Below are 72,089 nucleotides of genomic sequence, written 5' to 3'. Positions count from 1 at the left end.
TAAACATCCCCCAGAGATAAAACAATTCCATGAATCAAGTTAAAACACCAATTAGTAGGTTCTGTCAAATCACTCTGCCTGAGATCCAGGACAGCAGCTTCTACTCAGAGTAGACCAGGCTGGGCTACGTGGGCCAATAAGGTGACCTGGCATATTCCTAATGTACGCCTATGCTTGCTCTGGTCATAAATGGGGATGCCAACACAGGGTTTACAAGAGCAGATGTTCCTATTGCTTGCCAAACAGCTGTATATCATGAGCCTTAGGCAGTCTAAGAGTTTCTTAGCATTGGCTGTCTCACTTCAAAATGTACTGCTTTGTATGCATATAATCATGATATAATAATAATTATTTATTATTTATACCCTGCCCATCTGGCTTGGTTTCTCCAGCCACTCTGGGCGGCTCCCAACAGAATATTAAAAACACGACAAAACATCAAACATTAAACACTTCCCTATACAGGGCTGCCTTCAGATGTCTTCTAAAAGTCAGATAGTTGTTTATTTCCTTGACATTTAATGGGAGGGCGTTCCACAGGATGGGCGCCACTACCGAGAAGGCCCTCTGCCTGGTTCCCTGTAACTTCACTCCTCACAGTGAGGGGAACTGCCAGAAGGCCCTTGGAGCTGGACCTCATTGTCCGGGCTGAACAGTTGGGGACATACCGAGGCCATCAAGCGATCTCTCTTTCTCTCTCCCCCTCCTATCCCAATGGAGTGGGGATGTTTATTATATTGGTTTGGGCATGTATATTTTGCCCAGGTACTACACTAACAGAGAAGGCTGGAGCTGGTGCTTTTGTATTCTCCTCAGCAAAAAGTGAGCCAGATCTCACTGCCGCGCAACAGGGTATTGAAACATAGACTGAGGGCAAATCTACACCAGTCAGTTATAACGTTAAAAACGCATTATAAAAATGTGACACCGGAGGGCACTGTAGAGTGGCCATCCATTCATCAATAGAAAATTGCATTGAGAGCTATATTATGTGGTTTTGTTTTGTTTTGACAGTGTTTTTACAATCAGTGTAGATCCAGCCCTGGTAGATCGGTGTCTTTGTCTTGTTGATTAGTTCCAGATGTAAACTGTAAGTCTGTCGGAAGTGGTGGCTCCTTTTCTACTGGGAGTGTTTAGTTACTCTTTAAGTGACCAATTAGTCACTGCATCTAAAGTAGAATTCATTAGCTACCTCTAAAAGTATGGTGGAGCCAGATCAGGTATGCCAAATCCAAGGGGCAGAGGGGTCTTCAAGTGAGATATAAATGTCTGAATCAATAAATATGATGTACCAGCTGTTTTACCAGCATAGTGATGATATATATCTGCCTCCAGTGTAACTAGACTGGTGACTGGGAGTGGCCGCCGAGACCATATAACACTGGTCCTGAAAGACCTACATTGGCTCCCAGTACGTTTCCGAGCACAATTCAAAGTGTTGGTGCTGACCTTTAAAGCCCTAAACTGCCTCCGCCCAGTATACCTGAAGGAGCGTCTCCACCCCCATCATTCAGCCTGGACACTGAGGTCCAGCACCGAGGGCCTTCTGGCAGTTTCCTCCCGGTGAGAATTGAGGTTACAGGGAACCAGGCAGAGGGCCTTCTTGGTAGTGGCGCCCGCCCTGTGGAATGCCCTCCCATCAGATGTCAAGGAAATAAACAACTATCTGACTTTTAGAAGACATCTGAAGGCAGCCCTGTTTAGGGCAGTGTTTAATGTTTGATGTTTGATTCCTTTTTTAATATTGTGTTGGGAGCTGCCCAGAGTGGCTGGGGAAACCGAGCCAGATGGGCAGGGTATAAATAAAATATTATTATTATTATTATTATTATTATTATTATTATTATTATTACTACTACTACTACTACTCCAGGGCATGGTCCTCCTTCGAAGCCTCGCATTCCCTTCACACCTAGGAGGAGAACGTGTTGCAATACCTCATCTCTCTTAGGGAAAGTGACTTGGCTGTAAAGACAAATCTTGCATTTATCCACAGATACCTTCGTCAGTAGATGTCTGTGACTCCCTGATTCTTGCGATCACTTCCATGTATGCATGATGCCAGAGGGTTGGCGCCAAAGTCACTCCTCTGCCCAGACACTAAGAAGCCAGTCACATATGATCTCCTTGGAGATATATGGAAAGCACCAGCCACCATTTGTTGGCTCTTCTGAGCATTGTGGTGGCAGTGGTCAGGTTGAGTCTGATCTACTTTTGGCATTAAGCATCTCATTATGTAAATACAGCAGGCGATGCGATGTCTATACTAAGTTCTAGTAAGCCTATCTCCTTCCAACTGGCAATACTCCACAAAGATTAGAAGCACTGCATGAACAAATAAACCCAATCTCCACTAGAATACTTCAGTCTTCAGGATTGTTGACCTAGCACTGTTGTGACTCACAAAGTCCATATTAATTAAAAGCACATCACACAAAGGACATTGGGGGGGGGATGACAAAAATGTGCTCTTCCGATTAGTGGGCAGCAGTGTCCTCAGTTCATGCTTTCTTTGTTTTCATAAAAACAGTAAAGTCATCAGGAAACTCACAAAAAGTTATGGCAGGATTCCCATTGTGTGTGGAAACATTTTCTAATATCACACATTGGGAAACAACAAGCTATTTGTGAAGCTAGTGAGATTTATGTGAAGATTAGAAAGACAGAGGGCTCCTTTGATTCATGGCTATGTTTTCCAGCTTTTCCAGACTTTTCCATTTTCCTCTGACTTTTTCATTGTTTGCTGCTCTTAGGGACACAGGGTGAAGAACAAAACCAAGTAACCGCAATGGAAAAGTTTTGGGGACGTGTGATGCTGTATCTGAAAATAATACAAGGCAATCTCTGCAGTCAGTATACATGCCACAAACAGGAGTTGTCACACTTATTGAAAGCAGTATATTAGAATACGATAGTGCTTATTTAACTGTGTAATGTAAATCTGACTTTTAGAAGATGTCTGAAGGCAGTCCTGTTTAGGGAAGCTTTTGATATTTGATGTTTTATTGCCTTATTATTATTATTATTATTATTATTATTATTATGTTGGAAGTTGCCCAGAGTGGCTGGGAAAACCCAGCCAGATGGGTGGGGTATAAATAATAAATTTATTATTATTATTATTATTATTATTATTATTATTATTATTATTATTACTATATCACCATCAAATTAATAGCAAGAAGGGTTCAACCATCAAGAAGGGTTTCTGATTTTCCTACTGCAGTAAGTGCAGAAAATAAGAACCTGGTTACAGGCAGCAACCAGCTAACGCACTTCCAAAGGACTGTGATGGTACAGGTAGCATTTAAGGGCTGGGAGCGAACCAGAGTGAAGACTGCTACACTCCGGTCTGCTCCCAGGCCCCTCTTCTCTGGCCTGGCCAGATCGGTCAGAATTCAAATTGGTGGCTGGCAGGAACTTCCAATGTGCCCTGTGGCCGGCCAGGGCATATCCCAAAGCCGGCCGCCTGAATAGATGCCGCTCCCAGGGGTCTTGGAGCCTGACGCAATGGGCCACAACTGCCACCTGCTCCTGACTGGGCAAGCAGCCATTGTGCACATGTCACAAAAAGGGCAGGGGCGTAAAGGGGTGGGATGCGTTTCTACGCACTTCACTGACACACTTGGGGAGCCAGGAATTGAACCCCCACACAAAATGGTCGTTTATAGCTGACGATAGCTAAGAGCACTGCCAGATTTAGGTATAAGCTAAACAAGCTAAACAAGCTATAGCTTAGGGCCCCACTCTCTTGGGGGCCCCCAAAAAAATTAAAGGGGAAAAATGGATGTACATTTCCAAAAACTAAGATAAAAAACAAGTAAAATAAAACCTACATAGAGCAACAGTGTTTTGTGATGTGTAGGCTCCTATGATGTAAGTAATGGGCCCCGCCTGCTAGCCAGCTCCCTAAAATATCAATAGTTTGCTCATTTCTATATACAGGGTGCCTACATTCTGTATGTGCAAATGGCTTTAGATACCTATTAGGTCCATAAATTACCATATAGCATATATTCAACACAAAAGACAGCGACAATTTGTTGCTGACAAAGGACAGCTGGACAGATAAAGGGCCCCATTACCTTCAGTAGCTGAGGGCCTCATCAAACCTAAATCTGGCCCTGGCTAAGAGCATTATCATGCATCCGCATTTAGGTGTTGTGGGTCAGGAGTCGGCTTCACCTGCTGAGCAGCAGCCTGAAGGAGCAGAAGGTGAAGTGATTCCACTTGCTGCTCCTGATGTGAACCAGCTGGCTCCAGCTTTCTTAAGCAGGGTTTACAGCCTCAGTCAGTTGCTGGAAACAACATTCGTCATTCCTGGGCAGACCTTGCTGCTTTTTGCGACTTTGGACCCTCGGTGTTCTTGACCCCCGGATTGTCTGACTATGTGAAGTGAGATACTCCTGACCTTAGGATTGGGCTGAAGCTGTATATGGACTCTGCCTCCAGGCAAGTACCCCCCTGAGACTTGGCTGGTTGGGGGGCTTCTGCCTCCACTGAGCTCTGCCGTAATTGGCAGCACAGGACTATGACATTAGGCTGTGTGAAATCCCTTGCTTCATAATGAAGCAGCAGTAACAACTGAAATTGAAATACTTTATTGTCACTTGTACAACTTGTATACAGTGAGGTTACACAAGCACCCCCCATTCAGCTCTCTTAGTATTAATTCCCCTCATTTATTGATGCACACCCACCAAACCTGAAAGTCAGTTGCCCTGTTGTTATCTTTTCATTCAGCAGCCTAACAGCCCACGGATAGAAGCTCTTCTTTACCCTGTTGGTGCAACTAATCGTGCTACTATATCTTCTGCCCGAGGGCAGGAGATCAAGAAAGTGCCGGCCAGGGTGTGAATCATCCCTGAGAATTTTCCTCACTCTCCTGAGGCAATGTTCTTCCATAATTCCATCCAGCGGATTCACGGGACAGCCCATAATATCTTGTGCTGTATTCACCACCCTCTGTACGCACTTCCTATCTGTTGATGTCAAACCAACGTACCACACCGTGATGCAGTATGAAAGGACACTTTCTATTGTTGACCGGTAGAAGGAGATCATCAAATGTTGATGGACATCATTCTTTTGCAATACTCTGAGGAGATGGAGTCTCTGTTGGGCTTTCTTAACCGCCTGGGTTGTATTGATTTTCCAAGTAAGGTTTCCAGATATGCAAAATAGAGGTGAGGCTGACCAAGGAAAGGAGCAGAATGACTCCAGTGCTGCATATAAAATAGCACATTGTGGGTGAGATGCAAGGGGTAAGTGCTCACACCTGCATGCTTTCAAACTGCAGACAGGAGAGGGGTGCTGCCAAAGAGCTCCATTCTCTGTTCTCAGTCACCCCAGTGTAAACTTGGCTCAAAAGTTTCCATTTTGTCTGGAATACTGGCATTTGCAGGTTCAGTTGGCTCCCCTCTGTTGAAATGGAATAGTTTGTGCCCAACTCCCCTATACACTTTGCACTCAGATCCTACGAAGCCTCATCGCCCCTGCATTTTAAGTTGATCAAGACAAGAACTTTGTGTTACTTTTTAGTTAGAACCAAAACACTTGCCTGTTTAATTAGGACCAAAACTCCCACCTTTTCTGCTATCACGTGAAAAGTATGCTGTAATTACTAAGAGCTACCATGGCTTTCTCCAGAGCAAGTCATGCCAGATTAAGCTGTTTTCTTTAATAGAGATGCAAGCTTGGTGGAACAGGGGGGTGCTGTGGATGTAGTGTATCTTGATTTTAGTAATGCCTTGACAAAGTCCCTGAAAATATTCTTGCAGAAAAGTTGGTAAAATGTGGGCTTGACAGTGTAACTGTTAGGTGAATTTGGAGCTGGTTGATGGACCAAACCCAGGGTTCATTGTCATTCTGGGGGGAAATGGAGTGTCATGGGGTTCTGTCCTGGGCCCAGTTTTGTTCAACATCTTTATAAATGACATGGATGAAGGAATATAGGAGATGCTCAATCAGGATTCAAGATGACCTTAACCGATTGGAGAACTGGGGCCAAACTAATAAAATACTGGTAAATCTCAATAGGGACAAATGCCAAGGTTCTGCACTTGGGCAGAAATAATCAGATTCACAAATATAGGATGGGGGACACCTGGTTTGACAGCAGTACATGTGAACAGGATCTAGGGGGCATCAACAGAAGTGTTGTGTCCAGATCAAGGAAAGCAATAGTCTCATTCTATTCTACCTTGAGGGTTGGCGCTGTGGTCTAAACCACTGAGCCTAGGGCTTGCCGAGCAGAAGGTCAGCGGTTCAAATCCCTGTGACGGGGTGAGCTCCCGTTGCTCAGTCCCTGCTCCTGCCAACCTAGCAGTTCGAAAGCACATCAAAGTGCAAGTAGATAAATAGGTACCGCTGCGGCGGGAAGGTAAACGGTGTTTCTGTGCGCTGCTCTGGTTTGCCAGAAGCAGCTTAGTCATGCTGGCCACATGACCCAGAAGCTGTACGCCGGCTCCCTCGGCCTGTAAAGTGAGATGAGAGCCACAACCCCAGAGTGGTCTGTGACTGGACCTAATGGTCAGGGGTCCCTACCTTTATTCTACCTTGGTTGAACCCCACCTAGAGTTCTGTGCCAAGTTCTGGGCACAAAAGATTAAGAAGGGTATTTACAAGCTCGAACATGTGCAGAGGAGAATTACCAAGGTGATAGTCTGGAAACCAAGCCTTATGATAACCAGTTGTGGGAGCTGGGTATGCTTAGCTTAGAGAATACTGAGGGGTCTGCAATATTCCCTTTTCAATGATTTCCTTAACAAACATCCTTTAACCTGATGCAGATACTTCAAAAATATCTGGAGTCTGTACTTAATAGGTTTTTTAATTGCCCTCTTTGTGGGGGCGGGAGTGCAATCAGGTCATGGGTGTTAACAGCTGCCCCCCCTCAAGTAAATAAATAAAAATACTTAACTAAAAGTAGAAATTGTAGAAAGATTTTCCTAAGCCCTTGGGGTCAAAAGAAAGCAACTGTTGTAGGGACATTTCATTCTGAATCTGTTAAACAGAGCCAGACTGAGGATGATGACAGAGGGTGATGGGTGTCTTGCCCCACCCCCTAACCTAAATTCTAGCTAGGTATATGGGTGGTGCTGTGGGTTAAACACAGAGCCTAGGACTTGCCGATCAGAAGGTTGGCGGTTCGAATCCCTGTGACGGGGTGAGCTCCCATTGCTCGGTCCCTGCTCCTGCCAACCTAGCAGTTCGAAAGCACGTCAAAGTGCTCCGGCGGGAAGGTAAGCGGCGTGCCTGTGCGCTGCTCTGATTCACCAGAAGTGGCTTAGTCATGCTGGCCACATGACCCAGAAGCTGTATGCCAGCTCCCTCAGCCAATAAAGCGAGATGAGCGCCACAACCCCAGAGTCGGCCACGACTGGACCTAATGGTCAAGGGTCCCTTTACCTTTTACATGGTGGGTCAGGTTATCTCGATTCAGATCCAGAGGTAGTAACCCTTTTGTCTAAAGAAGGATGGAGAAATGAGAACCCAATTTCTCCTCTTCTCCACACCTTACGTTTTGCCCCGTTGATATTCTCAGGGTGATGAGCAGCCCTCCCCATGGGAGAACTCGATTCGAAGTGAGCCTCTTCTCCACCAGACGCGGAGTTCTCATCATGTGACTCGGAGAGAGGAAAACAAAACCTGGTATGCCTGAGTTTATTTGAGGAGGATTTGGGCTATAATGAAAAGGGCGTTACAGGCGTTACCCCGCCTCCCTTTTCACCCTGCAGCCGCCACCAAGTTTCCCCTGCCAGAGCTCCAGTTGAAACGAAACATGTTTTCTGGGAAGTATTTTCACCGGAGCCATCTCCCACGTCTCTCCCTTAGCCTGCTTTCTCGTCTCTCTAGCTGGGCTGATGATCTAATAACATCTCTCTCTCTCTCTCTCTCTCTCTCTCTCTCTCTCTCTCTCTCTCTCTGCATACTTTGGCAGTCCTTTGCCACCTGGCAGCCTGACTTGTCTGAGTGAAGCGAAAGGCCTGCATGCAGTTAACCCTGGATGGCGAGGTGCCTGCAGATTGTGGAGAGGGGGAGACCCCTGCTGAACCGAGCGCCTAGCAGATAAGCTGTCTGGTCCCGTCTGTCTGGGCCATCAGAGCCAGGGGTAGCGCAGGGCTGTCTGTCACCTGCCCTGTTCTGCATAATACAAGATTGCCCCATATTTCAATGTTAAACTCTACGTCCTGTATTGTTTGTCCTGTACTTCAGGTCTTCTCCTCCTTCTCTCTCTTTCTCTCTGTGCCAAGTTAAGGATCCTCTCCAAATGAATGTGCTTGAATAGCAAGGTATTTAAAATAGTATTTAAACCCTGGGTAGCCAAGCACAGGCAGATTCACAAATCCATGTGTGTGCAACGTGTGTGTGTGAATGTGACCAGTTCTAGGGGGGCCATCCTGTTGGGCTGTAATCGTAGAATCACAGAATTTGGAGGGACTACGAGGGTTATCTAGTTCCAGTGGCGTAGCGTGGGGGCTGCAGGGGGGGCCGGCAGCATCGGGCGCAACATCTGGGGGTTAGGGTTAGGGGGCGCAAATCCACGGGTTAGGGGGCGCAAATTACTTGCCTTGCCCCGGGTGCTGACAACCTACGCTACGCCACTGTCTAGTTCAACCCCTGCAATGCAGGAATCTTTTGGCCAACTGGGGGCTCCAACGCATGACTGTTTGCCCGACTGAGCTCCATTGTAACGCACTGAAGCCCCTTCAGCAACAGATGAAAGAACAACGGTTCACCAACCGCCCCGCCTCGCCCGGTCCTGTCTTTTTGCCAAACAGAGGTGGCAACGCAGCCTCAGGGGTGCACGAGGCTGGAAGCCTGACGGAGGAGGCAGAGATGCGAAAAGAGGAATCTTGTTGTTGTTTTGTTTAGCGGGCCGGGAACTGTGGGGCCGGCACGTTTCGCAGCGCATTACGCGAACAAATAGCGCAGGAGCCGCCTGCCAGAATGGGCTTGTGTAACTTTGCGAACGTGCCAGAAAAGTTTAAAAAGCCCTCATCTCCTCCCACCCACCTACCCTCCGCCCCTCCCTCCCTCCCTCCGCTGCCGCTTCATTCCAGACACCAGCAAAAGCAAGAGGGAGAGGCGGCTCGCTCAGTCCCGCGCCGAGCGCATTCCTTTTAGCAATCTTGGAGAGGAGGAGAGGGGACGCTTGTTGCAAAGGGGAAATCTGCCACCTGTGTACGAAGAGAGCGTCCAGGCGCCTGCAAGAGCTGCTTCTTCGCCGTCGGGCTGTTGTTTGGCTCGACGGTCCTTCCAGGACCCAGGGGTGCCAAGGGGTACCCCACTTGCCGCCGCCGCCATGCGCCTCTCCACCCGGCCGCCGCTGCTGCTTCGTATAGCCCAGCTACAAGCGTGCGTCTATTGGAGCTGCCTGCTGTGCGCGCCGTCGGGCGCGCTGCCTCAGCCAAGGAACCCGCCGCCGCCGGCCGTGTGGAGGCAAAGGATTCAGTGGGAGAACCAGGGGCAGCTATACAGCCTGCTCAGCGTGGGCTCCCAGTACCAGCCGCCTCGACGGCGCGCAAGCCAGCAGCCCGCGCAAGGCGGCCACGTGTTGCTCCTCCGGGGCAATGGCACCGCTCCGCGCAGGGCGCAAGCCGTCGCCGCCGACAGCACCACCCGGAGACCCGAGGCGCAGCACTGGTTCCAAGCCGGCTACCAGCAGCCCGCCGGCGACAGGGGACGCGGGGCCGACGGCGCTGCCAGCAGCAGCTCTCGGCGAGTGCCCCTCGCCAGCGCCCCCTCCAGGCCGGGCAACAGCAGCGGCGCGCCTCCTCTGAGCAACTTCCCTCGGGCGCGCGGCTTAGACCGCATGGTGGGCGATGACCCGTACAACCCGTACAAGTACTCGGACGACAACCCGTACTATAACTATTACGACACGTACGAGCGGCCCCGGCCCGACAGCCGACAGCGGCCCGGTTATGGCACCGGTTACTTCCAGTACGGTAAGAGCGCGCAGTTCGCCACCCGACGGGCGCTGCCTCTCCGAGAGAAAGTGTGGCGAGGAATTGCGCCCCTGCAGTGACTTAAACGTGAAGTTGGTCGCTTGCGCTGCCAACAGCAGTCGCCCTCCAAAAAAAGCCCCAACCACACCTTTTAAAACGTGGTGGGGGTTTTTTTTTTTGGGGGGGAAGGAGGTATTGAGACGTTGTTTTTATTTCGATTATATATTTTGCGGTTTTATGTTTTGATTTTGTTCTGCCATCCGCCCTGAGACCTCCGGGTATAGGGCGGTATATAAATTCAGTTAATAATAATAATAACCCAACCCCGACGCAGCCACGTGGCAAATCCTGCCCTCCCCGCCAGACGGCACGTTTAACACGGAGCGCTTGGCAAAGCGGCCGGCTCCACTGCCATTATTCGCCATCTGGTTCCAGCCCTCCCCCTTTGCCCCTCACCGTGTCTGCGTTGTTGTCAGCCTGGAACTTATTGCACGAGAATATCCCTTCTTCACTGGAAACTTAAACTTTTTTTTTCAACAGGGGTTGTTTCTCTGTACTTTAAAAAGTAATGTTAAAAACAACAACCCACAAATCAACTTCTACAATTCAGTACAGAGTGCTGGAGTGGGAAGAAGGTTTTTCAGGAAAAAAGTTATGTTATTTTAGCGGTGGTTGATTTCCTTTATGCTGGAGGGAGTGGGGTTCTGTCCTACTGCTGCACTGACATTTTAACTCCAGCCCACAAGCCCCCTCGCCAGCCATCAAAAAAGCTCTCTGCGCATGCTCAGAGGCACTGTTATTATTAAATCTGCTCCTGTGTACAAACTGCTGGGGCTGAACCATGGATCAGTTAAGACCCCTACCACATACTTTGAAGAAAGAAGCCTTATGGTTATAGCACCCCTGCCCCCAAATTTCCCCATTCCCAGAACAAAGGAAACTTGCACCAATGCTCTGCCTCTCTGCTTTAAAGTAAGGCTGGAAGATGCCCTTCATCTTCAGGCTCTTTGAACGGGGTTAATTCAAAACACAACCTGCCTAATGGATGCCCAGGATCATTTGTTTCGGCATAGCTGCAGGTCCATATAACAAAGAGCAAAGCTCCACAGTGTCGGACACATTTCTGGTATTTTGATCTGGCAGACTTAAGTGTACTCCTCAGCTGGTGTCCTTATGAGGAAGAATGCCTTGAAGATTTATGAGAAAAATTGCTTTGGAGAGTGCTGTGTTTCACAGTATCTGCCAATCTGCAAGGCACGTTGTCTTTTCATATCCCCCCCCCCCTTTTGATCTTGAGAAAAATGACTCTTGGCTCTTGTTAACCAGCCATGGGTGTGAGAAATGTGGATTGTATGTAGTGTTTAGGAAGATTTAGTTTGTGACTTCTCTAAGTTAGGCAAAATGAAGTTTGCAAACATGTTCTGGGCTTGATCTGTTGTCTCTCTCTCTCTCTCTCTCTCTCTCTCTGTCTCTCTCTCTCTCTCTCTCTGTGTGTGTGTGTTGTGGCATGATGTACTGCAGGTCTCCCAGACTTGGTACCAGATCCGTACTACATCCAAGCATCCACTTATGTGCAGAGGACTTCCATGTACAACCTGAGGTGCGCTGCTGAAGAGAACTGCCTAGCAAGGTAAACACGAGTCACTCCTGCCCCTTGGTTTATGTTGGCATTGGATTCCTAACTGAATCTGATGGGAAGATCTGGAGTCTTAGAACGAGGGTTTCTAAAAGAGGCACCCACCAGATTAGATTCAGAATGTCACATTGAAATTGGTGGGATAAGTTGGTTGTTATTACCTTAAAAGTACTGTTGCTTTCAATAGGACTAAAGTTTGACCAACTTTGTGTGGAACCACAACATTGCTTTTACATCATAGTTCAGGACACGCTGACAAAAATGTCGCAATGTCACACTGGAGCTTAACAAGAGGGAAGAGGAGTTAATTTCAAAAGTTGCAGAGAGTTCTGCCTCCATTCCAGTTGATGAAACATACTGTTTCTATTACCCTTTGCTGAGAGCTGGATGACCAAACTACAAGGCTTCCATGCCCTTATTGTTTGGGAATTACTGCCTTAAGAAGTGTCTGTTTTTCATTAAGTCAGTGCTTCGCTAATTTTTAAAAACAAGTCCCCCTTGAAAACATTGTTTACAAATTGTGAAGTAAGTTGGGGATTTTTTTTAAAAAAGGCAAAATCTTGCTATTTGATAATTGCAATTTGCAATCAGCTCTTAATAAACCATTTACTTTCTGATTATTATTATTATTATTATTATTATTATTATTATTATTCCATGGCTTTTCAACCAATGCAACTAGGGAGAAAATTCCATTGAACTCAGTGAGACTTCTTTGTAAATATGCATAAGATGAGGCTGTGAGGATACTAATATAAAAAAATGTATTTTAGATCTGATGGAATATTGTTATGCAAAACAGCCTCTCAAAATTAGTTCATAGCAATGCCAGCCAAGATTTGGTAATATGCTTTTTACACTTGCAGTAGTGCTAGCAAATTGATTAAGAGTATATTGTACTTGAGGATGATAGAAGAATAGCTAGCTAATGTTACACAACTCCATCATATTCTTAGTTGACATTTTAAAGTGGAAATATAGAAGCTCTGCTGAAATTAGCAGGAGAGGAAGGAAGTGGAGATCACATGGACATGATCAGCAGGAAGAGGAATCAACACCTACTCTGACTCGGCAGACACAAAAAATTCTGGTAAAAGATTTGGACTTGGTGGTCCAATATGCAAAGCAAATTTTGGCCTATGCAGCAACAGAAAACCCACCTTTCATAGGACACCAGCAAGTGAAGTTAAAAAGAAGTTCAGTAAATAAAAGTAGGCATGGGATCTGTTTTATCTGATGTTCAGCCATGGCCTACTACTTCTTAGTTTTTTCAAAATATTTTCCTAAATATTTTATTGAAATAATGCATACTTCCTCTGATTTGAAGAGAGGAATTGGTTATGCTCATCAACTTGGCATGTGCTGGGCATAATCAAAAAGGAGTCAAATGTAAACATTAATAGCAAATGGAATAGTAGTAGTAGTAGTAGTAGTAGTAGTAACAATAGTAAATTGTGTTTTTTTTTTCACCCGAGGTCTCAGGACAGGTTTCCACAATTTGATAATACAATATTAAAATCAGTTAAAACAATAACAGTCAATAGAATAGGGTGGCTCCTAAAATACATATTTCAGGTGTCAAAGGTCAGGGTAAAGAGGCACTTCTTCAGCACATAATAGAAACTGCACAATGAAGATTTCTTCCTCTCTGGGGAAGGAATTACACAGCTTAGGAGTTGCCATAGAAAACTCCCTCTCCCAGTCTACCTCTTTCACAGTAGGGGTGGGGGAACTACCAAGAGGGCCCCCTCTGCCAATTTGAGAGGGTCTGTAGAGAAGGGAAAACACTGATATATACTGTATTGGACATTGTTAAGCAGCTTCAGCTCTCGTTATGTTACATTCTCTAAAAAGCCCCAAGAGATCGTTTCAACTATAATAAATACAAATGTCGCACCATAAGGCAAAGTGTGTTTAACGAGCAATTTCAAGCCTATTTCATGCACATGTATGTTTTACATCTTTGCAGCTCAGCTTACAGGTCGGATGTCAGAGACTATGATAATAGAATGCTTCTGAGATTCCCCCAGAGAGTGAAAAACCAAGGCACATCGGATTTCTTGCCAAGCAGACCACGATACTCTTGGGAGTGGCACAGTTGTCATCAGTGAGTGAAGGGCTCAGTATGGTACTTTCCAATTATGTTCACTTGCTGTTTGTTTGTTGTGATGTGGCTTCCAGCACTCCACTCCACTCCCTTCCCCTGCTCTTGCTACCATGCAGAAAATAGCAGGAGTTGAACCCTTACCCACTAAACTCAAGTTTACGACCCTGCTTTAGGAATACAGTGGAACCTCGGTTTTCAAACGTAATCCGTTTCAGAAGACCGTTCGACTTCCAAAACGTTCGAAAACCAAAGCATGCAATTCCAACAGTATTTACTTACAGAAAACTCAAAACGGAAGCCATTCGACTTCCAAAAAGCAGTCGAAAACCAAAGCAGTTACTTCCGGGTTTTCGGCATTTGTAAACTGAAATGTTCGACTTCCGAAACGTTCAAAAACCGAGGTTCCACTGTAGAAAATAAATAGGAGCTATTCCAGTGTGATGGAAAAATGTAACTTGTTCATCTTCCATGTATACATTTTGGATGTTCAGAACATACTTACTCAGTAATTAGTGGAAATGTTAGGTGGGTGAAATCGGTCGACTCAAGGTGATGTTGGTACCCGAGCTCTTGAACTCAATGAGCATTTCCTGCATATGAGAAGGATTCAAAGATGTGCTAACATAGGTATGGTTTCTGTGATCTGAAGACTGACATACAACAGAAGGTACCCTTTGGTTTTCAGCTGCTTAGGCCACACATAGGGCAAATATTACCTTCATTGATTTTAGACCTGCCTTTGCCAATCTGGTGGCCTCCAGATGTTTGGTACCACAACTCACATCAGCTTGGGAGGGCCTGCAAAGGCAGCTTTAGACCCAAAGAGGGACATTTGTGTTGAAACGTGTTGCTTGATTCCATCTTCTGTTGGAATCAACAATAAGAAAATACAATGGAGAGAAGACGTTGAGGTGGCTGTCTAAAGTTAACCTATTTCCCCTCCAAATAAATTGTCCAGTAGCACCTTAGAGACCAGCTAAGTATGTTCTGGGCATGCACACAAGAAGGTATCTGAAGAAGTGTGCATGCAAAGTAAAGCTTATACCCTGAACATACTTAGTTGGTCTCTAAGGTGCTACTGCACAATTTTTAAATTTATTTTGACTGCGTCAGATCAACATAGCTACCTACCTGAATCTATTTCCCCTCCAGCTACTCTACTGTGAGAAATAATAATGTAGCAACAGAACAGGCCTTTCACAATATGATCAATGAATAATTAGAAGCATAATAAGGCAATGTGTGTAAAACTAGAACATATTTAACACAGTGGAGTTTAAATATCAAAATATTTTGGGGGCCGCTGATAGAAAAAGAATCAGAATCCATAGTATCCTTGGAATTTACAGTATACAAAGTAAGCATTTTTAATTCAGATGAACGATATAGACACTCATATGCTTCCTAATTCTTGCAGCAGGAAATTTTGGAACAACAATTTTGCTTAGTCTTTAAACAAACTAAATGCTATGCAACAATTTACTCTCAAGAGCTGTATTTGTAATATAATTGTTGAATAATGAAACCATATGAAGAACAGTATCATAGGGCAACAAAATATTAGCCCATTAGTTTGCAATAATAAACAGCGGTTGTAAGGCTCTATGCCAACGTTGTTTTGCTGGGCCACTATTATTATTATTATTATTATTATTATTATTATTATTATTCATTATGGTTGTTGGGTTAACACTTAATAAAAAAGTTTGCCTGTGGTTTAACAGACACTACCACAGTATGGATGAATTTAGCCATTATGACTTGCTTGAAGCAAGCTCCCAAAGGAGAGTAGCTGAAGGACACAAAGCAAGCTTTTGTCTTGAAGATACGTCCTGCGATTACGGATACTATAGAAGGTATGCGTGTACAGCACATACGCAGGTAAGGTAGCCGCTGATCATTTTTCATCTCTTGCTGTCAGAATATAGATGGATTTCAAACATCAGTCTTGACTGACCCTGAAACAACAGCACTATATAGGCTTCAGGGAATCTCCTTCCCCTCCCTCGTGGCAGGCTGCCAGTAATGGAAAGACACGAAGCTCTTACTAAGGTTTTTTATTCAGTATTCAGAGAGATGTAGAAATGCCATCTCTTGGATAATGACGTTGAAACTGGTATCACAATCTGAACTTCAAACCAATTTCAGACAATGCATTGAGATATCTTCCAGCTCTGATCCCTATATTGGTTGCAAGGGGTACAACTAAGTTTAGAGGCAACTACCTTCTTGTGAGCCCCTACAGATTTAGGTCCTGGAATGCTTTCCTAACTTTTCTGCAAACTGGCTAGCTGAGTCTCTTAAGTATTATAGCATCTGATGGCTACTATGAATTCTTTTAGAATTCTTGCGGCTTCATCCGCTGTTTTGAGACCTGTGCTTGTTGCAAAGTATTTTCCTCAGCAAATGAAGATTGCATCCCATTTTTTTAAAAAATGCGCATAGCTGCCAGCTCTCAGTATACCCATGGGCTTTCTCGCCGCAGCCCATGCCAAGTGACACACAGTCTGTGGCAAAATATTGTACTTTTCGTAGGGCCAGCCAGGCACCACTCAGAATGATTTCAGGGTAGGGAAAGGAACTGAACCGCGCATATTACGTAGACCTATAGGGCTGTGAGTTCATGGCTTAAGGGGAGCTGTCATTTCAGGACAAAAATATGTTTCCGAAAGTCAAGCCTCCCTTTTAATCTAGCAAAATAGCAATGAGACATGAAAAGAGCCCTAAGTCCTGTTTTACCAAGTTATCCTAATGGGAAGCTCGCAAGGAGGTCCTGTCCTTGTGACTTGCAACAACTGGGGGGGGGGGAGAATATAGTGGGGGGAAGAATATAGTGATTGTGTCTAGCAGCCATTGATATCCTTGTCTTTCATGAAAATGGCTCCTTTGCTTTTGAATGGGAAAATGCTGGCTCTTTTGTTTGTTTTGGAAGGCAAAATTATTTTGCTAGAATTTAGACCTTTTCCATAAGGGTCATTCTATTCATATAGCAGGAGAACAATCATTTTGATAGAAGTAATGGTGGCAGTAAGGTGTTATGAATCACTGAGAAATGTTAACTATTTAGGCAAGTTTTAGGCAAATGGTGGCATTTGTCAACATTGTACTTTATATATATATATAAAATAAAGTTAAGACTTTCACTTCACTATCCTGCTACACTTCAATTTTAGGGATTGAGCCCTGGGTGTTACGACACATACAATGCTGACATAGACTGCCAATGGATTGATATCACAGATGTTAAACCTGGAAATTACATCTTAAAGGTATGGAAATTACATTTTAAAGTAAATAATAATAATAACAAATATCAACATATGAACTTGCAAAGTACAGCATGCATTTCTTTTGCAGGTTAGTGTAAACCCGAGCTACTTGGTACCAGAATCAGACTACTCCAACAATGTTGTGCGTTGCGATATCCGTTATACAGGTCACCATGCATATGCGTCTGGCTGCACAATTTCACCGTAAGTAATTTCCTGTTTTCACATTTTTACACAAAAAATTACATATTTTTATGGTCTTTCCAAAAATGTGTTGTGCAGCATGTATTTTATAGAATGAGACTTTTAGGTCTTATCTCAACCACATAATCATTTGTGCTTTTAAACTAACAGAGTTCCTTTTCATATCACAGGGGGTCAATGGCTAGTTCAAACTAGGCTTTGTTCAAACAAGCTAGGATCAAACCATGGCTTATGACCATCACTTGTTTAAATCAATGGGAATTCTTGAGTTCAAATGTAATGGGGAACCATGGTTAAGTTAAAAGTGAGAGCAGATGCTTCCAATGTCTTGGGGGGGGGGGAATTGTGTGATTCTGAGTTATGTGCATATTATGCTAACATAGTTTAGTGCTATTGACTAAAAAGGCTCATTCTATAAAATGCATGCTTCCCTTCCTGTCAGTGTAACAATGGCTGTATTCATATATCACAATAAATCATAGTTACTGTGAACACAATCCCTGGCTTAGTGTTACATATAGATCAAGGACCATGGTTTGTGTTACTCCAATCAAACCATGGCTAATTTGAGGTTTGATCTTGGTTTATTTGTAACATGAGCCCTGCTTCCTGCGTAATCCTAGGTCAGGGATTGGAGTTTGTTGCTCCCACTCATACAGATGCAGGGGAGCAAAGCAGTAACAATCTTAGTGTTAATAGAAAACCATTAACCATGGTTTATCATAAATGTATGGACATGGCCAGTTTGTGTCATTTTTCTTAGACTTGGTTGTTTTGCTTTCACATTTGAACCTCTTCATAGTGAAATGATGTGCTTTATCCTTTGGCTTTTCATAAAATCTGTAAGATTGAATGGCCTAGAATGAACTTAAGAGTAACGCAAGTGTTGAATTGCTTGCCAGTGCAAGACACTCAAGTCAGATTCTTTCTGAAATACTTCTTTAGAAATCTTGTTTTGAGGATTTAAAGGGATTTGTACATTCCTACAGCAGTAGGACTTAGCAAGCATCAGCTGTTATTTCTGGCTCACACAACTTTCCGGATACTGCTTATGCATTCCACATACAGAGCATCCTTACAAAAACGCGGAGAACATTGCTAAGGAAGTTCAAACGAATCCAAGCCGACTTTAGTTTTACCAAGCCCCTTGGGGATATACAGTTGGTCTGGTCCATCGTCCAGGCCCACACTTGCATAAATAGATGGATTATGTTTGACACTGATAGCACTGCCAATGGTCGTTTGGACAGGACTTCCTCTAGCAGTTATGGGAGTCATTGTATCTGGTCTCGCTGTTTTCCCATGTAAATGTGTGCCTGGGGAGATAGAATTGTTAACATGGTTGCATGGAGATATCTGTTGTGGGTGGGAATCTGTGCTTCAGAGGAAGTTGCAACTCTGGTGTTCAGTAATTAGCATGAGCTCATCTATATATAACAATGCAACGTTTGTCTTTAATACCCCTGTTCCAATATCCATGTTTATTCTTCAGCTTGCATTAAGGAGCGAGCTATTAGACACATTCTAGAGAACACCAGTACTGGCCCTAAGAATAGGCAATTATATTTATTCATCCAAACAACCTGCTGAACTTATTTTTGTCACCACTAGCCCAAAGTTGCAGTTGGTTTACAGAATCAACAAGTTAAGAGGCCTCGCCACAGGCTTTTATGAATTCTTGCAAGTGTGAGTTTCTAAGAGCCCAAGAGCTAAACAGCAGGATTCTTAAGAGGTCAGCAATGACATTAGCAGAGCAGCAAGAGGAATTTGTCGCAGCTTCTCACTATGCTAAGAAATAATTTAAAAGGACGTTCTGGGAACAGCCCCTTTAAGAACCTGGCACAATTCCATTTGGAAGTAATGAAATGTTGTCTAAGTGCATGAGTGTTTAAACTCTTAACAAGACTTGTTAATATTAGAGACCTGTGCAAGGGTACAGTCAATAGTGATTTGCCTTTTACTGCATCTCCTTTAGGTCAATCAATAGGAGCAGTTTAAGCAGAGGAAAAGTGTTGTGCTAATGTTGCTTAAATTTTAAATCCAGCGACGATATCTGAAGGTCTATTTAGTACTTTTGTTTTGATGTATGTTATACTTAACGACTGCTTCTTTTCTCTTTAATAGGTATTAAGATGAAAGAAAATTTATGCAACGGTGCCCAAGGTTTTGAGGTGAAATTCTTTTATAAACTTGAGACAGGATGTAAAAACTTTTGAAAGCGAAAACGAAAAAAGGACCAGAGTATATACAAAAAGAATTTTAATGACTCTGAAGCATTAAGACCTCCTTCAGAATGAATGTTGTCACTCAATTCATGTGTTCAACTTTTGAGGACAGTGAAAGATTGGTGCTTTATATACAGTATTTCAAATTCTACAGGAAGTTTTAACCCATTCACAGAAATGCCTTTTCTCTGACTACTGGAAAATCAGTATGCTATTTGTGAATGAGCTTAAGGAACAATTTAAAGGATATTCAAAGAGGCTGAGATTCAAAGAGTTACTTTAGGTTCATATATGCACAATGGAATCTTACACATTTTATTTTATTTTAACAACAGACTCCAACCCCTCCATATCAAAACTATGCTTTTTACATTTTCATTTTCTTTGGAGGTTTATTGCTATGTGGCAAGTGGCCAGGGCAGTGGTGTCCAAAGGGTCATGGAACTAATTTCACAATTATTTGGTCTGCAGCCATATAATAAATACTGAGAATAAGGAGGAGGAGGAAAAATCAGTGGTCATGGGGCAAAATCTGGACCAAACTCTGGGGAAATGAAACTTCCAACAGAGCTAAACACCCAGCATGATAATTTTCTATCCTTGGGACAAAATGTATTGTTCACTTTTTAAGAACTGTTCATGCTTCATGTATAGCAATGGCTATTCATTACACCTTTTCAGATGAAAGTATTTGCATTTTAGACGTATTAGCGGGCAAGTATCTTCTTAAATCAGATGCCTATTGATATTTTGACAAGCCATTTTTTCAGAAGAAATATGAAATAGTGAATTACCCATTTCCAATGTTTGCTGCAGATTGCTTTGCACATTTTCTTCTTTTTTTCCGTACAGCTCTAAAGATTTTAAATTACGATTATTTAGAAACTATTCTCCCTTAATAGAATTTGGGTAACCTGGATTAAAGCTGATCTATACACTCGGCAGAAAAAAAGTCTATTTACAAAGGTGGAATTTCTCAATATATTCCATTATTTAGTGCAAACTTTAATTGGTTTAAAAAAAAGGTTAGGAGTAATATAGTTTGGTAGCATCACAAAACAAGGCTTAAAAGACTGATTCACAAGGAGCTAATGGATGTTCTCCATGAATACTGTGTTTTAAACCTTGTAGGCAGTCAGAAAGAATGAAGGTTTTTTTATATAAAAAAACCATACTAGCAGGATATTCAGTAGGCTGCATACTAAATAATGCAGTACTGTATTATATGATAATACCTGCCATATGCAGGATTCCACAGGCAAACTTGTAAATAATTCAAGTGAAGAAAATCATAACTCCAAATTGAAAATTGGTTGTTAGAGGTAGAAGAATCATTCCTCCTTTGGCTAAAGTGAAATAGATGGGTTTCTCCACCCCCCAAAACTGTGAAATAATTTCTAGCAGATGGGAGTCTTCCTTCCCACTACTAGCTTGCTGAAAGGCCCTATAAATATTCAGTTGTTGGCCATGCTTTTTAGCTGTTAGAACTAAAACTTGCTGCATTTTGAGTGCATTCCATACATTAAATATGAAAGAAGTGATATACATTAAGCTTGAGGAATATAAGGACATTTTCAATAACCATTTCTTGGAGATGTCTGATGGCTTGGAATACACGTTTCAGATTGTCTTAGAAGACGCTCAAGCTCCTCCACTTTTAGTACGACAATTTATTTTGTAAATTTAAACAAAGATTTGTCATCCACACCCTGTCTGTCCAGGCTGACAAGACCTGCTTCTGCCTGTTTTGCTTGCCAGTGCCTTCCCCTTAGCTTGGATAGTTCTGGTGGATGTTGAGATCACCAGTCCTACCGTGTGTAATATGTCCAGTATCACACATGAACATAAGCAACACCCTTTCATACGTCAACAACAATTGCTATCCACATGATAAAAAAATTCCTTCCAGTAGCACCTTAGAGACCAACTAAGTTTGTTATTGGTATGAGCTTTCGTGTGCATGCACACTTCTTCAGATACACTGAAACAGAAGTCACCAGACCCTTATATGGGGAGGGGTATTACTCAGAAGGGTGGTGGGAATGACACCATTACTGGCCCCAACAACATCAAACATACAATCTCAGGACTATTTAATTGCTCAACTTCTAACATTGTGTTGTATGCCATCAAATGCCAGCAGTGCCCTTCAGTTCTCTATATTGGACAAACAGGCCAAACCCTACGCCAAAGGATAAATGGACATAAATCGGACATCAGGAATCACAAGACAGAGAAACCAGTATGAGAACACTTCAATCTCCCAGGACATTCTATACAAGATCTCAAAGCAGCTGCCTTATTACAAAAGAATTTCAGAAACAGACTGGAACGAGAAGTTGCTGAATTGCTACTTATTACCAAACTTAAAACCATGGAGAGACCTGGTCTGAATAGAGATATTGGATTCTTATCTCATTATACATGATGAAGCTATTTTTAATCATCTCACCCCTTGCTTTTTCCTGTAAGACCAATTGCAGTCATTAACAGTCGTCAACACCTATCACCCATTCCCACCACCCTTCTGAGTAATACCCCTCCCCACCCTCTCTCTCTCTATATAAGGGTCTGGTGACTTCTGTTTCAGTGTATCTGAAGAAGTGTGCAATCACACGGAAGCTCATACCAATAACAAACTTAGTAGGTCTCTAAGGTGCTACTGGAAGGTATTTTTTAATTTCCCCCCCAACTACGACAGACCAACACGGCTACCTACCTTTAACTATCCACATGATACGTGTGTAAGCAGCCTTGCTTGCTTATATGTAGAAATTTTTCTTTCTTTTTAAAAGTGTTTTAGTAGCAGCAGGAAAAACTGTGGGCTGGTATTGGGGAGCCAGTGACTACTGAGGCATGATGGCATGATGATGGCATCTCAAAGAATAGGGCCGAGCAGCTTCATAGGACCACTATCCCACATTTAGCAGCTTTTCCAGTTACAAAATTGTGTGTTCATTTATTGGAGGGAAGCAGGTTATCTGCTGTTACATATGATGTGAACTGGAATATCTGACACTTTTGGATTCAGACCTCAGCCAAGATTCACTTTGCCAAGATCAGTTCTAACAAAGAAAGGTACTAATTCATGAAGATTCATGGCAGCTTGGAAGATTTTCTTGTGGTTTTTGGAACACACGAGGAATTAATGGGCTACATCTTTTTGCGAGAAACTAATCCTTTTCCTTTCCAGCTGCATGACACAGAGATAGATTTTCTTCACTTTTTTGGCAGGCCCTTATTCGGACTATAGCACAGAAAATGTTTCTAATTCAAATATTTCACATTTAGATCAAAGGGATTTTTAATGGTAAACTGATTTTCCCCCCACTCACCATTTTTGTACCTCCCCATAGGTTTAGTTGGAGAGAACTGAAGTACTATATTCTTACAAGTGGTCTATCCTGTGCCTTACACCAAAAACATCATTTTCACATTCCAGATACTACAAAGGTGCTTACATATTTTAACTTGAATTGAAATAAACAGTTTTCTGTCAGGAAATTTATAAGCAACCAAATGTTACAAATTTAGTGAAGAGCCACTCTAACTTCTTGCAAGGAATTCTAATATTTACTTCATTATTTTTTTCAAAGAGCCTTGCTTTTAAAATCTTTGCATCTTTCTCTGAGAAGTTATTTATAATTATTAATACACTAGCTTTGTTTTCTTCATTGCACTTCCATATTCTTGTTTAATTCTTGTATCGTGGTTGCAGATTTATGTGAAAATGACCTGAATAAATTTGTTTTTCGAATGCTCAGAATGTCTCTCCCGCTTTCACCAAAATCTTTCTTACAGGTTAAGAGGAATCTCTATATACATGATTGTATCATTCTTCTCTATGGGAGAAGCATTTCATTCTCTAAAAATTACAAACATGATACTTCAGATATAAACCTTAGATAATTTTGTAATTACCCTGCTAGGGAAAGGAGGGTCAACCTAAGAGAGCTAAAGGAGTTTATAGAAGTCATCACACATGGATAAGGAAAATTGTATGTATCAATCACAGTTCTTATATAAGCAGGAAGTTTGCTTATCGCTGACAAACCATATTGAGCCTGGAGAACAGTCTATAACAGGGCTGCCTCTACTTTCCAGAGGGAAAGCTTGTAAAAATGCTACTAATTATGTATTATGACAAGATTATTATGGGACAAAGCTCATAGGATAAAAATAACAGTGATGTTCATGATCAGGACCTTGCCACAAGCCTAGACAGATAGTCAACGGGTCTTCAGTAGGCTAGTTTATTTTCCTGTATCACCATTTTAGTAAGCCTGTCTGCAAAATTACTTTGAGTTCAAATGTATCCTTGAGTTCAGAATGTTTCTATTTCTACAAAATACAATACAGTATAAGACTGAGACTTTTGTATCAATATAGTTTGACCACAATGGAGTTCTAGTCCGCTATGCGTCCAAAACGCCGCTAAACAAAAACATTCAATAATATATTTTAAGGTTGGTAGAGTTTCCTTCTATATTGGTGTTTTTCAACTGGGGCTACTTCTCTGTATGTCTCACAGTTTTAAAAACACTGGTTTATCTGAATAGAAGAAAACAAGAGATGTGATTTACATTCACCTGGCATTGCCCTCCTATGTAGACAAAGTCTACATAGCTCGTTCCTTAGATCAAAAGCTTTGCTGTAAATCCAGCACTTTTAAAAATGCTTTGATGTGCTAGACACCCCATAGGAATACTGCTAGGGTCATAAGTTATAGCAGTAAGAAATTCTCTCCTGTTCATCAATTGCCAAGAAAAACTAAGCACTCTTGGCAGCCCAGATACATGTAAAGAGATGCTACTCAAGCTATGAAGTTTTCAAGTTTCTCCATTTTACAACTAAAACAGGAAAAGGCGTTATCTTATTACTTTGTATGTAGTGTGCAAGTTTTCTTTAGCCATTCACAACTTGTTTTTCTCCAATGGAAAGATGTTTATCAACTAGTGAGATTCAGGGCATGTTGTGTAGTATTTGTAAATTTAGGAAAATGAGAGATTAAATAATAAAGGGATAGGAAACTCTAATATTGGGCTAGCATTAACATATGTAATATTTTTCTCTTCAACATGCATGTAAAATGGGGAAAAGCTTTTAAAGCAGTGGAGTCACTAAAAGTTAGAGCTTGTTAACACGTAGCTTGAATCCCAAGAGAAATGAAGGACCATATGAAAATAATTTTTTTGGGACGTAAAAGACAAATCCTGCAGTGTTATAAGCAAACAACTTCCCCCTACTTTTTCAATTAATGCACTCTAGATAACCAAAAGAATTAACTGATCTGAAAATAGATGACATTCAATTCAGTCAAATGCCCTTCTAATCTCAGAATATCAAAACACAAATGAATGCAACCATTGGACAGTATAGATACAAATTTCTGACTTTAACAGTACAGTGGTAACTTGGTTGTCAAACTTAACCCGTTCCGGGAGTCCGTTTGACTCCCAGAACGGTTCGAAAACCAAGGTGCGGCTTCCAATTGGCTGCAGGAGTTTCTTGCACTCAATTGGAAGCTGCGTCGGACGTTCGGCTTAAGAAAAACGTTTGCAAACTGGGAGCCGATTTGTTTGGGAGCCAAGCCATTCAACAACCAAGGTACCCTGTAGTAAGGAGATTTAACACCAGATTCATTCCTTTAGAGCACGAATGCTGAACTTATGTCCCTCCAAATGTTGGAACTACAATTCCCAAAATCCCAGACCATTGGCCATACTGACTGGGGCTGACAAGAACTGGAATCCAACATTTGAGCACAGGTTTCTGACCTCTGATGTAGAGTCTTCCTTATTTGGACAGCAAATGTCAGTTATTCACACTGCAAGACACATGCTGTTTTCCAGTGGTTTCTGTTTATACATTTGTTCCAGAACTAGTAATTGAATACAAACTCTGACATTTCAAGCAAAAACAGCCAAGCCCTGCAGCATCTTAATAAGCAACAAAACACCATCAAGGTGCATAGAATGGTATCCTCATTTGGCATAAATGATAGTCATCTTCAAATATCTAAAGGGCTGTCACATGGACAATGCAGCAAGCCTCTTTTTCCCTGCTCCGGAAGCTAAGACCCGAACCAATAGATTCAAGTTGCAAGAAAGGAGATTCCAACCAAACATAAGGAATAACTTTCTGACAGCAAGAGCTGTTCGACAGTGGAGCGGTCTCCCACAACAGGCGGTGAACTGTCCTTCCTTGGAGGTTTTTAAGCAGAGGCTAGATGGTCATCTGTCATGAATGATCTAGTTGAGATTCCTATATTGCAGAGGATTGGACCAGACTACCTTTGGGGTTGCTTCCTACTACAATTCTAAGATCCTATGATGTACAGCAAAATGTTTTTTCTGCCTATGGGATTTCCACAAACGCCTATTTTTTTTTGAACTTCTAGCTAGCCCTTCACTGAATGGTTCCCAAACGTCACAAAAATGTCTTGATGTAAGCAAGTACAATTTGCATTCAAATCGTAAAATAAAATCACAAAACAACCAATGGCAAAGCAACAAAACAGGAGCACAGAACAGTTGTGCAGGAGAAGGAAAAGGACTCCATTGAATCTAAGGCCTGGATAAAGAGGTGCATCTTTACCAATTGTCGATACCCGTGATCTTTCATGCAAGTTCCCATGGCAAATGGCAACATGGCAAATGGAGCTATTCCTGACAAATGTAGAATAGTTTCTATAGCAAAAAGCCTCTTGCGACGAATGACTTCAAAATCAACAATTTATTTTATATATTACAGTTATATTGAAAATCTATAAATGAAAATGTCTTTGTTTTTAGTTTATACAGCTGTGTCAGCAAGTTGTCAACAGATGAGATAAAAAAAAGGGAGGAAAAGAAAAGAGTCCTTAAGAAGAAATAACACCCCCTTAGTCTTCAAATTTAATTTTTTTCCCTTGGAATGCTGTAATTTGAGATACTTGCTCTCGACGTTTCCTGCTCGCTTCCCAGGAAGGATGAAGTGGCTGTTCCAATTGTTCTTTCTTAATACCTTGCTTCATACTCAAACCTTTGGACATCTGTTTCTGTGGACCGTTTCTTTCAAAACCTGCACAGGAATTTATAGAACATTAATAACATTGACAATTCACACACCATAGAGGTACAGTGGTACCTCGGGTTAAAAACTTAATTTGTTCTGGAGGTCTGTTCTTAACCTGAAACTGTTCTTAACATGAGGTACCACTTTAGATAATGGGACCTCCCACTGCCGCACAATTTCTGTTCTCATCTTGAAGCAAAGTTCTTAACACGAGGTACTATTTCTGGTTTAGCTGAGTCTGTAACCTGAAGCGTCTATAACCCGAGGTACCACTGTATACAGCTTCTAGTTGGTGCCTCAGAGATAAGAAGTTAGATCCAGATTTGATCTTCTGCAAACAGATAGGATATTTCCCACCTAGGATGCAGTAGACTTCTCAATATACAAAGAGGGTGAAGCTGTGATTTTCTCCCATTTCCCTGTGTAGCCTCCAGAACCACCTCCGATGGTGCTTCAGAACGTCTCCTATCCCTCCTGAGCAGCATTTGAGGGGGCACCTGGGAAAAGATCTAAGAGCTCCACTGAGCACAAGTTGGGATCCACCTTATCCTATGTGCTTTAGGGATTATTTATTACATCTTTATGATGCAACACCCCCGGTTACTTTTACACATTAAACAGAAGCCACTGACATTCTTTTAATTATCTTATGGAAAGCTTCCAGGCATGACACTGCAAAGTGGAACATCATGCAGTTTTGGAGGACAAGCAAAACTTCTAAATATGGTACAGAGATATGTAGTTTTCAAAAGTAATTTCTTCTGATTGTATATAAAACAGTACTGAATTATGCGGCACTGGTAAAGTCTATCAGAGGCCCAAATTGGCCCTGGGGTGGGACAGGGAGAACTTGCAGAACAGTGCTGGGTGTGTGTGTGTGTGTGTGTGTGTGTGTGTGTGTGTGAAAAGGGGATTATTACATATGACAAGCCACAGTGCTTTCTTTCCCTGATGGAATGATCTTCTTGGTGCAACACTGAATTCCTCCCGAAATTTAATAAAATATGAAAATGAGACTCGTGTGCCTTATAAACCCTATTGGAAAATATGAAAACAAGGATAGCACATTATTCCAAACTTCAGTAAAATCATAGTGATTGCTTGACCTGGAGTAGGGCTAGTAAAATTAGCTGTACAAACCTAGATTGTAAAAATGTCCTTCCATAAACTGAAAATTTAAAAGCCCATATAAAGTTCAAGTGCAATGCTTTAAAAAATAAATAAATCAATACAATTAAATGCATTTGAAAAACTACTGCTACAATTTAAATACAAAATGAGATTTTGTTCTGATGCTGCATGGATGCAAGTAGCAACATCAACTTGACTTACCTTTTGCTTTACTTCTGGGAAGGTGGTCTTTTACAGTTCTATAACAGAAAAAAAGTGATATTTTCAGAAGTCAAGACATTATTGAGTGCAACAAACATGTGATATCTGTGAAACCTAAAGCACATAATTAGACCTGAGAATTATCTGTATCTGGGGCGGGAACCTCTGGCCATGGGCCAAATATGGCCAGCCAGACCTCCCCATTTGCCCACAAGGCAACTTTCTCCAAACCACACCCATCTACTCCACACCTGACATCATATGCGACACGACGTGGAGGGCAGGCAGAGATGTGGCTGCTTTCCTTGAAGAAAGTCACATTGAACCCCCTTTTCTATATGCTGATGAGTGAGAGTTCATTCCTACATGGGGACTTCTCTGTCCCCACCTATGTAAGGCCACCTTTATTCACTGGGCATCATTTTTACATCAGATGATTGACAAGCAGTGACCCTGCCCACTTGTCAGTTGGTCTACGGAGTTGAGGAAGTTAAGAATTTCACTCAATTGGGCCAATTTTTTCCTTGCCCCTACTCTGCATAAATGGGGTTTGATAGCCAAGCCAAGCTCACGGTCTCATTGTGAATAAGGCTCAGTTTCCATGACTTCATTAAAGCTATTGACTCTGACAATGGTAAAGGTAAAGGGACCCCTGACCATTAGGTCCAGTCGTGACTGACTCTGGGGTTGCGGCGCTCGTCCTGCTTTACTGGCCGAGGGAGATAGCGTACAGCTTCTGGGTCATGTGGCCAGCATGACTAAGCCGCTTCTGGCAAACCAGAGCAGCGCATGAAAACGCCGTTTACCTTCCCGCTGGAGTGGTACCTATTTATCTACTTGCACTTTGACGTGCTTTTGAACTGCTAGGTTGGCAGGAGCAGGGACCGAGCAACAGGAGCTCACCCCGTCGCGGGGATTCGAACCGCCTACCTTCTGATCGGCAAGTCCTAGGCTCTGTGGTTTAACCCACAGCGCCACCTGCGTCCCATGGTAGCTCCTCTAGGGAAAGTCTAATGCAAAAATTGACTCAACAGAGGAGGCTAGTCAGAAAACATGCAAAGACTTCTCACAGCGTGTAAGCCACTTGAAGGGTGAAAACATTTGTCCAAAACGGTTGCAAACTAGATTGAGGGTTTTGATGGCTTACCTTTTCACTGATTTGGACTTATTTGTGTCTGACAGTGAAGAATAAAACATGGATTCTAGCTTCATTGATTTTGAGCTTTGATTTTTGCCTTTTGTGTCTGTGTCCTGGGCTGTGTCAGACTGCGAGCCCTTTTTGAGCTGGATACATTTGCCTTTCTGGTCTGTAGGTAATGAAATATCAGCTGCTCCCTTCTTTTTCTTCGTTCTCTTTACTTTGCCAATGAAGAAGTCATCATCGCTATCATTTTCATCAGAGCCAGAAGACTGATTATAGAATCTTTCTTCAGTGCTGTCATCAAAGTATTCCTTCTCCATTCCAGCTTCCTCACTTGTCACTCTATCAGGTGCATTAACTTCTGTTCTACTCAGGAGGTCATCTAAACATTTTGTAACTTCGGAATATACTGACTTTTCTGCTTGAGCCTGAGGAGCTAATTTATGATGCTCTGCAGCCTGCACTGTAACATCATCCAACAGGCATATTTCCTCACCGTCTTCCATTTTCAGCTTCTCTCTCACACAAATTTGTTCTTTTCCCATGTCAGAGCCTGGCTTCTCTTTCACCTTTATTTTGTCTTGGTTTCCAGCTTGTTTAATTGTTTTCTTATGTAGACTGCTACTGGAATGCGGGGTTAGCTCAGATTGTTTGGTAAGTTGTTCTTCCGATTTATGCTCTTCTGAAGAAATGGGTCCTGCTGGCTTCTGTCTCGCATCTTTGAAGGCTTTTACAGCCGCTAAAAAAAAGCAAGATTTTTTTTTTAAAAAAATAATGCAGCATAATGGTAAAAATACAAACACAGAAATGATAAAAGGGGTTCTAAAGCAAACTCATTTTGTTGTGGAGGGTGGTGGAATGGGGCCACATAATGCAGTGGTAGAAAAAAATATATTTTTCTCTGTGGCACCTCATGTGAAGAGGGTCTCTGGTAGCAGGAAGAGAATAATAATAATTTATTATTTATACCCCGTCCATCTGGCTGGGTTTCCCTAGCCACTCTGGGCGGCTCCCAACAGAATGTTAAAAACACAATGCAGCATTAAACATTAAAAACTTCCCTAAACAGGGCTGCCTTCAGATGTCTTCTAAAAGTCAGATAGTTGTTTATTTCCTTGACATCTGATGGGAGGGTGTTCCACAGGGCGGGCACCACTACCAAGAAGGCCCTTGCTTTAACAGTATGTATTCATTGTTCTACCAGAACCTCCTGAATCATTGTTTAATTTCACTAGTTTAGCAACTATGGAAATAGCAAGAGTGGTAATGATGAGTCAGCCTAACCCCTCAACTTGTTGGTATGAGTAACAATACATACGTGCAATAGTGCACATGGTTGTAGAATAGCCCTGGAAATCTTAAGACACACCCAGAAACATTTGGCTTATGAGTGTGCTAGGCATCTGTAGATGCACTGCTTTTGAGAGATCTCTCTCCCATTATTTCAGGTACACAGAATACAATACATTTAGCTTACTCGACTATTGCAAATTCTCAGTTTGAGCAGGTCATCAATGCCTAGACACACTGCAGCTTAAGACAATGTTGTTGTTGTTGTTGTTGTTGTTGTTGTTGTTGTTGTTGTTGTTGTTGTTAAAGCTGTACATGCTCCAGTGTACAAAGATTAGCTGGCCAAATTTTGGCTTACCTTTAATATTGGCAATTTTTGTCTTCAGTAGTGGGTGCGTTGTCAATCTAGCAACGGCTCTTTCTCTTACTGTAGAATTAGGCTGTATTAGAAAAATGGTGAAGCATCTTGTTGAGTGACAAAACAAAAGGGAGAAAAAGAAAATCAACCCTATCAAGATTAAATCTGCATATGCTGCAATAAGGGGCTTGAAAGGTTACCAATGGCAGTGGTATTGCACCAAAGTACACCCTAGTCGGCATTTCTGAAGATCAAATACTATTATCTTCAGAGACTTAGGAACAGCTAAAATCTGTATTTCTAAAAATGAATCTAACGTACTTTTGCCAGCCTGCAGGATTAGGAAACACTTTCTCGTGACCAAAGAGCAGTCATAGCTTCTGTGTGAGTACCGAATACCTTTAGTTCATGCACGAATGGAAAACACTAAAATCCTTCATTTTACGACAAATTCAATTTCCTCCCATTTATAGTTACAGCTGAGAGGGAAAGGGTCGCTAAACATACAATGTGACATCCACATTTTTATAGCTTACTAGTATTTTTCTGCACATAAAACCCTGGCAAAAGATGGTAGCAGTTGTATTTCCCCATAAGAATGCCCATGACACTATGCCCCAAAAATTGACCCAAGTCTTTCGAAGCATCCAATGTATGCAGATTATAGTACATATATGCTGCAATCCTAAATCCTATGGAACTCAGTAAGATGTGCTTCTGATGAGCAGATACAGGACTGCGTGGATAGATGAATCGAGTGAAAACCTGATGCTCTGTATGTTTGCTGAGAAGGACATTCCACCAAGCTGATTGGGGCTTATTCCAAAGTCAATACAGTAGAACCTCTACTTACAACCGCCTCTACTTGGGCCCGATCCAAGTTGCGACCGCAGCAAACCTGGAAGTAAATACCGGGTTTGCTGCGATTTGCGCCTGTGCAAACAACACTGCCACCAAATGCGCCTGCGCCCAACAGCGCTTCTATCAGCGACCTGGTTCGACTTACGCATGGACCTCCGGAACTAGAGGTTCCACTGTATGTATAGGCTGCATTACTTTTTCACTTCTCAATCTTAGCTTAAAAGTTTCCCCTGATGCTATAGCATTAAAAATGTAAAATAAAATAAAAAGTCAACTGCATCGTGGATAACAATTATCCTAGGCTCGCTTATTCATAGATGTTAAAATGCCAAACAAAACAGAAATATTTTTCCCACAGTGACTGTAGCCACTGATCTCATCCAGATCTCTGCTGCCCATACTCCTTATGTGAAGCGCATGCCTTGCATCAGTAGGAGACTCAACAATGAAGCAGGATTTTGGACTAGTGTATGAGACAAAATTCGTAAGACGTTGATTTAGGAACTGAACTCCCTTCCTCTGTAGTCAGGAGCGGAGGGGACCCTTCATTTCTCAGGATTCTCAGGGTCTCAGAATTGCATTGCCATTGCAAAGCTCCATTAAACAGCTTATTTGTAGCAGCTGTTCTGTATGGTGGCCACAGAAAACCCCATTAAATGGATTGTTCTCACTGAAATTTTCCCCAGGCTCCTGGTGGTGAAGAAATAATCTATGCGATGGGGAAAGCCATTTGGCAGGCTATAGTACATGGAAACTATCCATTATGCTTTTGCACAGTGTTTAGAGGTAGACCAACAGGGAAAATACACTGTTGGGCACCAGGACTGGATATTAACTCTTGAAATCGTTTTTGAGCTAGTTCATTTCCGTTCAAAAGCCAAAATCACCGGGCAGACAGTGTACCTTTGGCACCGAGGAGACGTTAAGCTAGACAACAAATTCTTAAGGCTGTGAAAATATTTAAGAACATAGTTCAAACGTACAAATCTTTTGAAGACCACAAGGCTGAATCATCTGCATTACAGGAACAGAGTTAGTCACAGGGAGACAAATCTTACACCTTCATGAAACATTCCCACATCGCCAATGTTCTTAAGAGTAACCACAACCATTTGTGTTTGAAGTTAGGATCTGTTTGCCATGGAAATTTATCAGGAAACAGTGGTTTTTAAACACCCACAGTCAATTCCATTTCAGACAGAATCAGGGGACTGTTCAGGCTCTATAAAGGTTACTCCTAGGGTATCTTATCTTGTGCCTTATGAAGAAACATTAAACTTGCTTCTTACTGCATTCGTGTCCAGGGGACTCCGAGCAGCCTTTTAACCAACTAGAAAAGCCCTACTGAGCAGAGTGATCTGACAAGGTGGGTTTGAATTCACAACAGATAATGCCATAAGGGCCTTTAAGGGGCTACAACAGTCTGGGGTTTGATTGTTTTTTTTGCAGCAAGAGACTAACAGGGCTACTCCACTGCAGTAATTTGGGGTATCTTAGTATAAGGTCTGGCCCTGAAGATGTGCAGATCACAAAAGCAATGACACCTGCTCACCACATGTATCTTTTGACTTTAGGATGAGATGCATATTGACAGAATCCCAAGCACTCACTTCCTACAAAGTACACATTAAGTATAAGATGTCACTAACAAATACCAAGACTTATTTAGCTAAAAACGACAGCAGAGATTTCACAGAAGTTTGTTTCTTCTTGGCTTAAGGACTGCACACAGAATTTTTAAATAAGGCAAAGAATGTTAAAAATCCAAGTAAGTAATTATGTGTTCTGTTATTAATGTCGTAACAAATGCCAGCATCTTCTATCAAGCAACATAAATGTATAATTAGCATGAAGGAAACATAACGTTTTCAAAGTGAATGGCCTTGAGCCAGCAGAGAAACATCATGATTTGGATTCCAAAACTTCTGAATCAATAAATTTCAAGTGGCTGTAATGCACACTGCATAAAAGCAACGGGCTTTCCCATGCATTCATTGCTTAAGCATTTTTTAAAAAATAAAATAAATTTTATTTTAAAAAAAATAATTTATTTTTGAAGTGTATAAATGGCTCACAAAGAACACAGTAACAGTATTACCAGGAAAATACTATTCAATCATTAGCTATAAAAGCTTGCCAAAGTTATACTGAGTCCCAAATAACTGACAATCTATTGGCGCATATATATTGGGGGGAAGACCTATTGTCACCCATCTTCAAAAAAGTACAAAAAAAGTGATGGCCGAGGCAGACTGTTCCACATCTGGGCCAAGAAAACTCTTGCCTTTTATACACTTTTGATGATGGAGAAACGGTCTCCTTGTAAGATCACCAAAATGGAGGGTGGGAGAACTAGGTCTGGACTAGGTCTGGTCCGTGGGCTGGAGTCTTCTCTCTTCTCCACCAGGTGCCGTGTCTGACAGGTGGGTGGAACCATCCACCTGCCAGTCACCGGATACCACAATAACATCAGATGACCTGTTTCCCTTTGCCTGTGTGGTCTCAAAGCAAACCACATGGCTGAAGAACGGTACTTTGCAGGCACTGCCGATAAGCTGATTGTTGGTGTTTTGCAACTTCTAAAGCCCAGTGCACAGCTGAGTGTTGAGCAGTATAGATTGCTGGTGCTGACAAGCCCCATTCCCTGCTCTGTACCTTATTTCATATATCTGTGACGTCAGGCCTCACGACCCAAACAGAGAAGCCTGGCCCACTTAATAAGGCCTGTGGGCCAAAGGTTCCCCATTACTGAGGGGCACATGAGAGAAACTCTTCCTTTGTGTACTTCTCTAAAGCAGACTCCCCACCCCACAAATATTTGATGCACTAGCACAATGGGGTTCCCCCTCTCCCCCAGGACATGCCCTAAACCACCCCAAAATCTGCTCTGAGGGCTTGAGGGAACTTCCAGAACAGATTTAGGGGGCACATGGGGGAGGAGAGTGGAGAACATTGTGGTCAACTTTGTGCTAGGTTGACCACAATCTGCTGTTCCACCTAAACATACTCGATTCTACATTCTAATTCTTCATCTTCCCCAAGCGTTGAAAATAATTTCCACTTCCTTTTAATGTATGTATACTAGTTAAAATGTGGTGGCCAAAACAAAATGCAGTGAGCAGCACCGAAAGGAGAAATGTCATTGCTTCCTGTACCTTGTATTAATAAATTGGTTTTTCCTTTAAAAACATCAACCAACGACAACAAAAAGAGATCACAACAAACCCTAAACTACCAAATTGGTGAATTGGATGTATGTTGTGGTTTTGCTAGAAACAGAAATTCCGCCAAAGAAACTCACATTACATGTTTAATTATATTACACAGAGTAAGCAAATTTGCCTACATCGGCTCATTCCGTTTTGGCAAAGTTTGAAAGGAAAGCTAGGGCATTGGTAGAAATCTGAGAACTCTCCCCTTTCAAAGACAGCTGTAAGCTGGACACCGGCAGGCACAAGAAGTTTGCCTCTTTCTAACTATATCCATTAACTAACAAGATGGATCTCAATAATAAATAAATTGCTCCATCCTGCGATAAGATATCCTTGCTATTAAGTTATCCACTGACCAAAGGAAATATACAATTTTAAAAACAAATGTTGACCATTTCAAGCAATGACAAACCTACAACACAAAGGTTTTCATTGCAAATGATCAACTTGCAGCCAAATCCTTTTTTCCCCCTGGAAAAAAACAATCCCTGAAAAAATAAATGAGCAAGGTCCAATGTCGCACCAGCTAACATGATGGGACTTCTTCTCCAAAGGAACAAATGGGATTTCCCCCAAGCCTCTGCAGCAGATTTTGGGGACATATGAAGGGCTTCAGGGAGAAGAGAGAACACCAATTGTCTGAAAAGAAGTCCATTGTGCAAAGTGTCTGACAGGGTTGAATGTCACCCATGTAAAATCTGCAAATGTATCTCAAAATGCCAGCCAGCAACTTTTGCCCTCTTTCTTGGATAGACAACTGCACCTAAAACCTATGTAATCAACTGCACCAGAGATGAGATTTGAAATACAATTTATTTTGGCATCTGTTGAGATAATGCTAGTTTACAAATAAAATAGGACAATGCAGATCAGCTGTGAGGTGCTTACAAAACATCTAGAGTCCTATCCCCCAGCTCACCTCCCACCTCAAAAGCAAAAGTGCTGACAATCTAAATAGACACCTGTAAAGTATCTCCATGAGATCTATGTATGGAGTTTTTTTCCTTCTAAACTTGCAGAGCACGAAAAAAAAACGAAGGACAGAGACATTTGCAACTGAGAGTAGATATCTCATCAAGGCATCCATCATGACCAAAGCAGGCATCTGCACATGCCTTTGTTGTTGAAAAGTCAGAACATTAGAAAAGTGTTCTGAAGGATCTACAATGACATATGCCATGAGTACCAACATAACATGAAACCCTGTGACAAACCTTTGGGATGGCTGTACAGTGGTAACTTGTGTTACGTACCGTCCCCCTTACGAAAGCTTCGGGTTATGCGCTCCGCTAACCTGGAAGTAGATGCCCCTTGTTGCGAACTGTGCCACGGGATGCGAGCGCAGAGGCGCAGCAGCAGCGGGAGGCACCATTACTGAAAGCGTGCCTCGTACCGGTTACGAACGGACCTCTGGAACGGATTACGTATGTAACACAAGGTACCACTGTAAATATATTTCCTCAGGTCGAAAGTGGTTTCCTTCCCGCGAGCATGTTTACACGATGACTTAACACAAATGTACAAAGAATCCTACCTTTTTGCAAACAATCTCAAAATTAATTTCTCTTTCGAGTGCTAATTTGGTAACGTGGTCAAGCTTTATCTCCTGTGGGGGGAAAAGAGAGAGAGAAATAGAGTTAGCCAATGAAAGTCATTTCAGCTTTTTGGCAAAACAGGATTAAAATCTAATTTAGATTAAAATCTAACTGGAAATGCAGCTCATTCCTCTTGAAAAATAAGAGATATCTATGTTAATGGTGTTGAATTTTTTTTTAATATATAGACTCGTAAGTCTATTATACCAAAAATCTGGAAGGCATTACAGATGTCTCTGGCCTCCTTCTTGTTTCTGCTTTGATATTTCATATCTGTTTTCTGTGATGGTTTTGTTTCATGCTTGATTTTGTATGTTAATAAAATAAAACAAATCCACCACATGCATACAAGTTGACCTATAACACAGCCCTTCTAGGATAACGCCAGCTGCATAGTGCAGTAAACAATGTCCCCAAATTTCAACCACATTTACAGTTCTCCACCTCCTGAACAGTTTTCTTTCGGAGTACATTGGCAACAATAGCCTTATTTTGTTGCAATTCCCCCTTCTTTTGGTGGTGATCTGTAAATGGCTACACTAGGTAGAGATACAATGTACAGTTATGAGGTAGTTACAATGCAGAGTAACAGCAGCTGGTTTAACAGGTAGTATGCATGCTTATTTAGAAAATACAGTGGAACCTTGGTTCTTGAACACCTTGGTACTTGAACCATTTTGGCTCCCACATGCCAAAAATCCGGAAGTACTGTATTTTTCGCCACCTAGATTTTTTTTTTTGGGGGGGGATAAAGAATTTTCTTTTTATTTCCTCCCAGGTGCGGGGCTGGCGCGGGGGAAGCCCGAGCTTCCCCCGACCCCAGAACAGGCTGCTGCCTGCAAGCCTTGCGAGACCGGTGGGACCTCCCGCCGGGCGCACGAGGCTTGCGGACATCTGCTCGAAGCACGGGGCGAGTTCCGGAGCGCGCCCTGTGCTTCGGGCTGCAGGCTGCAGCCCCAAGCCTCCGCACCCGGCAGGACCTCCCGCTGGGCGCGCGAGGCTTGCGGATAGCTTCCTGAAGCCTGGAGAGCGAGAGGGGTCGGTGTGCACCGACGCCTCTCGCTCTCCAGGCTTCAGTGAAAGCCTGCATTCGCCCCATAGGACACACACACATTTCCCCTTCATTTTTGGAGGGGGAAAAGTGCGTCCTATGGGGCGAAAAATACGGTAAGTGTTCCGGTTTCCGAATGTTTTTCGGCAGCCAAACATCCGATGTGGCTGTCGGCTATTGTTTCCTTGGGCACTGGCGCCAATCAGAAGCAGTGCCTTGGTTTTCGAACTTTTCGGAAGTCAAATGGACTTCTGGAACGGATTACGTTCGAGAACCAAGGTACCACTGGATATGAAATTCAAAATTAGAATCTGCATGTGAATTGTCTATATTCAGAAAAAAAACAATCCACACAGCTTCCACTTCAGGTTACCCTGGAAATGTAAATGATTTCTAACCGACATAAGGCATTACATTCTTTAGTGATATTCTGTACAATGCAGGGGTGCCAACCTGAATAAAATATTGGGGGGGGGGAGGTAAGCTCCACCCTGCATAATTGATCACATGATACAGTGTACACACACCATTTGAATGGGAATGCACATCAACTTTGTGGGGGTCCGCCCCTAAATATTTAATTGTGGGGGTCAAAGCCCCCACAGCCCCTGGGAGTTGTCTCCTATGGTACCCTGATGTACAGTGGTACCTCAGGTTACATACGCTTCAGGTTACAGACTCCGCTAACCCAGAAATAGTGCTTCAGGTTAAGAACTTTGCTTCAGGATGAGAACAGAAATTGTGCTCCGGCGGCACAGCAGCGGCAGGAGGCCCCATTAGCTAAAGTGGTGCTTCCGGTTAAGAACAGTTTCAGGTTAAGTGCGGACCTCCAGAACGAATTAAGTACTTAACCTGAGGTACCACTGTACTTCTGTATCTTGGCAACTATATACAAGACACAATTCAAGTAAAGGATTGAGCAGTGGATTGAACATGCAGTTCACCGAGTATCATTTAAAATGTTCTTAATTCTTCCACAATATGCTACAATATGGAGAATGGCTTAGGCTACTTCAGTTTGTGACTTTCGTTCCAGTATTCTATTTTAAAACTTGTTGTTTATTGTCTGGTTGTTGGTAAGAAATGCGAGTAACACATCACATCTGGAATTGCAAATTTAAAACAGCAAGGGGATTTTTCCCCCTTTTGGTCATAGCAAGGTGATGAAAGTTCCAGCCGTCTGATAGCTACTGTGGTCAAATTCACACCAGGTTTTGCAGATGGGAATGTCATTTGAAGTTTTGGTGCCAATTGGGGAAAAACATCCTCATGCCTTCGGAGGGAAAACACACCCACCCCACTTACTAGCTTTACAATAAATTTCACCCACAAGAAGTTCCAACACCACCTCCACCTAACCTAAAGGAAGAATCATCAGTTAATTTGAACTTGATACCCACTACAGCCCTACCTTGGATCTCGAACGACTTGCAAGTGAAACATTTTGGGTCCTGAACGATGCAAACCTGGAAGTGATTCTTCTGGCTTGCAAACGTTCTTTGGAACCCAAACGTCTGTTGCAAACTTCCAGAACGGATTCCATTCGACTTCTAAGGTACGGCTGTATCTCCAAGTTCATATTTAAGGCCAACACTGAATTAACAAAGAAGCATTGAGCGTGCATCTTGTGTGATGGCACAGAAATAGCGTGTAACTGATAAAGTTGTACAGTGGAGCTGACCTAAAATCACAACTCCAACAGAGCCGGCTGAACCAAGTCACAATCTCTCTGGTTATGTTTGCAAGCTTCTCTGTAAAATGAGAATGACCAGCTTAGGCAAGTAGTGACAGAATGGATAGGGCAAGGTGGGACCTTTTCTAGCTGGTGAGCTAGATCCAGGGTTCCCCCCATGTCCAGAAGGGATGCCCACTTGCACATCCCCCGACATCACAATCTTTCCTTGGTGGCTGGAATTCAAGGAGCACACAACCAATCTCTAGGGATTGAAGTCAGTGTCGATCAGCTGGTGGCAGCGGACCTCAAGCCGTGTTTTCAACAGGGGCAGCTGCGATACTGAGTTCTCCATCAGGAACTCCACGGTACAACCATCTTAGCCAGATTAAATTAGGTACCTTACAGCTGACTGGCAATGACTTCAAGCCTCACTTTTGGCAGGGGCTAGCTATGCTACAGAGTTCTTGACAGGCTGATCGGCAACCTTGTGAAGGGCACCTTAAGGCTACTGACTGCTCCTTGGCAGTTTTGTCACTACCTGTCCTGCAGATGATGTCACAAAGGACATTAAGTATAGGGCGGTGGGGGGGGGAGTGGTTTGGAAAAAACTACCTCGCAGACCAAATGGGGCTCATGATGAGCCTAGCTAGGGCTGCCCAGTGGAGTTTTCCCACTCCTGTGGTAATCTTAGTCTACAGGTGTAAAGAAAAGAAACCCACAAATATCTTTACACACAAAGTAGACAGATGTGGGCAGGTTGCTAAAACACTTTGCTCTGTTGACAAGAGCTGTTATTTATCAAAGTTTCATAAAATATAAAATAGTCTACAAGTACATAAAATTTAAGACGAAATTCAATCTTGAAGTAAACTCATGCACTGGTATTTTTACCAATAACAGTGACATTATTTCAATGTACTAAATCGACACAAATTTATCTTCCGGTGCTAAGAATCCCCACCCACTTAAGTTCAGCCACAATACCATTCCAAATAATGACAAGAATCCAAATAAACATAATTCCTTTATAAAAACTGGAGGTTGTATTCAATGTTACTCAGAGTAGCCCCACTGAAATTAATGACTATCTTTGGTTCATTCATTTCAGTGAGTCTTACTTGGCTGCAACCTTCAGAGTTGAACTAGTCTTTCTTCAAAACCAACAAGTAATGCAGTTTGTGATATGGAACAAAGGTATGTTGTTAAAATTATACAAAAATTTTTTTTTTTTAAAAAAAGGCCTTGGGCATGCATATGCCCTTAGAATCCCTAAAATAACCCCTTTGGATAAGGCTTCCTTTTAAACTAAACTCTACTGGTTCACATATAGATTTAAGACTGTAATTCTGTGCATACTTACTTCGAGTGCTCTATAGACTGATATCTGTGGTCTTATATATACTAGCCTTTTGCACTCTTTCACTCTTGTCTGATGTTCCTAACCCTTCTTTTAGACTTTCTTAGCTTCTTTTGGACTTCAATATATATATATATATATATATATATTCTGTTTTAACTCCTTTTAGTGTTTTGTTTTGTTTTTTAGATTTTATATGATTTTAAATGATTGTACCCCTTTCCTTATGCTGGTCTATGACTGTAATAAAATGTCATTGTTGTTGTTGTTGTTGAAGTTGTTAAATTTGGGAGAAGTACCAACGAAATCAGTGAGATACGATTCAGATAAGTACAAAGTGTTGGCACGGTTAACTTTTCAAATGCAGTGACATGTTCCTAAACTTATTTTCATGATTTTAAAAGGCTTCCAAGACAAAATGGAAGCAATGACTTCAGCTTAAAGTTTAAACTGGAAACTATGATATGAGCATTTTGGACAGTGTAACTAGAGGAACGGTTTCAGCCCCATGGTTCCCATTCAAGTCAGTAGTCACATATAGGAAATATAATTAACCGTCTTTCCTCTAGGATGAAAACATTTGTTTGCAAGACCGTAATTTTGTGGTGATTTAAAAAGCAGTCGCTCTCCAAACTGCTCTTTGCAAGCTACTGCAGAAAGTATTTTGGTTATCGGTGCTACAAAAACCAAGTTGGGCAAAAGGAAAAAGCTGGGTCATAGCATCATTCAGTGGGGCCATCACAAAAACCAAAATTGCAATGTTTGAACATTCCATTTCCTTAGCAATTCTTCAGTTGTGTATGTCAGCATTCGCTTGGGATAGTATCCTCTAATTTTTCCTTGAAATGTGTTCCACATCACCTTCCCCAAAGTCAAAATCAAATTTCAATTATAAACAATATCAGGATTAAAGCAAGAATAGGCTTTCCTAGTTTTGATATGTGGGCATGTACTTAGGTGGTAACTATCACCATAAGCAGTTTTCTCTTTAATTTTCAAATACAGTTGTTCCTTGGATCCTGAACGCCTTGGTACTCAGACATTTTGGCCCCCAAATGCTGCAAACCCGGAAGTGAGTGTTCTGGTTTGCGAATGTTCTTTGGAACCCGAATGTCCAACAGGACTTCCACGGCTTCCGATTGGCTGCAGGTAAAGCTAATCTATACTCATCATGACCTAGAACTTGAACAGTCTACTAAAACCCTTTCTGGCAGAAAATGGTATTACAGTTGGAAGTCCTAAAATTTAAATGTTATGGTATTTCACTGGCATAGGTATAACTGTAATTTAGCTAGCCACTGCTCTTACAAGTACATTCCATGAAATATTCATGCCACTTTGTAAATGTAAAGTAGAAAAAATCCTTCGCTTGAAAACCCTGCTGTAAATTCATAGGTAGTACATAGTTCTGTCTCCTTTTTTTCTTCTGGTAGCAAATTTAGAATTCAAGTTCAAGAATTACTTATTAAATATATAAATGAAGCCATTTTCTTGCAATCATATTTACCAACATGGCACAGGCATTGAAAAACAACCGCAAGAATGCTTAAAATGGTTGAGATTCAACCAGAGAGAAGAGAAAAGCAGCAAAAGTAGTCGGAACACAGAGCAGATTTTAAAAATTCCATTTTGGACACAAGGCAAGCCATAAAGCTGTTTTGGATTGTATTGGCTGTCGTTACCCAATAATTAAGAAAAACAAACATTATTTATGACCCTGCTCCCTGAACTGACTTCAGAAGAGACAATGCGGAGCATAAAAATTTCATCTTGGAGGAATTTGTTCTTCTCTTGTGTGATATTAATACTCTTCCTTGCACAAAGCAAAAGTTCAAGCTGCCATAGCCATTCTAATCTGCTTATAATTTGCCATCCTGCTACAGCAGCTCACATATAGCAAAAAGGCAACTTGTGGCAACTTCACACACAGAAGGAAGCGCCTTCATGCCAGGAATGTATGCATCTCGCTGGGAGGAGAGAAGCACGCAAATACACCCCCCAAGCTTGCGACTCATTCCAGAAACATTTTTTAAAAATGCAACTCTCTTCCATATCTTTCTTTGTCTTGCATGTATCACATTATAGGCACAAAAAGTGAACATGCATACATATACAACTGCAGCCATTCTAAAGCAGGCAAGGGAGTTGCAAGGAAACTATACAGCTTAGCTCCCCAACAAATTGGCTCCCAAATGCTGCAAACCCAGAAGTTTGTGTTCCGGTTTGCAAACATTTTTCGGAAGATGAAGTCCGATATGGCTTCCGATTGAGTGAAGGAAGCCATGGCTTGGTTTTTGAAACCATTTCGGGAGTCAAATGGGCTCCCGGAACAGATTAAGTTCGAGACCCAAGGTACCACTGTATTGTGAAAGCAAGGCAGTACTTTGTTTTCTGAATACGTACAATGCCTTTTTTTAAAGATTAACAGGCTGCTGGTGGGGGAAAGCAGTCCTGGAGGCAGTAAATCAATGGGAGTGGAGACAGCGAACAGAACAAGGAGTGAGTGATCACATCTCGATTCAATGCCAAGGGTGGCCTTGCCTCTTTGGGTATTTTTCTTCAGGTACTATCCCCAGTCATCGTATTATTCTTAAGTGTTTGTACCTGACATCCTCGAATAGCACTCTGACTGATAGCATTTCAACATAACTTACTACACCTGTCTGGCAGCTGATCCCTAAAGACTTGATTCTCTTATGGAAGAACAAACGAGAAGATATATCCAGTTTTGTTAAATGATGCATGGTGATTATTTCAGAAATTAATGATAGCGAACTGACTCAGCTCCTGCCAACCTAGCAGTTCGAAAGCACGCCAGAAAGTACAAGTAGATAAATAGGTATCACTCTGGTGGGAAGGTAAACGGCGTTTCCATGTGCTCCTCTGGTTTTGGTGTTCTGTTGCACCAGAAGCGGCTTAGGCATGCTGGCCACATGACCCGGAAATACTGTCTGTGGAGCAGACAAACGTTGGCTCCCCTGGCCTGAAAGTGAGATGAGCGCCACAACCCCAGAGTCGTTCGTGACTAAACTTAACTGTCAGGGTCCTTTACCTTTACCCTTCTGTTCAGAGCTGGCCATAACAGCTCAGTCCCATTTCCTTCCTGTTGAAGGATTTCCCCACTTCCTCTGTGGCGAAAGTAAAACTATTATCCAAGGTGTAGCTAATGAACAGGGCAACTTGATCAATGCGCTGTCATTTGCCACCACACTCAAACAATTCCAAAGAACTATTGCTGATACACAAACAAATATACAAATTTATCTAGAAAACTGTTTATATCTATAAGGTCCATACAGTGCTACCTTGGTTCTCAAACTTAATCCGTTCCGGAAGTCCGTTCCAAAACCAAAGCAAGCTTTTCCATAGAAAGTAATGCAAAATGGATTAAGCCATTCCAGGCTTTTAGAAACAACCCCTAAAACAGCAATTTAACATGAATTTTACTATCTAACGAGACCGCTGATGCATAAAATGAAAGCAATGAACAATGTACTGCAGACACACAATCAATCAGTAGCTGAACTGGGTTCCACACAGTCACAAAAAAGCAGCAAAAACAAAAATGCAAAATAAATAGCAAAACCAGATAGACCTCAGCATAACACTCAAAATGGAAGTGTGGCACTCAAAACCGACAGATGTGTCACTCAAAACGGAAGAATAATCAAAACAGAGCACGTTCAGCTTCCGGGAAAAAGTTCATAAACTGGAACACTTACTTCCGGGTTTGCAGTGTTTGGGTTCCAAGTTGTTTGAGTATCAAGGTGTTTGAGAACCAAGGTACCACTGTATTTGCAGACAAATTCATACCTAACTTTGAACCATAGGAGGCAGATTATTCTTGAAATTTCTTTAGCTTTAATGGTCAGCTGTGTTGATACTGATGTGCGCCTTAACTGCTGTTAAGGCAGGAAGAGGGAATTTGTTCCTTGCCAGGACCATGGAATCTTATGGCAAGTTCCCAATTTCTTAATTAGGGTTTGCGGATCATAGGCAACATTCAACTAATACACAATACCAGCAGATCCATGGAAATCAATGAACTTAAGTAACAGAAGTCCACTGATTTCAATGGGTCTACCGTGAGTAGGGATTAGCTGGGCATCACCTCAGCTCTGTTACACTGGCCCAGAATGCTCAGTTCAGAACAGTGACATGGGTTTACATAAAAACTTGTAACATGTCATGTGATATAAATATTTTGTGAAATAGGATAAATTGAATCAATGAAGGCCAAATAATAGTATTATTGTAATCCACCCTCTTTTTCTACAAATACATCTTATATGTCCAGTTTGGACATCCATAAAATAAATCACGTACAGAGGAAGAACTAGCAAGGTTCATAGCGTTCTTTGTCTCTTTCCTGTATTTTAAAATAAATGTTTTATACAGTTCTGGCAAAATGAAGCCTGAAGAATCTAAAAACAGTTTTCTGTTCCAATAGCTTCAAGAACTCCTGCAAACAATTAACCCAGTTTTTTCATCCACGTAGCTAGAATTTTTAACCAATGTTGTTTGCCTGCAAAGAGGATATTTCTAGCTTTTGAGTTTGGAATGTTTGGGATTTCTGAATCATCTGATTACTACAAATGCCTATTAGTCCTCTTTTAATAAATATAACGTGCAAATATCAAGGGGGAAAGCCCCTTGGACCAGACCACACTGATGTAATAAGAACAAACCTGCCATAGAGAAAAACTTTAATCTTTTTAACAGTTAGTGACAGGACTTCTCAAGTTCCATCAAATACATACCATCCTCTGGCTGGTATTCATTTTTCAAACGCAAGTGCCTAAATCTTATTGGGTACCATACACAGTGACTACTGAACAATTCTTCATATGTAACTGTTAGCACCTAGCAGAATGTTTTAACCCCAAAAAGTATTTTACATTAAAATAAAAAAACAGGTAAACTCACAGCCCAACATGACATGAGATTAAGAGTGCTCGACACACAGCGGTCTGTATTTCAAATTTTATATAATGCAAGTTACGCTGCAAAATAGAAATGGTTTTTTTCCCAAGCTGAAGCTGTTTTTGCCCCTGAATCCATTTTGAAATCTGTTTCGCAAAGAAACTTCATGTTTACATATGAAAGAGGTGCAAACATAATGAACTTCACCTAGAGAAAAGCTTGACCAGGCATAGGCAAACTCGGGCCCTCCAGATGTTTGGGACTACAATTCCCATCATCCCTAGCTAACAGGACTAGTGGTCAGGGATGATGGGAACTGTAGTCCCAAACATCTGGAGGGCCCGAGTTTGCCTATGCCTGAGCTTGACAGTAGGAGTTATAGAATCTTTCGGGCAAAGTTCATTGTAAAATGTGAGAGCCTCTGCTTGAATGTTTGCAACCAGGATCGAAGCAAGCAATCCCTTCAATCCCGTGAACTGCCCCCAAACTCTGAAATGCACTATAGGCACAAGAAGACGACAGCAGAACTGGATGCTTCACAGGCCACGGCAGAAAGTGTTTTCCTGCCAGGGATGATACTAGACTCCAAGTCCAAGAATACTGGTAGGAAACAAACTTTACACATAATTTCCACAAAGAAGCCTTTTAGGGCACTTTGGGTCTGGTAGTCTCAGTCCCATCAACAGCAGGAGAAGACAACCTGAGGAGCCCAAGGCGCACTCAATGCCTCAGCCACTTTCCCTCCTTTTGCCAAGGAAAGTATCCAGACCTTGGAACAGGGAAAGGAGGTTGACAATCTTGGCAAGGGCTGCTTTGTGTGTGCCCTCTAAGCATTCTGCAAGTGCTCCAAATGCAAGCTTGCAACGGTTCACTTTAGGAGTGCTTCAAAGTTTCAAAGGCTTGACCCCTTTCAGGGACAGCAACATGCCCAAATTCCTATACAGGGAGTTTTCTAGTGAACTTGAAGGGAATCGGAATAGCTACATTAATGGCACAAGTAATCAGTATTTCTGGTTTCTGCAGGGAGCTGGATACCTAAAACACACCATCAAGTTTCTGTAATGCAAGTCCGTTTCCTTGTCCAAAAACATAGCTGTGTCCTTCAATTCCACAGATACCAAAATGCCTTCATTTTTGATGGAATGAAGAAAGGGCAAGATAGCTAAAAGACAAAGAGTTGGATCCAGAGTGGCTATTTCTTCATTGGAAGAGTTCATTCATAGAAGGCATTGGGTTCTGGTTCTGTCCAGAGGAATGGAAAAGGATTTCCACTGACTTCCCCTTTTGCCATGCTGTCTCTAGAGCTCCTGCAGGTCTCCAACCCTATGGAGCAGTTTTCAGGAGGTGTAGGGGTTGTCGGAGAAAAGGACAAATAAACTAAAATCACTTCTTCCTTCCAGTGCCAGTGAAACTCTGCTAAGCAAAATTCTGGATCCAACCCAGTTCTGCTATTATTTTGTTTTTTTGGCTGTAGCCTGTCTCAGAGAGACTTAAAATAACATTTCCTTATTTCCCCTTTTAAAGTTATCTTCTTCTTCTTTGGCGATCACAAAGACCAGTAAAGACCAGTGCATTTGCTATGTGCTTTGAAAACTGTTGTATACATTTTAAGGCAATTCTATAGGCACCAAAGTGGAAGCTGTTTAATCTACTTTTGATTAATAATGAGTTCTTAAATACTTCCAAGAACCAGCATATTGTGTAAAATTATTATAGCTCACCTGTTTAGAACAGTAAACTGTGCATTCATTAGCAGGGCAAAACAGCATTCCTGCAGCTTAATCTTATGGCTAATTTGAAAGACCAGTCTTGCACTTTGACATTTAAAATTATAAATATTGTACGAAGAAAAGAGACCGTAATTAAGCTATTCATTGCTACAAAAAAGACCTGTTATTCAAAAGCCTGCCAGACATTTACTGGCTCAGCATGTCAGTGTAAGAGAAGTAAAAGAGCCTTGCAAATGCTAATGAATACCCTGGCTTCAGAAGAGAAAAAATACTTTGGTTTCAATCCATTTTGTCAGTTACTGCTTTGCACATTAGAGCAGTGACAGCATTGCAGAAAAATGTAAGGAGTTGGCAAGTGGGAAGACTAGGAACTATGATGTCAACCACCAAAATGTCCATCGCATTTCTGAGCAGCAGAGGCACTTAACAGTCATCATTCAGTTCAGGAATTAAAAATTGAGGCACACTGGTCTGTTGGAAACAAATGCTAGTTTAGCTTGGCAACACGTACAAGTCAAATTAGTCTAGCACCTTGACAGTTACACCAATAAAAAGTAAAATATAAATTTAAAAATAGTCTCCCACCACGTTTGTGGTCTGTTGCTCTCCCATTTGTTCTATTTACAGCCAAAACTAGTCCATACAAAATCTGAAACAAATTTATTTGAAGTGGATTTTTTTTTTTAAAAAAAGACCTGTACAGATGTTTGTAATTTAAGCAGTTTTTAGACTAGATATCCAAAGGCATATGCATAGCGTTACCTTCATGGCATGAATTTCTTCCAGTAACCTCTCTGCACGTTTATGGTTTTTCAATACTGCATCTTCCGTGCCCCTGAAAGAGGAAGGTATTTAAATAATATTGCAATACTACATATGCTATGTTCCGTTATTATTCACTGTAAAATAATTCATGGTAATAGTTACCAAGGCCTGGTGCAGTTCTTTTTTCCCTTTTCTTTTTTGCAATCTCTTATCCACAGTTAGGAAATGCAAAAGTTGCACTGGGAGCATAGTGGAATGGTCTGCACATCATATGAGTGCAGAATGGCAGCTAATCCAAGGTCTGACTTAGCTTGGCTACAGGACAGTGGTGTAGCATGGGCTGCTGGCACCCGGGGTGTGTGTGTGTGTGTGTGTGTGTGAGGGAGAGAGAGGCAGCCATGCCAGCCCAAGCCCTCACCGCCAACTGAGCCACGGCGGTCTGAGTCGGCAGCAAGTGAGGTGAAGCAAGGGGAGGGGAGGAAGAAAGAGGTTCAAAGCTGCCATTTGAGGACAGACCTGAGGGCTGAGGTGCCCTGTTGGCAAAGGAGGAGACGGCTCTCTTCTTGGTGGTGGTGCCCTCCCCCTTCCTCGCTCTCGGCCGGCTCAGGGTTGAGGCACACACTGGTGGCCCTTCGCCAGCCACGAGGAGGAGGAGGAGGCGCTGCTGCCCCAGCCCGCAAAGCCTGGACCAGGTGCAGCTTGGCTTGCCTTCTCACTGCTCCGAACTTGATGAGGACCCCTGGGTGCGCCCCTTCAAAAATCTGTGCCAAGGGCCACGGCCGCCCTGGCCCTCCCCACACTATGCCCTTGGTTAAGGAGGAGATTCCTTAACCATGATTCCAGGCTTGGACAGTGCATTGGCTTAGCTACCAAAGTGACCTGGAAACTCCAAAACACGTTATAGAAAATGAAAGAATGTGGAGACTTGGGACTACTGGGGAGACTGCAGGAAGAACTACGTCATAATGGCAAGAGGGATATTTTTTGGCCAGAGAGGGGCAGGGGCAAGGGGTTGCTTCCCACTTTCCTGCTAGAAAGAGCCCTCAGCTCCTACTACCAGTTGCCCTGGGACTGCAGAAAACCATAAAAAGAATAATTGTTAAGCTTACTTTTTTGCCTTCAGTTTTGCAATATGTCTAGTTAGTTTGCGAATTGTCAGCACTCTGACTTTCCTCACTTCTTTTCTCATCTTCACAACCTGTTTTTTCGGGGGAAAGAAAATGCGTTGTAAAAAAACAACCACCATCAATAGCATATTTTGAATAAACACTCAAAAGTTTACAAACAGCTTTGAGCATAGTTAGCTCCCTTGCTTAACAAAAGACTGAATTCAGTTTTTCTGCTAAAAGTCAAAACTGCTTCCAAAAACAGCCAGCCAGTTGAGGAACAAACCAAGTCTCAAAACATGTCTGAGTTCTGAAAAGAAACAAGCCATGAAATAGCCAGGACATTCCTATGCAGTCATGTTTAATTTTCTTAGACCTAGGCTTGGCTATAGGTGAAGACAGCTTATTTGTGTTACATGTTCATTTATGTACTCACACTACCACAAAACACCTGTACTTTCTTCTAAGCCTTCTACAGAACAAGACTTCCTTCAGTTAACCACATGAATGTTTTAATTTTAGATGATGTTAATGCAAACCTGACTCATTCTTTGGTAAAACACTCTTTCAAATTCAATTTCACAGAGAAATAGACTGTTTTCTGGTGCAGTGAATGGACTAAATGGGCACTGACATTCAAGAAGAACCCAAATTTTATCTTAGATCAAACATTTCTAGGCAACCCTATAAATTCCTACAGCACTTCCATGATGTCCTACAACATGAGGTAAGCATGCAATAAATAGGTAAAAAAACCAAAATGAAGCACAAAGACAGGGTTAACTCCTTAAAAAAAGCAACCCATATAAATAAGACAGAAATCACCACACCCCAAAGTTAAAAATAGAATGCTAGCCTACCCAAGTTATTTAAAGTATGTTTAATAACCAAAAATAGCAACACTAGCCTCTCTTACAATGGTGCCATAGCTGAGGTCATGTCAATTGCTTTGAGAACCTGAAATGTGGTAGTTGTACCTTGGATCTTGAATGGCTTTAGTTGCTTAATATTTCGGCTCCCGAACAATCGAAAGCCGGAAGTGAGTGTTCCGGTTTCTGAACTTCTTTGGAAGCCGAACGTCCGGCACAGTTTCCGATTGGCTGCAGGAAGCTCCTGCAGCCAATCAGAAGCTGAGCCTTGGTTACTGAATGTTTTGGAAGTCAAATGGACTTCTGGAACGGATTCTGTTTGGCTTTCAAGGTACGACTGTATATGAACACTAAATTCTAACCAGAGAACACCACCAGATCTAGACTTTGTTCTCACTGATGGATGAACGGAGGTGACATGCCAATTTCTCCTATAGCGCCTCACACCCTCGAGGTAAGGAGGATTGGTAAATACTGCCTCTCCCTCCCCTTCCATTAATAGGAGCCCTCTGCTGGATCAAAAGTACACAAATGGAAGCTCTTCCATTCACAAAAACGTAAGTTTGGATCCAACTCAGTGAAAAGCTGCTATGTGGCAATGTGCGAATGCGCGTGTGTATCTAATTTAATTCCACTATGATCAAAGCCGATTTCGATATGACGGTGTTTTTTGAAGCCTACTTCACAGACTCAACGCTAGAAAGGAACTTGGAACGCATTTTAAAGTAGCCCTTTCAGCTTACTCCGTATTTCTATTTACTTGCCTGGAGAGCTGCTGGTGCCAATTCTGTAGGGAGAAGCAGAACAAGGAGTTCATTTCTATCTTTCTCCGGGAAGATAGGGAAGGCCTCTGTGAGAAGCAAGTGGCTTTCAGAAAACTGGTACATCAGTTAACTGATAGTCAAATAATGTCAAACGACTTCCCATTTATTATATGACCACAATGAAATATCCAATGAAGTAAAAAATGCCACTTTGAAAGTGGCACCTGTTTTCAATAGAGTTAAAGGGTCATTTGTTAACAAGGACAGAAGTGAGGGATTTACGCTACAACCGTCTGAGGGGTGGGGAGCTAGTAGTACAACAAAGTTTCCCGCACTACAGTATCAGCTACAAATGCAAGCAAGAGGTCCAGAAGGTAGCAACACAAGAACGGGCCTTCTCTGCAGTGGCTCCCTGTCTGTGGAATGCTCTCCCCGGGGAAGTTTGCCTGGCGCCTTCATTATACACCTTTAGGCACCAGGCAAAAACATTCCTTTTTAACCGGGCCTTGGCTTACTTTGATTGACATCTTACGCCCTTTTAAAATGTGGTTTTGTGTGTGTTGCGGGGTTACTGGGTTGTTGTTTTTATTTTTATTATACATTTTGTGGTTTTATATTCTGATTTTTTCCTGTGAACCGCCCTGAGACCTCCGGGTGTAGGAGGCCCAGTTGGTAGTGCTACCTGTAGCTGCTGCCCAGTTGGCATTGACCAGGGACTGGGTAAGGGGCTGCTTCCATTTGTGGAATGCCCTCCCTGGAGAGCTGCTTCTGCCTCCCTCATTGCTGACTTTCAGGAGAAAATAAAAAAAAATCTATTTCTAGCCAGGTATTGGATGAGATACTACTGACCATGGCAACCTTGAAATTAGCAACTATGAAGATACGTGATGGCTCTAAAATGTTTTTAGATGCTCTACATTTTTTAAAATAGCTTTTATTTTAAATTGTATTGCTTTCAAATGTTTTTAGATGCTCTAAATGTTTTTGTTTTTATTTTAAATTGCATTGCCTTAAATTGTAAACTGTACTGCTTGCTGTCCTTGGAAAAGCAGGCTAGAAATTTAATAAAAAACAAGTAAAATGTCACTATTTCCTACCCTAAGACCTGAGAAAATATTTATTAATATTACTTGCTATGGGAGGGGTAGTTTATTATTCAAATTCTGACTCTGTAGACACTTCCTATTTGTTTGGTAGTGGGAAGTATAAGTGTAACAGCCAATTCCAAACCATCAGCCTGACCTCTTATTTAAGGTTGGGGGGAAAAGGAGTCAAGATAATTTGCAAGGCTTGTTTTCTTTTTCCTTGTGACAGTCTCCAAAAAGACAGCCTCCCTCTGGGAAAATGCACCCCATGTGGAACAAATATTGATGTAAAATGATACTAAAACTAAAACCCTTTAAAAACAGTTTACTGCAAGGTAAAAGTGTTTGCATATCTGAAACCAATTGGGTCAGGAATTAGAAATTTGGCCAGAGTGACCATGTCATGCTACGGTTCCATCTTACTACCGTGCAAACAGGAAGCACTGGCTTGCAAAAACACTTCTGCAGAGTCAAAATTTAAATAAACGATGCCTGTAATAGCAAGTGATTGTCCATAAATATTATCCCTGATAGTGTTTATAAGGAAAAAGGCTCAGCGCACACAACTTAAAATAAACTCTGATGTAAAAAATAAAAACATTTTAATCGGAACTCGCTAGGCCACTCTTTTAAGTACGGATATGGAAATGGAGTTTATAAGTAACAAGTACTCAAACTAAACGTGGGGTTCCCATCAGTTGTTTTTGGCCACCCTATATAAATGTTTCTCTGCCAAAACTTCAGGGCCAAACAAGGCCCATCTTCTATCCTGCACCTGCCCATCCAACCTGTTCCCACCAGATTTCCAACGTTCTCCTAAGGAATCAGGTGCTCAGACTTGTACATCTGACTTGTCACTACAACATTGCTCCCCAACAAGGGACTGTGCCTTGGATTTTGACATGTCTGCAGCTGTTAATACATTCTCCCTAGCAGTAATAGCTGCACAGGTTCCATTCTTGCCTGTCACAGATCTGGCAAACTGACGGCAAACCCACCTACTTCCATGGATACGTTAGCTGATATAGATGAAAAGTTCACAAGCTATAATAAAAAACAACAACAACCAGGCACAGGCAAGGCCCACAATTTAGAGAATCACAGATCATTACGTACTCAAACATATATTTTTAACTTCCTATCCAATATTTAATTTATTCTTTCCAGGACTATGTGTGGAGACATAGTATATTTTTAGGAACCCATTTAACCAAAGGTCAACTAACTGCTGGCCATGAATGCAAGAAAGAGGACACACCCTGTGGCGTAAGAACATATGGACATGTTATCTTATACTGATTTGGCACATTAATCCAAATCAGTATAATGTGGAAAAATCAGCTGCTGTCCCATGTCTCCAGCAAGCTTATTTCAACCAATAAGCTTCCAACATCTACATTTTCCTTTTTAATCAGGGTATTAATCTTCTGAACACGTGTTTGGATCCGCAATGAGAGAAAAGGTAATAAAGTGACGCCCAATCCAGACAAGATGGAGGCAGAGTTCTCTGGAAGAGCAGTTTACTAAATTACTGGGATTTCCCACACCCTGACAGAGCTATTAGATCTGACCTTGCATTTAGATGCCAAAGACTGGCTCAAAGAGCATTTCACTGGTTTCGGTGGGGTGTCAGCTGAAGCCACTTCTGGGTTAGCAGCATGAATACAGTGAAAATTGTATGAATACAATTGTATGATTCTGTAACTGCAAGACCTATTTGTGCTCACCAAACTGCAGGAAATAGCAGAAGGGAAAGGAGCCAAAGACTCTCCCTTTTCTATGCGAGAGGGCTTACCTACTGTTAACCGCGCATGTATATGCCTCCTGAATCATTGTGAGCTCAGGCACGTCAGCGATGCTGTGACAGCTGAACAGCTGGCCTTTTTGTGCAATACATAACCTTACATGCAATGACTAGGGTGTCTGGTGGCCGGACAGAAAATGTGAAGGGACTAGAATGTGTCTGGCAAACCAACCAGCTTCGGCAGATCCTACCATTGCCCTCAGAGTTCTGGAAATACTGTATTGGGGGACTCCATTTTAGGGAAATGAGAGGAGATGGCCCAAAGTTGTTGAGCCTCTCCCCCCATGCAGCTGCAGGCAAGAAACACTCTTTAGATCGTTTCCCACGTGCAGCAGCATTGGGGCAAGTTGCGCTTCCGGGAGCACAACCTCCTCTGATGCCGCTGTGCGGGAAACGATCCAGGGAGCGCCCACCACACGCAGCGGCATCAGGGGATTTGCGCTCTCACCAATGAGCTGGCTGGTGGCGCACCGCTTCTCCCCCTATGCCACTATGCGTGTATTGGACGACCCCCGTTTTTTGACGTAATCTTTGAGTCAAAAAACCTTGTCCAATACACGGAAAAATACGGTAATTGTCTATGGACTTCATTACTCATCTGCCTCTTCTCCCTGCTTAAAAGCTTGGCAGAGAGACAGGAAAATTTACTGAAACAACATAGCAGCTCCCCTGAAGTCTTGGAGCTCTTGCCAGTAACCTTGGCCTTTGCTGTCGGACTGAATTTTTCGTTGCTGCTCTTCTGCCTTTGTAAGAGCGCTTTCCTAGCTACTGAGTCTGTATCACTAGGCTGATATAACAAGTGTTTACTTCTTCACTTACATGCAATTTCCTTTGTTGTGTGGTTTGGGGCAAAAGCCAGGACCCATTCATCCAAGGGGGCTGGTAAAGTGCAAAAGCAAATAGATATCAACTGTGCACATGGTGGGAACACATTGGCTTGGGATGTCTGCGCAGACCGCAGTGCTTTGAAATGTAAACATTAATATTTCTAATGTAAATATTATTTTCTTAACAATGCAAGATATTGACCTGGGTATGGGGAAATATGTAGCAGATGGTTGGGAAATCCGTGCTTGGAACTGAAGATACTTAAAGATGGTTAACATAGCAATTTCAGAGAATCGCAGGGGGAGGGAAGAGGAAGGGCAGCATCATGCAAGGTAAGGTTTGAACTGGATTAGAGCCAGATGAGAATGAAGAAAAAGGACATGGGGATTCATGTTCTAAACTTGGAAATTGGAATGGCAGCACTTCTGTGGTCCATGTGTCCACCATGCCTCCTCTAGCAAATTCACAAGTGTAGGTCATTCTTGCGTCATTTTCAAATATCACTTCATTTGACTCTCACGTAATTACTCAACTGTAATCATGTTTTCCCATGCAGCCAAAATAAACCCGACTTTGAGAAGGCTTACAGATTCAACTTACTTGAGAATGTTAATCAAATACACTTCCTTGCTTCCTTTCCTACACCCAATGGAATCCCAAGCATCTGATTATTCCACTCATGACAACTGTGGTGCAGGGAGTTTAAGAAAGAAAAAAATCTAGCAGAGCCTAGTCAACTAACAAACTGCAGAGAAGTTTAAGGCATGCTTTAGAGATTGTGGAGGGTGATGGAATGCTAAGAGGGTGTATTAAAAGGACTCGCTGGATCACAGCCAAAGATTATACATTGTAAAGACCTTGTAAGGGGTGGCAAATATTGGAAAGATGTATTGCATTAGAATAAAATGTTATGCTTGGCTACTTTGGGGGCTTGCTTTAAATCTGAAGAGAGAGAAGGGGTCCAACCTAAGCGAACCCACAGCCAAGAATTTAAGAACATTCATAGGAAAGTCTGACCAAAAGGGGAAAGAGCTCTCATGAACAGTACAAATCTATAGCTTAAAGCATATCACCGTGGGTAGGTCAAAGTATGAAAACATTAACACCAACCTGTGTTAGGATGAGAGCTACATTCTGTTCTTGAACACCCAAGTAGTAAAAAAGAGTCAAGAAAAACTGACACTGAATTTATAGTAAAAGCCAAAGGACACTATTAAATCACTTAGATATATACATCTTAGAATATACATCTATAAAACAACTTAAAATGCAGGTTTGACTATGATTCTAACAATGTTAACTTGGAAGCCATTCAGTGGGACACCATTCCTATCGCACCTCAATTCTGTTCGTTTCAAGGCATATGACCACTGAGCCCACAAGACACCAGCACTCGGTGACCATCCAACTGCTGAATGTTGTTGGCCAAGGTCACTTTTTCAAGTGTCTTCAACGTCATGCACAAAGCTTAATTTTGCACATGGCAGTGGCTACGATCAGCAATCAGTGTAAATTCGCCCCTTAACAGCCTTTGCATCAGGATGTGAGAGTGGCTTCTCGTAAGACTGGCAAATTTTGTCTTCCTCTTTGAATTTTTCCCTTCCTGCAATTCACCACAAGATCTCTGCAACTAAGAATTTGTGCCTGAGCCCATTTTTTCCTACTCCCCTCCTGTCCATTCTCCTTTCATGTTGTGTCTCCTATGTTGTGAGCCTGAGGGTTGGGACTAGCTTCTCAATGACAATTTGTAAACCACTATAGGAATGGGAGAAGGGGATGACAGAGGACGAGATGGTTGGACAGTGTTCTCGAAGCTACCAGCATGAGTTTGAGGGAGGCAGCAGAAGACAGGAGTGCCTGGCATGCTCTGGTCCATGGGGTCACGAAACGAAATGACTAAACAACAATGGGGTGGGCTGGTTTTTTTGTTTGTTTTTTGGCTGTAGAGCAAGATAAACTGGTGAAATAAATAAGTGATCTGGCATCAGGTAAAGTAAAACTTATCTCTCACTCAAGTTGCCCTGCGTTGTTCCCCCAGGCTAAGCCTCACTCCCTTCCTCTTCCCCCTGGACATCCTTACCTGGGCAATCTTGTTAAGAGCACTGTACCCAGTATTATGCACTCTTCCTTAAGCATCTTGCAAATTGCAACTGGCAGACACTTTGCCTTGGGACTGATAGCAATCTTCAGTCTTAAAACAGCTTTGTCTTGCCAGCATCCTCGGCTTCACTGGCCCCTAGGGAGAGGTTTGATGATGCCAGACACATCTTTTGACAGCAACATGCTTTTTCATGTTGAAAGGTGGTGGTGGTGATGAAAGACAGATGCAGCCGCTCACCTGCTTTCCCCAAGAACAACTGCTACTCAAGCAAGCATCAAATTTTGCACCTGCTTTCCAAGTTGGTCTGTGGAACCATTAGAAAACAGAGACTAATAACCAGTGACTTGTGACATAAATTAGGGTACGAGATGGATGCGGGTGTGTGATTTCAATTACAAGCAGATTTCCCTCCTTCAATCGGAAAAAAATGCTTGAAAAACTAAGAAGGAGGTGAGGAGTATTTCCTTACAAAATGTCTGTCTACTTTGTGGAATTTTTGTAAAACAATATTTCTTCTACTGTTCAACATTCCTGCATGAAGAGAGTGTTGAATAAAGAAATGTACACAGATAAACTTGGCAGCAGTGCTCCCTCAAACTGCTGCCACAATTGTAGGAATTGCAAACTTAAAATTATATACAAAGGAATACCTACACTTAAATGAGTAGTAGATATATTTTAGCAGATTAAATCATTTTGCAAAATAAATAAATAAATAAAATAAAGATTTATGAATGGTCAGTTCTAAGAGAATGATGTTTTCTGAATTTTAGATTCTAGCCCCTTTTTCAGGCCTCCTTAACTGACATGAAAACAGCTGTAGCAAGCTTTATATAGAACACACATGCTATGGCCACAGTTCTCTTAAATTGGCAGTAACCTATAAGTTCCCTTTCAAACTTGTTGGATTCTTCTTTGCTTTATTCTCATGGCTTGCCTTAATTCAAATATGATAAGCCACCAATCCAATTTGGATGGAATACAAAGACCAAATATAGACTAAATTGCTTCACTTAGCTAAACTTATTTGGATTATAATATGGAAGTCAGTATAATCACTTACAAATTAGCATAATCATCACAGTGAGAGAAAGCTACAGACAAAAAGAAATGCACTAGAAAACTGTAGAGCAAAAAGTTAATGAACTGAAATCAATTTGACTTAAGTAATGAGCAATTTGTCCCAATGACTGCAAAGAGAATTTAAGTGCAACTAATTTGGTATGGATACTAATCCATTACCTGCTGTGGTTGCTTTCTTTAAAAAAATAAGAAAAAGAAAAAAAGAACTAAGATTGTAACTAAATATCAGTGCCCAACAAAGGATTTCCAGTTTGGTGCTTGGCTCTGATATACAAAGTAGAATTACACCTGTTCCCACCAAAGCTTATCCCCTGCAACCCTTTCCTCTGTGTAGCTTTCCCCCATCTGAATCAATAAATACTGTAATGATCAGAAAGGTTTCAAGCACCTCTTCTCCACATCCACTGGTTCTCCACTCTGTACTCTCTTTAAATGTCAAAAAGGAACCAAGACTGGGAAGGAAATATCCATCATCCATAAGTTCGATAATGACTCTTGCAGCGTGGCATACGTGTGTTCACAATTGCAGATATACCTCATTCTAGGGTAGTGTACACCATTATTCCTCCCAACCATTTCTGGCAATTGGCATTCCTTGCATACTTAATACTGGCCACCTATTTTCCACCATCTATCATGGAGTTGCTGCAAGAAATAATGTTTTTTTCTTATGCCAAATACATGGTCTCATAACCAAAACTTGTAACAGCTGACACTCCTAAAATGACAGGAAATATAAAACGGGAATGGAGTGACCTGGATGTTAAATCTTATTTGCCAAGTCACAAAAATCAAAAGTTTTTACTTGTGAACCTAGCTGGTACTATCAACAGCACTGTTTGCCAACTTGTTCAAAAATATCTTGAAGACTGACAAAATCCCTGTTAATGTGGAAGGAACATTGAAGAAAGATACCAAGAACCAATGTCACACTTCACATTCTTTTCAAATGATAAATTACATATTATTACAACATTCCCACATGTATTTGTTTGTTTGATTTATATACTGCCCTTTAAGGCACAAATAAATAGTCAAAATGGAAGCAACAAAATAGTAACCACCCACCTGCAAACACAAAAGGCTGTAGAATATTAATAAGCCAAAGGCCTGGTTAAACTAGCTTCATGTAAAGAAGGCATTTAAATGGCACATTTCAAATGCTCCAAACATAAAAAGATATGCTGGCATGATTATCCCCACACTGTACATGGGTAGAGTGTGGTGCTGAGAGAGCAATGAATGAGGTCAAGTTGTTATCATCATCATCATGATAATTAGAATTTTAGTTGTTTTATCTTCCCCAGGGCAACCTAAACCAAACAGGAAAGTGTTTCTAAAGCAAAGGACAATCAGACAAATGCATGGCAGAGAATTCCAAACTAATTTATTCCTTTTCCTTGTTAGTTTATGGTGAGTTGCGGGGGGGGGGGGGAGATGGAGAGATGGATACAGAGCTGGGGAAGTATAGTGGGGGGCAGAATGTCCCATTTAATGCCCCAATTTACTTGTGGAGCCTGGGAACAGTAAGTGGCAAGGGGGTCTCTAGACATGTGCAGAGTGTCATGGTTGGGACTGTGGTCAATATTTGCTGTGGATTAAAGAAAAGCACAGCCAAGCAGGACACAACTGAGGATGACCTACTGAGCATGTAGCTCCATTTAAGCCGAAAGAAGAGATCCTTGTAGCTCAGGGTCACAGCTCCTAAGATACATAAACTCAGTGGTTCAAACTAGTGTTTACACCAAGAGAGTGTAAGCTGTGGTTTGTGTCTCTCTTGTTTTTGACAGGACCAGAAAGTTAAACAAAAAGAATTCTAACCACCATATACTGCAAAACCTTCGCCAGCAGAACTGGAGCAGGGAACCATGAAAAAACAAATGAAACAAACTGCAGAGCCTGGCGAGGAGAAGGCAGGCAAAAGTTGCCATATTTCTACTAAGGAGGTTCAGGAGGGTGTCTTTTGTGATGTGTTGCCTGCAGTAGGGGTCACTGAATCAGAAGAGAGACTGAGAAGTGGACTGGGGGGGAGGAACCCTGCATCTTCCCTTCGTATACTGGAAAAACACCAAATTAAATTGAATTGTACGCATCAGAGTTTCAGTTATACACAATGTGATTGTTCAGGTTTAGGAATGACATTCAGAGTTTAGACACACAAAAAACAGCCTCATCCCAATTACAAAGAAAAATGAATGATGTGTTCAAAAGTTCAATGACTGAAAATGAAGGGATGTCATGTGCAATAACTAATATGATCAGTTCTGATTAAAAGTCACCTGGTACAATTCATATCTCTTTTAGACACCTGTAGCTTTACCAGTTAACCAGTCAGTGTTTTCATCACAGCTATGCTACAGCTCCTTTAAATATAGTCTACAGCAAGCTCCCATGACTGAGCTTGCAATTTTTTTATTACGCACCAGCTCAAGTAAGCAGCCACATGTTTTATTTCTGGCAACCTCTAACTAGCCTACGTGGCCCAACCAAATGCACTTCACACAAACCACTCTGAGCAGAAGGGGGAGGCAAAATCTCATTTTCATCTATATTCATTTAATACTGCTCAGTTTGCAACAAGTACGCAGGCTGCTTTTGCATTTTTAATTTCTTCATAATCTGCTGCAAGCAAATGTGCTTGAATCTGCTGGTCACAGTATGCCTTTAATGTTCTGCAACTGATGATGTGGCAACTCAAAACTTGAATAATAGCTGCTGGAAGAGATCCTAGGGGGAAAATCTTCTTCTAAATTCTATCTCAGAGACTGAGCTTGGAAATTTCATAAGCTTTATCGGAATGGTTGCTGAGAACACTGACATGGTCCGAAAGAATGTCAAGAGATTTTTTTTCAGCAGAACTCAATCCATCACAGGAAATTCTTACTAAAGAACTTGCTAGAGAATATTAAACTATTTTAAACAAGAGACAAACTTGTTACACGTATTCTCAAAGGATGAAGAAAGGCTTAGGGCAACCTAAGAATGGTTTGTTTCTTAACAATCTACACATTCATGCCTTTGGACAAAAAGACTAAATTGAATTGAATACAGTCTGCCAATGCCTTCTAGCACACACTGACAAAGTTCTATGAAGCAGATACTTGGTAGATGTGTAGAATTATCAACTTACTATAATAGTCTAAATTTAGCTCATCATTCTTATCCTTAGAAATTAAAGGGAAAAAATCAGCCTATTTCTGGGCAGAGGGAAGTGTGTGTGTGTGAAGTTTGAGGCCAGCTACTCTCCAGGTCATTCCACGTCAGTTCAACGTGGTCATGCCACCCACCGTCTTGGGTTTTGATGAAACTTGGTGTACACCCTTCCCTTATGGTTGAAAGAAACCCCCTTAAATATTTCCCCTCTATCTCAAACGGTTTTAATTTTATAGCACTTCAAAGTTTCGTGAAATCCAGGTTTCTGTTACTCTTTCATTCTATACTTCAGACCTGTGAGTATTTTGGCCATCGTAGTTCCAGACCTCTTTTGCAAGCTACAACCCATAAGGGCTAGGAAATGACCTTTCAGTTCTAAACCTACTTTAAAGATTTGATTTCTAGAGCCTAGAAATGGTATTCTGGGATTTGCATGAGCAGGAAGAAACCACCATCCTTCCCACTTCTCCTCCTTGCAGCTGGGTGGACATGCTGGGTAGCTTTAAAGTTTTGCTTTCCATTACCAAATCAACTTCGTGTGTTGTCCAGACCAAGGATCGTGCTTTCTATCAAACTATAAGTTAAATAAGTGAGCTTCAGAAACCACAGTTGGACATTGGCTTGATTTAAAACCTACCCAAGTTTGTTATAAAGTATGATCCTTGGTCTGGATAACATGACAATCCAGGATTCCGGGAAAGCGGGGGGAGGGAACTGCTGTAGAACTTGTTGCAGCTGCAGGGAAGGAAGAGGAGAAGAGAGGGCACAAATTTTAAGTTATCAATACTTTGTTCCTGCTAATGCATGCCTCACAAAGCTATAATTTTGTGTGACATGTGACCCTTCCTGCTTATGCACATGTAAACTAGACCAATAGATACTGTCCTAAATATATTTCCAACAGTATAAGCCCCACTGAACAATATACACAAATTGTTTTGATTCACCTAGCTTACAATTCCACTTGATTCACTAAAATTATTATTATTATTTATTATTTATACCCCGCCCATCTGGGCAGTTCCCAACAGAATATTAATAATAAAAAAGCGACAATATCAAACATTAAAACAGGGGTCAGCAACCCACCGTCCCTCAGACCATGTGGTGGGCCAGACTATATTTTGAAAAAAAATAATGAATGAATTCCTATGCCCCACTAATAACCCATTTAAATAAAAGCACACATTCTACTCATATAAAAACATGCTGATTCCCAGACTGTCTGCGGGCCAGACTGAGAAGGCAAATGGGCCGCATCCGGCCCCTGGGCCTTAGGTTGCCTACCCCTGCATTAAAAACTTCCCTAAACAGGGCTGCCTTCGGATGTCTTCTAAAAGTCAGATAGTTGTTTATTTGCTTAACATCTGATGGGAGGGTGTTCCACAGGGCAGGCACCAGTACCGAGAAGGCCCCCTTCCTGGTTTCCTGTAACCTCACTTTTCGCAGCGAGGGAACCACCAGAAGGCCCTCGGCGCTGGACCTCAGCGCCCAGGCAGAATGATGGGGGTAGAGACGCTCCTTTAGGTATCCTGGGCCGAGGCCATTTAGGCTTTAAAGGTCAGCACCAACACTTTGAATTGTGCTTGAAAACATACTGGGAGCCAATGTAGGTCTTTCAGGTGTTACCGTATGTGGTCTTAAATATAATAGATGCAATGGGAGAAACAAAGCAGTAGTAATGTTTAATGGTTTCTTTACATGTAAAGGTTCATCATTGTTCCACTCGATGTGTGTGTCTTTAAGGGGCCGGAGCAAGGGCCAGAGCAAACTAACGAGACCCAGCTTTACAGCTGTGAAACATAGCAGGTGCTGCTGAGTTGTACTGATTAAACTATGTCAGCAATTGGGTAGAGTATATAAGGAGCAGCACCTAGCTCTCCCATTACTCTGGGGGATGGGTTGGTGGTTGGGTCATGTTGGTTTGTTGATGTATTTAGTGTAAATGGAGTTTTTGTTTTTCTTATTAAAACCTTCTTTAAGTTATTTTTGAGTCCCTTTTTAATGCAAGGTCTCCCCAGCAAGCTCTCTGCAGCGCTACCATACTGCAAAAAGCCAACAAGTATTTACTCCACTAGAGCAAATTCCTTGCAAAATAGGTGAGAGGGCTTTGCTATGCTCCATCTAAAGGAAAGCAGAATGAAGTCCTGAAGTTTCACCCCAAATGCCCAAGTGCCATTAAAAATGTATACATAAATTTAGGGCCGGGGGATTCTGTCCTAAAAGAATACATCTCACAATTCTGTTTGGAACAGTACATATATTTAAGGCTTTAAATTAATCAGTTTGTAAATTAAGCACATTTGCAAGAGAATTTGTACAAGCAGTGCAGGGGTGGGGGTTAAGAGGAGCTTATTACTTATTTTGTGCTGCCACCTAGCAACATTTTCAAATATAATTTGCACATAAAGCTATTTTACAAGTATATTTTTAAATATGTTACCATTTCATCTTAATTTTTTCTTTTAGATTATTCTCTGCCAAAAAGTCATGACGGGAAGAAACAAAATTCTATTATACAAATTAACGATGCATCGCTGATTGTTTAGGTCTCTGGGAAAAGGCTGTTTCCAGATTGCAAGCATAATTGCAAATTGGGATCATTCCCTGCTCCAACACTAACCTTAAATGAAGCCTGCTTCATACCAATGTATGAACAGGTTATTTTTCTTTTCCGAACGGTTCAGAGACTTGAATCAGACCAATAATATTCAAACACATACAGCACCATTGCTTCTTCACTTGTAGTTACATATCCCTATATTATCCTGCCTGTACATTAAGATCTGCAGGACACATTGTTCTTAACTCTGCTCATGTGACAGTGGCATGAGATAGGGCCTTCTCTGTGTTGGCATCTTGTCTATGAAACTTCATTTGGAGGTATGACTGGTGACATCATTATTGGCACCCAGCTGGTGACTTACCTCTTCACCCAGATCTTTTGGGGGAGCTAATTTGAGAAGGGATTACGAGCGATGTCCTGCTCTTCTGAATAAAATATAACTGTTGGTTGAACATCATTGTTTTAATAATTTGACGTTGGTTTTGTAAACAGCCCTGGGAACGTAACTGATTATGAAGGGCAATTTAGAAATTGAATAAAATAATAGGTATTTGTCCCTACTCCCGATTCCTAGTCAGCAACAGACACTCATGCAGTTCTTACCCAATAACAGCTATCTCCAATGCAAAAGTGCTTTGCATGGATATGAAAAGAAGGGAACTCACAACAAACTGCAGCTGTAGTGCTGCATGATCAAACTGGACAGCAGGGAGAAGCAGATTAAGTATAGTGTGTAGTAATATATATATATATATATATATATATATATATATATATATATATATACGAAAGCAAATATATATATATATATATATATATATATATATATATATATATATATAGTATAAACCAGTGTTAAATTCGAAGTCTGATATTCAAACAACCGCAAAATTAAATGTATTGATGGAACATATTATCCCTTTTGTAACCTCAAACATTTTCTACCACTTCTTGTATTCTTTAACACTTGCAAGTGTGTCAGATCTAAATCTAAAATAGAAAATACAATTCACAATAAAAACAGCAAAAAACAAAAACACAAAGCCCAACTAAAATCAGAATAAAGCATGACAACTATCAAACAATTAAAACTAGCATTAAAAAAGCATAGAAGATAGCAAGGGTAAACTTGGTGCAAGTATCCAATATATCAAACACCCAATGAAAGAGAAGGAGGCATCCTGTGATACCTTAAAGCCTAAGAAAATTATTATGGAATAAGCTTTTATGAACTAGAGTTTACTTCGCCTGCTTTGTTTTCTGGTGTAACAGACTGACAAAGTGATCCCACTGGAAGTTGTCAAACAAGAGAAGCATAAGAATTGAATGTCAAGGGATCTAACTGGATCTACAGTGGGACACCAGAGGACAGAGCAGTTCATCATTTACAGTCTTAGAAATTGACCTACTTCTTCAGGTGTCAAGGACATGATGCTGTTCCATGCAATCACAAAAGAGATGCACATGTATGAGGAAATCCAACTTTCTCCTTAACAATTGGTGTCCTTAAGTATTTTGTAAGCCTTAGGGAGCAAGTCTAACTCCCAAGCAGAAGCAGCAGTGCAGAACAACGTGTCTGCAGCCCTACCACTTATGGCCACAAGCTTCCAGTTTTCACTGCACTCAATCCGTGCTGGTGCAGCATAGAGACCCAACCAGTAGCTGAACCAGCAAATCCTTATCAGGCCCAGTTCCACACCTTCTCTACTCCCGCAATTCCCTGTTTTGCGGGCTTGTGCTGGCTGCCACCAGGAAGGCCACCACTGGCAGAAGTGCCTGCCCACTCATGTTTTCAGCAGAGCCGCCCAGGGAAGGGAGCTGGATTGCTCTTTTACTTCTGCACAAAAAATGCACAGCAACACTATGAAACAGGGAAAGAGAGGATGTGGGAGAACGTGAAACACAAAACTAACTATGAAAAGAAGATAATGAAGACAGGTTTGTGTGAAAGAAAGGAAGGAGGAGAAAAGAAAGGCACAAAATGGAGGAAAGGCAAAGTTAATGTCTCAACCAAATGTTGGGTCAACATAAGGAGTATTAAATGTAAACTTTTGCAGACCACAGGTCATTTACCGTATTTTTTGCACCATAACACTCACTTTTTTCCTCCTAAAAAGTAAGGGGAAATGTCTGTGCGTGTTATGGAGGGAATGCCTACGGGTGGCATGCCTACGGATTTTCCTCCTCTAAAAACTACGTGCGTGTTATAGAGCGAAAAATACGGTAATCAATATAAACATGCATTTTTAAAAGTTGCAAAAAAGGTATGCTATAATAAATTTGATTATTTTTTTCAGGTGTGACAAGACACTCGGTTGTTTTTGCTGTAAAAGACTAAGACCATACCCACACCGCAGACTTAAAGTGCTCTTATACCAGTTTAACAGCCATGGAGAACTCTATAGTTTGTTAAAGGTGCTGGCAATAGTAGGACTGTGAGGTCAGCACCCTTAAGAAACTACAGTTTCCAGCCATGACTGTGTTAGAAAAGTGCTTTAAATGTATGCTGTGGATGTGACCTAACACATTGGCCCTTCGGCGGGTGTGAGAGGGAAAGTCAATACTGCAATTCCCTGCACCCTTAACTGGTGCACTTAGCAGGGTAAACATGAAGAGACATGGGGCTGCAGCTGTTCTAAGAGGAAGAAAAGGCACCTGGGAAATGTTGTGTGGGATAGCTCAGACAGCAGAACATGAGACTCTTAGGTTCGTGGGTTAGTGCCCCATGTTGGGCAAAAGAGATCCTTGCATTGTCCAAAGTGTTGGACTAGATGACCCTCCTGATCCCTTCCAACTCTATATCTGCAGGGCAACAGACACTGAGCGAGCTCAGGAGTTTTGCAGCAGCACTACAAAGCCAAAACAGCCAAGGCAGAGCTCCTGAAGAAGAAGAATGTTTATTTGCCTCAGCCACTAGCCATAGCAATAAAATTAAATGAACTGAAGATAGAGGTAAAAACTTAACTATACAAAATACATTCTGGAGGTTTACAACAACAATAAAATAATGGATCTTATTCTAATTGCCCCTGCTAAAAAAACTGCAGTTTTTGCTGTCACCTGATTGTCTTGATCAGCTAGAAGAAAGGACACAGTAGCAATGGCTGAGTGACCCAGCATGGACAATAGTAGAGGGGTAATCACCTCACTCCTCAAATCTTTATACAGTATGCACATGAGCCCTGACTCAATACTGCCATCTCCACATGGAAATAAACGTTTTTCCAGTGGGATTTTTTGAAACTGATTCTCAAGTACAGCCAAGGGCAGTACAGTATATTCAATCTTGCATAACTGAAAGCATGTCTGTATTTTGGAATTATTACATTTTGCAGATAGGGTGCCAACAGGTCAAAACAGCTGTGTGGCAAATAACCATACCATGGACAAAATTTCCTTATGGTGGCCAAATTACTCTGTCGCTTGATGTCCTATAGGCGCTGTCTGATTTAATTATTTGCTTTACCAAAGCCCAGTGTTAATAACTGTTGCAGTGATAAACCAGAAATGCAAAGCAGAAATGCAAAGCACAAGTGCTCTCGTGACAATCTTGTGATACTAAGAGTAGTGGAGCAGGTGGCACTGCGGTCTAAACCACTGAGCCTCTTGTGCTTGCTGATCAGGAAGGTCAGCGGTTCGAATCCTGGGGGCAGTGAGCTCCCATTGCTCTGTCCCAGATCCTGCCAACCTAGCAGTTAGAAAGTAGATAAATAGGTATCACTGCGGCGGGAAGGTAAACGGTGTTTCCGTGCGCTCTGGTTTCCGCCACAGTCTTCCATTGTGCCAGAAGTGGTTTAGTCATGCTGGCCACATGACCCAGAAAGCTGCCTGTGGACAAACACCGGCTCCCTTGGGCTGAAAGCGAAATGAGTGCCGCAACCCCATTGTTGCCTTTGACTGGACTTAACCATCCAGGGGTCCTTTACCTTAGATCCCAGGACAGTTTACAATATAAAAACAGAAAAATACATACTATAAGGGTAAAGGTAAAAAAGGTAAAGGACCCCTGGATGGTAAAGTCCAGCTGAATTCGGCTATCAGGGGTCAGCAAACTTTTTCGGCAGGGGGCCGGTCCACTGTCCCTCAGACCTTGTGGGGGGCCGGACTATATTTTTTGAATGAATGAATTCCTATGCCCCACAAATAACCCAGAGATGCATTTTAAATAAAAGCACACATTCTACTCATGTAAAAACAGGCTGATTCCCGGACCGTCCGTGGGCCGGATTTAGAAGGCGACTGGGCCGGATCCGGCCCCCGGGCCTTAGTTTGCCTACCCATGGGCTATGGGGTGCAACACTCATCACCCTGAAAAGCGACATGAGCACTGCAACCCCATAGTATATTAATCTTGTTTTTTTAAAAAAAATGTATTTTAATCAACTTGTTTTTATTATTGGTTGTTAGCCGCCCTGAGCCCGGTCTTGGCTGGGGAGGGCGGGGTATAAATAAATTTATTATTATTATCATTATTATTATTATTACTGTCGCTTGTGACTGAACCTAACCATCCAGACGTCTTTTACCTTTTGTTTTCTATTTTACTAAGGGTAGTAAACCAGTGGGGTTTAAATTCAGCCGAAGCCAATAATTAAAAGTCCCTCGACCAACTCTGTAATCCGACGTCTCCTGCCCAGAGGTGGGATGAGCTTCACGGAGCTGGAAGGGTTCCCCAAGGGTCATCCAGTCGAACCCCGCGCAAGGACTCCCTCAGAAGGCGGCGTGTATTGGGAGGGCCCTTATCCTCACTCAGCAGAGCTCCGGCCCTCGACTCCCTTGGGCGAGGGCACCGTTTCGCGGCCCTCCCCCCGCGCGCATTTCCTCCACGGGTCACCCTCAACCCGCCGGGCGCCTTCCCCCTCCGCTCACCTCGTTGTTGAGGTTCAACGCCTGCGCCATCGCTTCCCCTTGGATCGCGCGCACCGGGGCCCCGCGGAAGGGACGTCTCGGCGCCCAAACCCACGCGCGCAGCACACCTTCGCCGCCCCTCGCGTCTCTCCTCACGACGGACGCGAGCGAAACAACAACGCGCGTGCGCGGCCCTTCCGGCGCGCTCCTTCCGGGTGCCGCTCTGCAGCTCAGCCTCTATGGTTTAGGAGGACAAACTGGCTGCTTTCGAGTCCGCTTCAGCTCTGTGGGGTTTTTAAAATGATTTTTATTAAAGATTTTCCTGAATGACAAAGGAACGTGCAATCTCTCTCTCTCTCTCATCTCTTTCTTTTCTGGTTCAGACCTCCGGGCATAGGTATATAAATTCAATACATCATCATCATCATCATCATAGTAATAAGTAGTCTTTTGGTTATGTTCATTGTAAGGCAATGTGGTATCCAGTGGGGAAAGACGAGAGGGTGGGGGATAAACACACTAAAAAAATTTCGTTTTTCCAACTTGGCACATGAGTAAGGTTTTTATGTCAGCATCGTTTGGGGTAGGTTCCCTTCCTATTGTTAAGTGAAAAGGGCTTTAAAATAATAATAAAAAAGAATTATAATTAGGTATTTGAACGATTGGTATTAAGAATTGCAGTGCTTTTTTTCTATAAAAAATGTTTAGGGGTGTTCTCATTTTCCTACTCATATTGAACTACTGCCCCTCAACGAGGGCAAACTTGGATTCACAAAATGTTTAGGGGTATCTGTCCCCCCAGGAAAAAAAGCACTGAATTATTGTATTATAAATTGGTATTGTTCTAATGAGGCTGTTATTGGATTGTAATTGAAAACTATTAAAAATTATTATTAATGAAATAAAAAAGAGTGGCGTGGAAAGCGGGAAAGGAGTCGGGAGGTTTCTCATAGATATGGTGAGAAACTGTGTTTTTAAAAAACCAACATATCTGGGTGGGCATGGGCATAGCCAGGATCTTTGTTAGCGGGAGCACAACCTCAGTTTTGTGTTGATTTGCGGGGCAGCTGCCTCCAATTGGCTACACCCACGCTGATCAGTGGCAAATCCAGATAACAGTTTCATAGAATGGTGGAGTTGGAAGGGACCCTGAGGATCATCTAGTCCAACCCAAATATGCAGCTGTCACATACAGGGGACCTGCAACCTTGGCGTTATCAGCACCATGCTCTCACCAACTGAGCCATCCAGGTGTTTATAAGTCTCGGGCTGCAATCCTTCCCGTGACTCCCCCGGAAAGTGGTGGAGTCTCCATCCTTGGAGGTTTTTAAGCAGAGGTTAGATGGCCTGGAGACTTGAGTTGAGATTTCTGCCTTGCAGGGGGTCAGACTAGAAAGTCCTCTTGGGTCCCTTCCAACTCTTACAATTCTAAGTATGGTCCAGTGACTTTGTGGGATTCCCCGCTACCTGTTTATAGGGCTGGGTGTTGAGGAATTGGAAAAATAAAGGTATGATACCCTTCAATCCATGGATTGATATGATATCACTGACAATTTAGGAACGGACTGCTTACAGTCACAGACTCCATATGGATAAATATGATAATATTTGGAATGAGTTTATACAAAATGTAGTAGGCTATTAGCATTTACATAAGCACTGGGACAATAAAACTATACCAATTTATACAAGAACGTATGGGAATATTGTATATTGCTTTGTGTGTGTGTGTGTGTGTGTGTGTATTTTCGTTTTTATATGTATCTTTGTTGTTATTTCTCTTCCTCTCACTTTTCCTTCTTTTTTCCTGTATCACTTTATTTCTCTTAATTGAAATCACCTTAATAAATTTTTTTTTTATAATCATATTTATTAAAATTTCCAATAATAACAGAATAAGAAAATAAGAAAGATAAAGAAAAGAAAGAAAAAGAGAGGCTAGTTTAGACCCTTCTTTTCATAACCTTCTTTCTGGGACTTCCTCCTTCCCCTCCCGACTGTATTCCCCTTTCCCTAAGTTGGTTCCACAAGTTCTCATCCCCAATTTAAACCTAATATATTTTACTCATAGACCAATTTAAATTTACACCATCTTAACATCACTCCTCATCTTATAATAGAACAAAATTTTCCCCCCAAATCAGCTCTCATTCCTTCCACGAGTTCCCCCTCTCTAAGAAAAGAAAAAACAGAAACATATAATATCAAAGTTATAAAGAATATCAGATAGAAAATATAGAAAAGTTCAAAAAGTTGGTTACAAAGCCTTTGGATTCTAAGATTCCCCCTCCCTTCCCCGGTTTTGATTCCCCATGTCCATTTGTCTGTATGTTGTCGGCCTGGAGATCTTAAGTCCACAGCCAAATTTTTCTCAGTCCATCTTGTTGGTTTCTTCAGATTTGGTTGTTTTAATGATGTTTAGCTTCAAAAATCCAATCTAATAGAGGCCTTTAATTTCCTTTAATCTTTTGTTGCTCCTCCCGTTGTTCTTTCCGTGTCGTATTCAGTCATTTGCTCTTTTATTTCTTGGTTTCTCAGGTTTCTGTCTTGTTCAGCTGTCAAAACATTCTTGTTCCAAAATTTAATGTCTCTACAGAGGTTTGTTATTCAGGGACAAAGACTTACGTCCAGTTCCTTTCTTGCTTCAATAGAAAATTCTATTGTATTATGGTCACCTCTGTAGACAAAATAATATTTCAGTTCTGCAGCTTTCCCAGGAGATAAGGCCTGTGCATATCCCAGAGTAGTTTTCCACATACGACACTTGTAATGTCCCGAAACCCCTCTAGAGGGATTACAGTAACTTTGTATCCTCTAATCCAAAAGTCAATTTGTTGTTTCTTTTTCCCCGACAGTTTATATCCATATTTGTATCAAATTGTAACAAAATTAACCAGCAAAAAACTTGTAGCAAAGTCCTCTTTATATTTTCCAGTTTTGACAGCTCCTTTGACAGCTGTCAAAATCTCCATCTCTCTTCGCCAGGCTATCCGAATCGCCCCGGTTCCCAGGGGGGGGGGTGCTTTTTTCTCCTCACCCTCGACTCCTCTCCTCCAGCACAGTTCTTATAATTCACATCGTGGAGTTGATAATTTTTGTCATCAATAAGCTTCTGAATAGATCTTGGTTTCTCAGTCCTTGTTTTAGCATGTTTACAATCAGGGAGGGGACTGACTTCCTTTTTTGGATCCCCTCCCGCTCGTGCCAAATCCGGAAAAAAATTTCTTTTTTCCTCCTTTTATGCCCGGTTGCCCAATTACTCACGGGTTGTTGATCAATTGTCCGAATTTCCTTTGGAAGAAGCCAGCGCTCTCCGCCGGATGGCATGCGGCTGCGCCCGGCAGGGGAAGCGGAGGACTCAAAGCACCACGCCACTCCCCGGCGCCCGATCCGTAGCCTTTAAAAAGGCTCCTTCACGAGCCGGGAGGGCGATAACGGTGCCAGCTGAGTCACCATGTCCACGGGATCCGTTCCCGTGGTTTCTAAGGGTCCCCGCGTCGCCGGCGCGGTAGGACCCAGCCCCTGCCGAGCCGACTCCCTCCGGAGCTCGGAGGGAGTCCGCCATTCGGCGATGGCGCTAACCCGGAAGTCCCAATAAAATATATTTTTTTTAATGGGTTGGATGTTGTTGAAAAAAGTGTGGTCGGGGAGGTGTTTCATAGGCCCATTATTGCTCAATCCGGTACATGTCCACTTGGAAGTCAGTTTCATCCAGTTCAATGGGACTAGAACTTCGACTAAGTGTACTTGGTTCGGACTGCAGCCCAGTGTGAGGCCAAGTGACAACACCTTTAGGAAAATATGTAGCAGGAAAAGGTCTGCATGGATCTGACGGAGCATCTCCACCCCCATCGTTCAGCCCGAACACTGAGGTCCAGCTCCGAGGGGCTTCTCAGTAGCGGTACCTTCCCATCAGATGCCAAGGAAATAAAAAACTATCTGACTTTTACAAGACATCTGAAGGCAGCCCTTTTTAGGGAGGCTTTTAATGTTTGATGTTTAATTGTGTTTTTAATACTCTGTTGGGAGCCGCCCAGAGTGGCTGGGGAAACCCAGCCAGATGGGCGGGGTATAAATAAATTATGATGATGATGATGATGATGATGATGATGATGATGGCTCTTGAAGCGCTAGAATTCTAG

At 42.0% G+C, this 72,089-nt stretch overlaps 2 protein-coding genes and 1 long non-coding RNA gene across 5 annotated transcripts; 2 read left to right on the top strand and 1 right to left on the bottom strand.

The window, feature by feature from the left end:
- Positions 1 to 9,046: 9,046 nt before the first annotated feature.
- LOX (lysyl oxidase) lies at positions 9,047 to 22,243 on the top strand (the record flags this gene model as incomplete). 2 transcript variants are annotated; one of them, XM_082191616.1, is made up of 7 exons in its annotated part: positions 9,050 to 9,953; positions 11,475 to 11,583; positions 13,559 to 13,696; positions 15,421 to 15,577; positions 16,870 to 16,965; positions 17,054 to 17,169; positions 19,294 to 22,243. In XM_082191616.1, the coding sequence occupies exons 1-7, from the start codon at positions 9,308 to 9,310 to the stop codon at positions 19,298 to 19,300; spliced, it is 1,269 nt and encodes a 422-aa protein (XP_082047742.1). In that variant the 5' UTR covers positions 9,050 to 9,307. The 2 variants fall into 2 exon arrangements, with proteins under 2 accessions (XP_082047743.1, XP_082047742.1); XM_082191617.1 differs by lacking the exon at positions 19,294 to 22,243 and having other exon boundaries at positions 9,047 to 9,953; positions 17,054 to 17,173.
- A 3,867-nt stretch (positions 22,244 to 26,110) lies between these two features.
- SRFBP1 (serum response factor binding protein 1) lies at positions 26,111 to 68,125 on the bottom strand. 2 transcript variants are annotated; one of them, XM_082191614.1, is made up of 8 exons: positions 67,969 to 68,125; positions 48,850 to 48,938; positions 47,738 to 47,810; positions 36,179 to 36,250; positions 30,572 to 30,653; positions 28,930 to 29,662; positions 27,783 to 27,820; positions 26,111 to 26,456 (listed from the first exon to the last, which is right to left on the bottom strand). In XM_082191614.1, exons 1-8 carry the CDS (start codon positions 67,996 to 67,998, stop codon positions 26,278 to 26,280), a joined length of 1,296 nt encoding a protein of 431 aa, XP_082047740.1. In that variant the 5' UTR covers positions 67,999 to 68,125; the 3' UTR covers positions 26,111 to 26,277. The 2 variants fall into 2 exon arrangements, with proteins under 2 accessions (XP_082047740.1, XP_082047741.1); XM_082191615.1 differs by lacking the exon at positions 67,969 to 68,125 and adding an exon at positions 67,626 to 67,842.
- On the top strand, positions 36,263 to 41,682 carry LOC309514514. Its single transcript, XR_014212032.1, has 3 exons — positions 36,263 to 36,949; positions 37,412 to 39,330; positions 40,074 to 41,682. It is a non-coding gene; the product is annotated as an uncharacterized lncRNA (long non-coding RNA).
- Positions 68,126 to 72,089: the final 3,964 nt, after the last annotated feature.

This window comes from Podarcis vaucheri, assembly GCF_965113315.1.
Source record: "Podarcis vaucheri genome assembly, chromosome: 11".
In the NCBI taxonomy this organism is placed as follows: Eukaryota; Metazoa; Chordata; class Lepidosauria; order Squamata; family Lacertidae; genus Podarcis; species Podarcis vaucheri.
The sequence above is the reverse complement of the archived record's forward strand: the minus strand, read 5'-3'. Positions and strand labels throughout refer to the sequence as shown.

Bases quoted from the DNA above. Each gene is read 5' to 3' on its own strand.
- SRFBP1 (XM_082191614.1), bottom strand. From the start codon at position 67,998: ATGGCGCAGGCGTTGAACCTCAACAACGAG. The intron at 47,811-48,849 runs GTAAGCTTAACA...TTCCTCTTTCAG, and splicing joins GCAAAACTGAAGGCAAAAAA to GGGCACGGAAGATGCAGTAT. The intron at 26,457-27,782 runs GTAAGTCAAGTT...ATTCCTGTGCAG, and splicing joins TCCCAGAAGTAAAGCAAAAG to GTTTTGAAAGAAACGGTCCA.